We start from the raw sequence: 72089 nt of genomic DNA, 5'->3' as shown, positions 1-72089 counted from the left end.
GAACACTACTTGGAAGCCTGTTCTATAACTATGGGGCTTTGTAAGAAAAGGCTCTGCCCCCTGATGTAGCCTTCACTATATGAGGTACCAGCAAATAGCCTGCACCTTTTGATCTAAGTGACTTTGTCGGGCCATAAAGGACCAGAAGTTCGCTCAGGTATTGTGGCTTAAGGCTATTTGGTGCTTTAAAAGTCAATAGTAGTATTTTATAATCAGTACGAAATTTGAAGAAGAAAAAGAAAACAGTTGCCCACTCTGGTCCTGAATGTTTGTTTGAGTTTAGATTCTTGTCATTCTTGTGCTCTGCTCTTTTGCCATTCATTTTATTGACATGACTCCAACATCCCCTCATGAAATAATTATGAGGTAAAATTGTATGTTTATGGAGGTGTAACTTGGGTTTCACAAAGTTGAAAAGCTGAGTGTGCTTGAAAGTGTTGTTATGACAGTCCTTGCTCATGGTAACTCTAGTTGAAGTTTTGGGAGTGGAACTTTGTCAACATGGATGGAAATTTCTTCATTGTCATGAGTTAATGATAATGAAATCTTGATAATGATAATGAAATCTTATTCAGTTACACCTATTTATTTATCTATTTATTTACTTATGCCGCTTTTCCACTACCAACGCGGCTGACTTGGGCTGAGCCGTGCCATGCTGAGTTGGGCTGAGTCGAGCTGAGTGGGGCTGTTGGAGTTGCATTTCGACTACAACCGCGCTGAACCGTGCTGGCTGGAAGTGGGTGGACACATTGGGTGGAGTTAGCGAAAGTGGGTGGGCATCACATGATGTCGTTAGGTGGCGCAAACAGTGACATCAGTGACCTTTTAAGCGGTAGTCTCACGACCCGGATAGTAAACAATAAACATGGAGGACATGGAGTCATTAGTGTTGCTGGTCTTGGTGCTGTGGCTTGTTGTCACCGACAATGCCAACAGATACTGGCAAGAGCATATAGATGAGGCGAGGCGCATAAGGCTTCAGAAATTCTTGTAATTCGTAATTCTTCTTCTTCCGGGTTTATGGTGTTTACAGATCCCAGCGTGCTCGCGGGGCGTGTGTGGGCATTTGAGGACACTCCTTCTCACCAATCAGTGCACAGGGGAGTGTCTCCTCACGCCCCTAGCCCCACTCGGCTCGGTTTGGCTCACTTCAGCCCTACTCCAAAACCGTGCGAGTTTTGGGTGCTGAGTAGGGCTGAAGCGAGCTGAGTCGTACTGCTCTGAGGTAGTCGAAACGTGAGCTGTGTCGGGCTGAAGTGAGCTGAAGTGAGCTGAAAAAGGGTAGTGGAAAAGGGCCATTATTTACTTAATTACTTACTTACAAATCCTTCCTCACACACACAGCCATATGCATCATAATTGACAATCATGTTGGATATCACAATAACTTTAAAAAGTAGCTTCAAAATACTATGTTGAAGAGCTTCTCTGTGTTCTGAGAAAATTGCATGTCCCTAAGTGCTTTTGCTGGTATTCAGGTGTCTTTGCTCCCTCCTTCTAGCACAGAAGTCAAAGTAACTATTTACAGACAGACTGTTACCTCTGGAAATGAATTGCACCACACAAGGCAGTTTTGTGTCATTTCCTCCAATAAAGATAATGGAATGTCAAATGAGCATGATTTAGAAGAACATTTCATTGTGAAAAGCTTGACATCAAAGATGTCTGTGCATAATCACCAATGTGGTGATTTTTAACACGAATGGTTGCATACCCGGAACAACTGCTTATGTCTGGACCACCAAATATCTTCAAGTCCAATGGAACACAAAGGCATGACAGTTGGGATGCAAGGAGGTGGACCCAGAGAATGCTGAGAGCTAACTGCTGCTGCCCAGTTAAAGTTGTTTTTGCTCTAACACCATTGTTGCACATGATGAGAATGTGGTCGGGTGATGTTAACCCCTCTGAGAGAGGTTGTAACGGGCTACAGGTTACCATTAGCAGAAAGGAGATATAGATCTACCTCCATCTGACCTGACATCAAATCTGACCTAATGCACCTTGAAATAAAATCATTGATAAGTTACTGTGGCATAGGAGTAATAAAACACTTGGGAATGTTCTGTTATAGGAAAACTATCAACTTTACTATAACTGTTTTATTATAACAGTACCTTTACTCTATACATATTACCATTTAAAAAGCTCTGTCTGTCCCACTCCTGGCTGTTTTGCATGACTAGAACAGAGATTAATTTTGGTGAAAATGCATTACATTATAATTTCCATCTGCATGTTACATGGCCGATATGACACTACACACAAATCACAGGACCCTTTCTCATTTATTTCTCCATCAAACTGTTAAGCTTGATGATATACCAGATGCAGGACTGGCCTCCCAGAACTGATACACACTTCAACCTGAAACTCTCTTCCCTTGGTCAGAATTATGGGCTTGCCTTCAAAACATCTGTCTTTATGTAACCAGAACAGACAGGACCCAGGGGGACAAATCCGGCAATACAATATTTAAACTATTTTGAAATATTGCAGTATACCATATAACCCTCTTCAGCCCACACCAGAGAGTAATGCACGCATCACATTTGCATATTAGTGACTGCCCTCAGAAAAGTTTCACATCAGAATTAATACCTTGCTTTTTTCTTTCAGTTTAATGCTTAAAATTCCAATCTCATCTTTTTGACCTTCTACATAACAGCAGGGTAAAACGAGTTCTGGACTCCTATTTACCCAGAAGCCTCTTCAGCCACGGTGGACCACCAAAGGAATAAAATGCATGAAAAATCTATCAGCATTGCTTGCAGAAGGAGCAGAGAGAGAGAGAGAGAGAGAGAGCATGTGTGTGTGTGTGTGCACATGAAGAGATAATCTGGCCAGAATCCAAATAGGAGTGCAAAATCACAAACTACCTCTAATCCATCATTGCACAAATAAAATTCCTGCGGGATGGAAAAAAAAAAGTTTGGCTTGGGACTCATCTGCCTTGATGCTTGGCAAACAAATGCAGATTTAATGAGCAAAATGGCTGAATTTTCAAAAATCTGTGAAAATAATAGCCAAGACGTCAATTTTATAATAATCATTGTGCATTAGAGTAGCGTCTGGTACTCCGGACTGTGACCTTGTTGTGGTGTAGCAGCTTGCATGCCCCATGAGCTCGAAAGCTTATGTAGGCGGAGGTCCAGTAGGGCCTCCAGCAGATTCAACCTTGCCAGACGTGGTCTTGGAGGAGGGATCTGACAAACAACAGTCCATTTGGGTCCATTATGGAGAAAAGGTACTGGGCAAGCTACCTTAGGGCATAGAGACACCAACGTATCAGAAGTTGGAATGGCCAGCCTGCCTGAGTAAGACCAAGCCAAGGTTCAGCCCTTTGACTCAAATGGTGAATATCACCTTTGACTGATTCTTTCCAGTACCGCACCTGGTGATTTGTTTCTCCCTGTGAGTCCACTCCCTGTGTTTCTGGAAGAAGGGCACAAGTATGGAAGCTGGACAGCCTACTTGCTAGCAGCAGTGAGGTCAGCACCCTTACTGCAGCAAACTTTTTCAAACCTGCTAAAGAATCTTCAATTACAGCATCACTACAGCATCGAGCGAACAGGAAGCACCACCACAGGAATGATGGGGTGGGGTCAAAGCCTATGGGACCCCCCCACACCTGAAAGTCCCAAATGCCATCACAAATACATCTCTCGGATCAAGATTGCATCTTGGAACATAAGAACCATGTCCGATACCTCCTTGTCCGAGCAACATTCAGCTCTTATTGCATCTGAACTACAAAGACTGTACATTGACATTGCAGGTCTAAGTGAGTGTCGCATCCCTGATACAGGTGAATTCACCAAGGGCAATTACATATTCATCTACTCAGGAAGGGACAGCAATCAGCCGAAGCAGGAGGGCATCGCGATTGTGATGAAATCCCACTTCAGACCAGCAGTAGTTTCGTGGAAAGCTATCAACTCGTGAATAGTCACCATGTGTATCCTGCTGACTAAAAACTGTCATGCCACCATTATCTGTGTCTACGCACCAACCTTTAAGAGACCATTGGAGGAGAAGACATACTTCTATGAGCAGCTAACCTCAGTACTTGCATACGTACCACCCACTGACAGGCTCTTCATCCTGGGTGACTTTAACACAAGAGTCTGTACCAATACCAATGCCTGGCCAAACATAATTGGGCCGCATGGCCTTGGTGAGGAAAATGCCCAAGGCATCACACTACTAGTTCTCTGCACAAGATTCGGTTTTGCAATCTCAAACACCCTGTTCTCACACCGTGATATCCATAAGGGCACCTGGAAACACCCTCGCTTACAGAGATGGCACATGATCGACTACATCATTGTCAGACAGCATTACCAGAGCAACCTAGCAGAATCTAGGGTCCACCACAGTGCAGACTGTTGGACTGACCACAGGATGGTCTGTGCGAGGCTCAATCTGCATTTTCACATCTCCACCAAATGCAGATGCAAGAAAACACTTCTACGCCTAAATACTGCACACCTAAACCTACCTGAGATCAGACAGGAGTTCAAGGCAGCCATCAACTTGAAGTTGCCAGACATTGATTCTGATGACCTGGAGGGTCTCTGGAATCAAATCAAGTCTACCCTGTACAATACCACTGAGGAAACCCTTGGTCAACAAACCAAGAGACATCAGGACTGGTTTGATGAGAACAACACCACAATTCAACAGCTGCTAGAACAGAAATGGGAATGCTTCAGAGCTCTGCTTCAAAACGTAGCACCTCACAATTGCCAGCATTACCAGGAAGCCCCATAACCACTGTCAACGTGAACTTTGCCACATGCAAAATCAGTGGTGGTTTGACAGAGCTGCTGAGATCGAGTCCCATGTGCAGTGCCATGACTCCAGGAGCTTCTTTGAAGCTGTTAGATTGCTTCCTCAATGGAAGTCTGGTGGCAGCAGCCCAGTCAATGCAGCAGATGGAGGTCGTCTCACTAGTCAAGTCAAGTTTATTTGTATAGTGCTTTTAACAATAAACATTGTCACAAAGCAGCTTTACAGAATTTGAACGACTTAAAACATGAGATAATTTTATCCCTAATCTATCCCCAATGAGCAAGTCTGTGGTGATGGTGGCAAGGAAAAACTCCCTCAGACGACATGAGGAAGAAACCTTGAGAGGAACCAGACTCAAAAGGGAGCCCATCCTCATTTGGGCAACAACAGACAACATGACAATAACATTAACAGTTTTAACATGAAGTCAGTTTTGTTGATGTTATAAACTCTTCATTGATGGAAACTTGAATGCAAAACTGTTCATGACAACTGCAGTCCTAAAGTTAGCCAGTCAACTGTAGTCCTCAGCCATAAAAGCATTACTGTAAGTGTCCAGAGCATCCTCCAAGTGTGACTTTCAACTGTCTGCATGGGGCTATCCTCCACAGGAGTGATGTGATGAGACTCCAACCAGACACAGGGCACCAGGATGGATCAGGCAGGTCCAAGGAGCAGAAGAGGTCAGCATCTTGATCCCAGGATTGACATGTAACTCAGAGGGACAGTTTGGGGGGGGGGAGAAAACACAGGTTGTTAGGTATGGCCAATGTCACCTGAATAAGTAGGAACAGTATACATATTGCACTGAGTACAAGCAGGGATTCCAGCAAAACTAACTATGACAGCATAACTAAAAGGGGAGAGCCAGAAGGTAACACAGGCATGAGGGAGCCCTGGGACATAAAGCAGCCAGCCACTACACTGTCAACAAACTCAAGTGAGCAAGCAAGTGGGGGACTGACAGCATTCATACATCCCAGTTTACCAAAACATTCTATGTCTGAGGACCCTCCAGATCTACTCCTTTACCTCATAAACACCATTAACAAAAGGCTTGAGTAAACAGATATGTTTTCAGCCTAGACTTAAACGCTAAGACTGTGTCTGATTCCCGAACATTACTTGGAAGGCTGTTCCATAATTGTGGGACTTTGTAAGAAAAGGCTCTGCCCCCTGATGTAGGCTTCACTATACAAGGTACCAGCAGATAGCCTGCACCTTTTGATCTAAGTAGGTGTGTCAGGTCATAGAAGACCAGAAGTTCACTCAGGTACTGTGGAGCAAGACCATTCAGTGCTTTAAAGGTCAATAGTAGTATTTTATAATCAATACAAAATTTGATTGGGACCCAGTGCAGTGTGGATAAGACAGGGGTGATGTGGTCATATTTTCTAATTCTAGTAAGGACTCCTGCTGCTGCATTTTGAACTAGCTGGAGCTTGTTTATGCACTTATTGAAACATCCAGATAGTAAGGCATTACAATAATCTAACCTGGAGGTAACAAAAGCATGAACTAGTTTTTCCACGTCATTTAGTAACATTACATTTCTTATCTTAGCAATATTTCTGAGATGAAAGAAAGCTATCCAGGTAATGTTATCAATGTGAGTTTCGAATGAAAGAATGGGGTCAATAATCACTCTGAGGTCTTTTACTGCTGCATGTGAAGAAACAGAAAGGCCATCCAGAGTTACTGTGTAATCAGAAAACTTACTTCTAGCTGCATGTGGTCCTAGTACAAGTACTTCAGTCTTGTCAGAGTTAAGCAGAAGGAAGTTAATAAGCATCCAGTGTCTAATGGCCTTAACACATTCCTCAATTCTATTAAGCTGATCTCTCTCATCAGGCTTTGCAGAAACATACAACTGTGTGTCATCAGCATAACAGTGGAAACTAATACAATGCTTATGAATAATATCACCCAGAGGTAACATATATAAAGAAAAAAGCAGTGGACCCAAGACAGAACCTTGTAGAACACCAAACTTTACCTCATTATGTCTAGAAAAATCACCATTTACATCAACATACTGATAGCTGTCAAGGACCAGACAGGAGAGGAGATCAAATGCACTCAAACCACAGTTTAATAATAACAGAGGAAAAGGGAGTTGGGAGAATGTGTGTGAAGTTCAGTGGAAGGAGGACTGAGAGGCAGGGATGGCTGGTGGGAGCATGGTGACATCATCTGAGGTCTCCCATCCAAGTACTGCCCAGGCCCGGCCCTGCTTAGCTTCTGAGATCAGGCATTGTCAGAGAGGTGTGGTTGTAGGCTGACAGCACTTGGGTTTCAGGCAGTCTCCCAGCAGTAGTCCCTCAGCAGACTGGAGTTAGTAAGCAGAACCGGGCTGATGGAGAGGCAGGCGAGCAGCAGGGCTGGGCAAGCTGGAGATCAGGCGAAGGTACAGGAGAGGCAGGCAAGAGGCAGAGTCGACAGGACAGAAGGCAGGTCAGGTTACCGGGGCTGGAGAGCAGACAGAGTCAGACGGAACAGAATATCGTCAGGAGTCAGAGTAGTAGGAACACAGAGCAGGTTATCACGCTGGAAGTTGCAGACGATCTGACATTGAGGCTTGGGTGAACTGCAGCTTAAATACACACAGGGGGGAAGCAGGTGATTGGCAACAGCCAATGACAGTCACTGAAAGTTAATAAGAGGAAGTGAGAGCGGGCGTGGCTGGTAATGCTGAGTGGAGATGTTACCTGAAGAGAGAAGCCCACAGGTAGGACCATGACAGAACCCCCCCCCCTCAAGGGACGGCTCCAGAAGTCCCTAGCCACAGATCCACCAAGACGGGCGGGAGGAGGGGGAATACCGGTGGAGGGTCAGAACTCCTCTGACTGGTCAGTGTCCAAGGCCTCTGGTTCAGAATCGGACTTGGGGACAGTAGTGGTTGGCGCATCGTCATTCTGACAAGGACCCCTTGGTCGACCCCTCCGGTTGGCTGGCTGGTCCGGATGCAGGCGATGAAAGGTGCTGATGAGGGTACGGTCTAAAATTCTCCCAGCAGGAACCCACATCCTCTCCTCAGGACCATAGCCCTCCCAATCCACCAGGTATTGGAGGCCCCTGCCCCTGCGCTGTGACTTCAGCAGTCACCGGACAGAGTAGACCAGGCCACCATCGATGAGACGAGGTGGAGGAGGAGAAGGTGCAGCTGGGACCAGTGGGCTCTCATGCACTGGCTTAATCTTTGAGACATGGAAGGTGGGGTGCACTCTAATAGACTTGGGCAGTCGGAGCCAGACAGCAGACTGGCTGATTATCCTCTGGATCGGAAATGGTCCGACGAACCGAGGTGCCAGCTTACGCGACTCCACCTGGAGGGGCAGGTCCTTGGCTGACAACCACACCTTCTGGCCCACCCGGTAGGTGGGCGCAGGCATCCTCTGCCAGTTGGCTCCAATGGAGTAGCTGGTGACTGACTTGAGGAGTGCAGTGCAGGCTTGAGACCAGGTGCGGCAGCATTGGCGTGCATAGGTGAGGGCAGATGGGCAGGTGACCTCTCCCTCCTGGCTGGGGAACAGGGGTGGTTGGTAGCCATACACGCAGTGGAATGGGGACAGTCCAGTGGCTGAGCTGGTGAGGGAGTTGTGGGAGTATTCCACCCACAGCAGGTGCTCACACCAGGCCCTAGGGTTGCGTGACGCCATGCACCAAAGTGCCTTCTCCAACTCCTGGTTAGTCTGCTCAGACTGGCCATTGGACTGGGGTCAGAATCCGGAGGTGAGGCTGGCGGTGGCCCCAAGCAGGTGACAGAATTCCTTCCAGAAAGAGGAGGTGAATTGCGGCCCCCGGTCCAAAACAATGTCCCTGGGCAGCCCATGGATGCGGAAGACCTGCTGCAGGACGATCTGGGCGGTCTCTTTGGCCGACGGTAGTTTTGGGAGGGGAACAAAGTGTGCCATCTTGCTAAAACGGTCAACGATGGTGAGTATGACAGTCATCTCATTAGAAGGGGGCAGACCCGTAACAAAATCCAGGGAAATGTGGGACCAGGGTCGCATAGGCACGGGCAGAGGCTGGAGCAAACCGGCAGGAGGCCGGCTGGAGGATTTATTCTGATTACAGGTAGGGCAGGCTCGGACAAAGTCTTGCACATCCCTGCTCATAGACGGCCACCAGAACCGTTGGGCGAGCAGGTGGTAGATGCGAGTGGAACCAGGGTGGCAGGCTAGATGGGAGTTGTGTCCCCATTGTATAACCTGGGATCGCAGGTCTTCAGGAACAAAGAGGAAACTTGCAGGGCATGCACTGGGGCTGGGTTGGTCACGGAGGGCTTCCCGCACTCGTTCTTTGATGTCCCAGGTCAGAGCAGCAACGATACAGGGGTCAGGTAGGATGGGAGCTGGATTCTTGGAGGAGGCATCATCCTTCTGGAACTGGTGGGAGAGTGCATCAGGCTTGGTGTTGCGAGATCCGGGCCGGTGTGAAAGGGTGAAATTGAATCTGGTGAAAAAGAGAGCCCAGCGGGCCTGTCTGGGGTTGAGTCGTTTGGCGGTGCGGATGTATTCCAGATTCTTATGGTCTGTCCAGACCAGGAATGGGACTACGCACCCCTCCAGCCAGTGACGCCATTCCTCCAGGGCGAGCTTGACCGCCAGCAGTTCCCGGTTGCCTATGTCGTAATTGCATTCGGCTGGTGATAGCCGGCGGGAGAAGAACGCACAGGCGTGGAGTTTGTCATCCGCTGACCTCTGTGAGAGCACTGCCCCAACTCCCACATCTGAGGCGTCCACCTCAACGATGAATTGCCGCTCCGCATCTGGCATCTGGAGGACGGGAGCGTGGTGAACCGAGCCTTGAGGGTGGCAAAGGCTTCGTTGGCAGCCGGAGTCCAGGTGAAGGGCTGTTTGGTGCTGGTCAAGGCGGTGAGGGGTGACGCAACGGTGCTGTAATTATGAATGAATTTCCTGTAGAAATTAGCGAAGCCCAGGAACTGCTGAAGCTTCTTCCTGCTCTCTGGTACTGGCCATGAAGTCACTGCTGAGACTTTGGCAGGGTCCATCTGGATGCTTCCCTCTGCCACGATGTACCCTAGGAACACCACAGACTTGGCGTGAAACACACTTCTCTGCCTTGATGAAGAGGGAGTTTTCAAGGAGATGACGGAGCACTTGCTGGACATGCTGGGTGTGTTCGGACAGGGTCTTTGAGAAGATCAGGATGTCATTGAGGAAAATGACCACGAACTTGTTCAACATATCTCACAGGACATCATTCACCAGAGCCTGGAATACCGCTGGCGTGTTGGTAAGGCCAAACAGCATCACCCGGTATTCATAGTGACCGGTGGAGGTGTTGAACGCGGTCTTCCACTCGTCTCCCTCCCTTATCCGAACCAGGTGGTAGGCATTCCGGAGATTGAGTTTGGTGAAGATCGTGGCTCCCTGGAGCAGCTCGAAGGCGGAGGTAAGCAGTGGGAGAGGGTATTGGTTCTTGACGGTGATGTTGTTGAGACCCCTGTAATCGATGCAGGGGTGCAGGGATCCATCCTTCTTTCCCATGAAGAAGAACCCAGCTCTGGCGGGAGAAGAGGATGGACGGATGAGACCAGCAGCCAGAGAGTCACTGATGTAGGCCTCCATCACCTTCCTTTCCGGGGCGGACAGAGAGTAGAGACGGCCCTTGGGTGGTGCAGTGCCTGGAAGGAGATCAATGGCACAGTCGTAGGGCCGGTGAGGAGGCAAGGAAGTGGCCTTGGCTTTGCTGAATACCTCCCGAAGGCTGTGATAACACACTGGGACATTAGTGAGGTCGGGGGCAGAGCTGGCAGGTGGAGTACGAGGGGTTAGAGTGGAGGCTCGTAAGCAGGTCCGGTGGCAGTCCTTGCCCCATTCTCTTATCGCTCCAGTGGCCCAGTCGAGGTGAGGACTGTGCTGGAGGAGCCATGGATAGCCCAGGATGAGAGGTTGGCCAGGGGAACGGAGCAGGTGAAACTGGATGGTTTCGTGGTGGTTGCCTGACAGAGTTATCGGAACAGGGGCAGTGAGGCAGGTGACGGTACCAAGGAGATGGCCATCCAGCGCCCTGGCTGGAACGGGAGAGGATAAGCGATGGCTTTGCAGACCCAACTGGCACGCAAGCTCGGTGCCCATGATGTTAGCCTTGGCGCCAGAGTCAACCAGGGTGGCCAGGGTGTGGGTGGAATCCAACAGACGAAGGGAAACTTGGAGCATAGGTTTCTGGCTGGTGGAGGATTGGATGATCATTGAGCTCAGCCGGGCCCCTCCTATGTCTGGTGAGCTCGGGCTTCTCCATGCGCTGATGACTGACTGAGTCTGGCGGGCCCTCTCTCGTCGACAGGTCTGGACCCGGCGGTCAATGTGGACGGCCAGGGCGATGGCCTCATCAAGTGTCGACGGTTGTTCGTACGAGACCAATTCGTCCTTCATGTAGTCGGCTAGGCTGTGCAGAAAGGCGTCCACCAGCGCCTGCATGTTCCACTTGCTGCGCTGGGCCAAGGTCCGGAAATTGATCGAGTAGTCAGCCACTGTTTGTCTGCCTTGGCGAATACTCATCAGTCCTCCGGATGCCTCTACCGCCGACGAGCCCAGGTCGAAGACCTTAATCATCTCCTCTGCAAACAGGGAGAAGGAGGCACACGCCGGTGTCCGGCATTCATACTCAGCAGTCCCCCACAGGTGGGCGTGGCCAGTCAGAAAAGTGATGACGAAGGCCACCTTCGCTGTCTCCGACACGAAGGTTCTGGGCTGCAGGTCGAACAGCAACCGGCAGCTGGTCAGGAAAGCACGGACTTGGGAGGGGTCACTGTCAAAATGCTCCGGACTGCCGACCATGGGTTCCGGGGCATTGAGTGCAGCAGGAGCACCTCCCAGAGCTGGCCAGTCAGCAGCGGGTATGACAGGGGCTGATGCAACAAGGGGCAGCGATGGTTGACCCAGAGGAGCAGGGGGTGCTAGGGTGGTGAGCAGCTGGAGTGCTTGGTCCAGTCCAGTCCAGTGCTTGTTGCTGATGACTAAGCTAGATCAGGGCTGCAACATCGGCAGACATCTGACTGACATCTCCTTTGGTGCGCTGCAGCCGGTCTAGGGCGGAGGGTTCGGGCGCTAACTCCATGTCTTGGTCAGATCGTTCTGTCAAGGACCAGACAGGAGAGGAGATCAAATGCACTCAAACCACAGTTTAATAATAACAACAGGGGAAAAGGGAGTTGGGAGAATATGTGTGAAGTTCAGTGGCAGGAGGACTGAGAGGCAGGGATGGCAACATCTGAGGTCTCCCATCCAAGTACTGACCAAGCCTGGCCCTGCTTAGCAGCTGAGATCAGACAGGATCAGGCGTTGTCAGAGAGGTGTGGCTGTAGGCTAACAGCACTTGGGTTTCAGGCAGTCTCCCAGCAGTAGTCCCTCAGCAGGCTGGAGTTAGTAAGCAGAACTGGGCTGATGGAGAGGCAGGCGAGCAGCAGGGCTGGGCAAGCTGGAGATCAGGCGAATGTACAGGAGAGGCAGGCAAGAGGCAGAGTCGACAGGACAGAAGGCAGGTCAGGTTACCGGGGCTGGAGAGCAAACAGAGTCAGACGGAACAGAATATCGTCAGGAGTCAGAGTAGTAGGAACACAGAGCAGGTTATCACGCTGGAAGTTGCAGATGATCTGACACTGAGGCTTGGGAGAACTGCAGCTTAAATACACACAGGGGGGAAGCAGGTGATCAGCAACAGCCAATGACAGTCACTGAAAGTTAATAAGAGGAAGTGAGAGCGGGTGTGGCTGGTAATGCTGAGTGGAGATGTTACCTGAAGAGAGAAGCCCACAGGTAGGACCATGACAGATAGCGATCAGTTAAATAAGACCTGAGCCAGGAGAGGGCCATTCCCTTAACTCCCACAACATTTTCTACTCTATCCAGAAGAATGGAATGATCAATGGTATCAAATGCTGCACTAAGGTCAAGCAAAACAAGCAGCGAGACACAGCCCTGATCAGACACCAACAGTAGGTCGTTTACTACTTTAACCAGAGCTGTCTCTGTGCTATGATGAGGTCTAAATCCTGACTGATACATTTCATGGATGTTATTCCTTTATAAATATGAGCATAACTGCTGTGCCACAGCTTTTTCAAGGATCTTGGAGATAAAGGGGAGGTTTGATATAGGCCAATAATTGGACAGCTGACAGGGATCGAGGTCAGGTTTTTTTAATCAGGAGTTTGATAACTGCTAGTTTAAAGGATTTGGGTACATAGCCAATCTTAAGAGAATTTTTTTTTTTTTAGAAGCGGTTCAATTACTTCAGGTATTATCTGTTTGAATGGACGTGTAGGTAAGGGATCTAGTACACAAGTTCAGGCTTTTGATGCGGAGATTAATGAAAGCAATTAAATTTCTCTAAGGGGAGTAAAACATTCTAATTGCTGTTCTGATACAGTTATATTGTTAACTACAGGGTTACTTACATTGTCTGACCTTAAATTAATAGTTTGAAATTTTTATCGGATATTCTCAATTTTGTCATTAAAAAAATTCATGAAGTCGTTGCTAATACATACTGCAGGTGTGCATGTGTCTATAGTGGACTTATTCCTGGTTAATTTTGCTACAGTATTAAATAGGAATCTAGAATTATTTTTGTTATCTTCTATTAGGGAGGAGAGATATGTTGATCTCCTTCCCGTGGGATTGCAACCTTGTAGTGGTCGGGAAGCTTGTGTGTCTCAGTGACCCCTAGAACTATGCCAGCGGGAGATTTATCACCTGGTAGGGCCCCCCATGCTGGACAGGTCGAAGGGTAGAGGCCAGACAAAGAGCAATCCACTGGTCCTCCAGGTTGGGGGTTGAGCACAGGGCTAACAACTCTGTCTTTTAAAAACAAACAATGTTACGGAAACAGCAACAGAAGGAATCAACACTACTGGGCGTGATGGACTTCCAGGGCTATCGACAGATGCTAGGATGAATGCCAGTGGTGAAAGCTGAAAGGAAGCCATTGGCAGGAAGGTGGAAGTTCTGAATGCCAAAACCAAAACTAAGATAGGTTTTTGGAATGTTAGGACAATGTATGATACAGGGAAATTAGCACAAGTAACATCGGAGATGAGAAGATATAAGTTAGATATACTATGAATAAGTGAGAGTAGATGGACAGGATCAGGGAGACTTACAACATGCACAGGGGAAACATTGCTATACTCAGGAAGAGATGATCAGCAACATAGAGAAGGAGTGGCCATCATCTTGAAGAAAGGAGTAGAGAAGAGTTTGATAGAGTGGCAACCTGTCAGCAGTAGGCTTATGAAGATAAGGCTGAGGGGGAAACAAATTAACACATCTATTATCCAATGCTATGCTCCAACAAACGATTGTGAGGAATCCTTGAAAGATGAATTCTATGAACAACTGCAGTCTGTTTTAGAAGCTACACCAGGTCATGACTTGAGACTAGTGATGGGAGACCTTAACGCCAAAGTAGGAAACAACAATGACGAACATGACAGGGCAATGGGCAGAGAAGGCTGCGGAAGAATGAATGAGAATGGGGAGAGATTGGCAGAGTTTTGCTCTGTAAACAACCTAGTCATTGGCAGAACGCTGTTCCAGCACAAGGACATCCACAAGCTAACATGGTGCTCCCCAAATGGAAGAGATCAAAATCAAATCGACCATCTCATGATAAATGGCACCTGGAGACGTTCATTGCTTGATGTCAGAGTCAAAAGGGGAGCTGACATTGGCAGCGACCACCATTTGGTTACAGCTATGCTGAGAGTAAAGCTTAGAAAAGATGGTAGCAAAAAGGCAGCGAGAAAGCATTTCGATGTTGGAAAGCTACAAGACACCAAAGTCAAAGGTGCATTTGTTCTACAACCAAAGAACAGATTCCAAGCACTATCAGATATGTTAGACCATAGAGAACCAGAACCAGAGGATATCAACACCATGTGGGAGCAGACCAAAACAGCCTTTGTGAAGGCAAGTGAATCTTGCCTTGGCTACAAACAAAACCAAAAGAAAGAATGGATAAGTGAAGACACATGGCAAGCAGTTGAAAATAGAAGGGCCTTGAAGAAACAAATAAATGACACAAAGTCTGAAAGACTGAGGGAAAGATACAAGAAACAATACCAAGACACCAACAAAGCAGTAAGGAGGAAAGCCAGAGCTGACAAGCGGGCATACCTAGAAGATCTTGCAAACCAAGCAGAAGAAGCAGCTAGAAAAGGAGAACAAGGGAAAGTCTACAAGATCATCAAAGTAGTCAGTGGAAAACACAGAAGAACAACTGAGCTGCCAATAGAAGACAAAATGGGCCAATTGTTAACAACTGAGGCAAAACAAGAAGTTCGTTGGGCTGAGCATTTTAAGGAAGTGCTGAACAGACCACCACCCACAATAGAACCAGATGTAGAACCTGCAGAAAGTGACTTGGAAATTAGCATTGACCCACCAACAAGGGAAGAAATTGTTTCAGCCATTAAGACCTTAAAAAGTGGTAAAGCCCCTGGCCAAGACAATCTGAATGCGGAGCTTTTCAAGACAGAACCAGACATGGCCTCCAAACTGCTTCAACCACTTTTCAAAGCTATTTGGGAGAAGAAGGAAATACCTGATGACTGGTTGGAAGGCATTATTATAAAGATACCAAAGAAGGGCAACTTGAGGAATTGTAATAACTGGCGCGGAATTACACTTCTATTGATACCAAGCAAGATCATGGCAAAAGTTATCATACAACGTCTTACAGAGGTGGTTGATGAGAAGCTCAGGAAGGAACAGGCAGGATTCGCGAAGTGGAGATCATGCATAGACCACATATTCACACTACGTAACATCATTGAACAGTGCACAGAATGGCAGAGGCAATTATACATCAATTTTGTCGACTTTGAAAAAGCCTTTGATAGTGTACATCGGGACAGCCTCTGGAAAATCCTGAGGAAGTATGGGATCCCACAACATATAGTGGATATTATCAAGGCTTTCTACACCAACTTCAAATGCAGGGTAGGAAACAGTAACCTGGCATTCCAGGTAAAGACTGGAGTCAGACAAGGCTGTGTGATGTCAGCATTACTCTTCAACATCGTTATCGACTGGGTGATGTGCTGTACAACAGAAGACAAAACAAGAGGCATACGATGGACCCTCTTCTCAGCATTAGAAGACCTCGATTTTGCTGATGATCTGGCTCTAGTCGCACACACTCACCAACACATGCAGGAGAAGACAGAACGGCTGAGCTATTTTGCACAGCAAGTTGGCCTGAAAATAAATCAGAAGAAATCTGAAATGATGATCCTAAATGTCTCCGACCCACTACCAATCTATGTAAATGGTGATGCCCTACCAGTAACGGACGAGTTTACCTATCTTGGTAGTACTGTAAAACAAGATGGAGGTGCGCACAGTGACATCAAAAGTAGAATAAACAAAGCTAGGAATACCTTCAGGAGCTTAAACAACATCTGGAAGTCACAACAGTACAGACTCAAGACAAAACTGAAGTTGTACCAGAGCTGTGTTCTATCCACCCTCCTCTATGGTGCAGAATGCTGGAGAATGACAGCCAGTGACATCCATCAACTGTCAGTTTTTCATACTAGGAGCCTGCGGAAGATATGTTGGATTTTCTGGCCTAACAAAATATCTAATGAAGAACTCTTAATAACATGTCATCAAGACAGTATGAATGAAATAATAACAAGGCGGCGTTGGAACTGGATTAGACATGTTCTGAGGAGAGAACAAGATAACATTACAAGAGTTGCCCTGCACTGGACACCGGAAGGGTGAAGGAAAAGAGGACGACCCAAGACCACCTGGCGTCGCACAGTAGAGGAAGAGATGACATCTCTGAATCTAACATGGGGAGGTGTCCAGAAGCTAGCCCAGAACCGACTGGAGTGGAGGTCCTTCATTGCTGCCCTACATGCCAGAAGGCATAGCGGGCAGTAAGTAAGTAAGTAAGTAAGTAAGTAAGTAAGTAATATGTTGATCTCACAGAACTAAGAGCTTTTCTATACTTCAGGAAGCTCTCCTTCCAAGCTAATTTGAATGCTACCAATTTTGTTTGATGCCATTTATGTTCCAATTTTTGAGTGGTCTGTTTTAAAGTGCGAGTGTCATCATTATACCAGGGTGCTAATTTTTTGTCTCTGACCATTTTCCTTTTAAGAGGAGCTACATTATCCAAAGTATGGCGGAACGTTGACTCTAAGCATTCAATTGCCTGATCAAGTTCTGCAGGGGCTGACAGTGACCAAATCAAAGTTGATAACTCTGGGAGATCATTTATAAAGATCTGTGCAGTAGTTGACATGAATGTATGTTTAATACAGTAGCGTGGTGAGGTGCATTATTACTCAGACATATTTTGAATGAGATGAGATAATGATCTGAGATAACTTCAGACTGTGGAAGTATGACTATATTTTCTACATATAACTTAAATGTTAGTATTAGATCGAGGGTGTGACCACCATTATGGGTCGGTCCTATGCAGAGGTGGAAAAACTGGATTGACAAAGTAAAAGTCCTGCTTAGGTTTTCCTTCTGCCTGTGCTCTCAACACAGGTGATTTCACCAATTAGCTCATCAACCTGGCTTAGGGGATGTGGTAATTAGGATCAGCTGGTTCATTGAATTGGCTGGAGCAAAAATGTGGCAGGGTTTTTACTTTCTGCACCCGGGTTTTTCCACCTCTGGTCCTATGACATTCTGATTAATCCCTACTGTATCTAAAATGGACACAAATGCTGTTTTCAAAGGGTCTTCTGGGTTATCGAAGTGAATATTAAAATCTCAGACAACTATAGCTTCGTTTAAGGAAATAACCAGATCTGAGATAAAATCTGCAAATTCAGAAAGAAACCCAGAATATGGCCCCAGGGGCCTGTAAATAATAAGTAACAGAATTAACTGGGTAGACCTATTTTTTGAGGCTACATACATTATATGAGTATGAAGAACTTCAATTGTATTAAATTTATAATCAGGTTTTTGTGTTACACCTTGATAATCATTATAAATAACCACTAAAAAGCAAGATATCTTGGCTAGGTGGAGAGAGCACTTCAGCACTCAACCAACATGGGATGGCAGATATATCAGTCCTAGATGACATGTCTCAAGCCAAAATCATACACAAACTCGAGCTGACTTCAACACTCACTGAGGTTGGGAATGTGCTTAGACAGCTTAAGTCAGGGAAAGCACCGAGTCCAGACGGCATCTCTAGTGAAGTCCTCAAAGCAGGGGGTCCACAACTTGTTTGCAAACTCCACAAGCTTCTTCTGATTATCTGGGAAGAAAAGCGTGTCCCCAGTGACTTCAAGAATAGCATAATCATCAAGCTTTTCAAAAAGAAATGCCGTTACACCTGTGAAAAATACCGTGGCATAACACTTCTGGCTGTTGTTGGTAAACTATATGCCCGAGTTATGGCTCCATTCATACCAGAGGCACAGTGTATTTTCCAACCTGGTCATTCCATGACAGACATGATGTTCACTCTCAGACAGTTGTTGGAAAAATGCCATGAACAGCATCAAGAACTTCACCTCATCTTTGTGGACCTAGTTAAAGCATTTGACACTGTGGACAGGGATATAGTCTGGCAACTACTGCTGCGAGTCGGGATACCAGCGAAGCTAGTAAGCATCATTCACAGCTTCCACGATGGCATGGTAGTGCAAGTACTGGTGGATGGTGAAATGACACCACCTTTCGAGGTCTCGTCAGGACTAAGGCAAGGATGCATACTGGCCCCGACATTGTTCATCCTTTTCTTCTTCTTCATTGTGCGCCATGCTCATAAATCCATGGAGAACACTGGGATAGACATCAAGTACAAACTTGATGGTGAGCTGTTGAATCTTAGGTGCCTGAAGAACAAATCAGCCAAGACCACCAGACTGGATCACTTCCTGTATGCTGATGATGAGACCTTCTGTGCCAAAACAGCAGAGTCACTTCAAAGTGTAGCAGAGGTCCTCAACGCTGCCTGCGATGACTGGGGATCTACCATCAGTAGATCAAAAAAGGAAGTGATGTACTGCCAATGCAATGACCCCCCCTCCTATTACCATAGATAATCACAAACTTACCCAGGTGCACAGCTTCACATACAGTGGTGCGTGAAAGTTTGTGAACCCTTTAGAATTTTCTATATTTCTGCATAAATATGACCTAAAACATCATCAGATTTTCACACAAGTCATAAAAGTAGATAAAGAGAACCCAGTTAAACAAATGAGACAAAAAATATTATACTTGGTCATTTATTTATTGAGGAAAATGATCCAATATTACATATCTGTGAGTGGCAAAAGTATGTGAACCTCTAGGATTAGCAGTTAATTTGAAGGTGAAATTAGAGTCAGGTGTTTTCAATCAATGGGATGACGATCAGGTGTGAGGGGGCACCCTGTTTTATTTAAAGAACAGGGATCTATCAAAGTCTGATCTTCACAACACATGTTTGTGGAAGTGCATCATGGCACGAACAAAGGAGATTTCTGAGGACCTCAGAAAAAGCATTGTTGATGCCCATCAGGCTGGAAAAGGTTACAAAACCATCTCTAAAGAGTTTGGACTCCACCAATCCACAGTCAGACAGATTGTGTACAAATGGAGGAAATTCAATTTGTTACCCTCCCCAGGAGTGGTCGATCAACAAAGATCACTCCAAGAGCAAGGCGTGTAATAGTCGGTGAGGTCACAAAGGACCCCAGGGTAACTTCTAAGCAACTGAAGGCCTCTCTCACATTGGCTAATGTTAATGTTCATGAGTCCACCATCAGGAAAACACTGAACAACAATGGTGTGCATGGCAGGGTTGCAAGGAGAAAGCCACTGCTCTCCAAAAACAACATTGCTGCTCATCTGCAGTTTGCCAAAGATCACGTGGACAAGCCAGAAGGCTATTGGAAAAATGTTTTGTGGACGGATGAGACCAAAATAGAACTTTTTGGTTTAAATGAGAAGCATTATGTTTGGAGAAAGGAAAACACTGCATTCCAGCATAAGAACCTTATCCCATCTGTGAAACATGTTGGTGGTAGTATCATGGTTTGGGCCCGTTTTGCTGCATCTGGGCCAGGACGGTTTGCCATCATTGATGGAACAATGAATTCTGAATTATACCAGCAAATTCTAAAGGAAAATGTCAGGACATCTGTCCATGAACTGAATCTCAAGAGAAGGTGGGTCATGCAGCAAGACAACGACCCTAAGAACACAAGTCGTTCTACCAAAGAATGGTTAAAGAAGAATAAAGCTAATGTTTTGGAATGGCCAAGTCAAAGTCCTGACCTTAATCCAATGGAAATGCTGTGGAAGGACCTGAAGCGAGCAGTTCATGTGAGGAAACCCACCAACATCCCAGAGTTGAAGCTGTTCTGTATGGAGGAACGGGCTAAAATTCCTCCAAGCTGGTGTGCAGGACTGATCAACAGTTACCACAAACGTTTAGTTGCAGTTATTCCTGCACAAGGGGGTCACACCAGATACTGAAAGCAAAGGTTCACATACTTTTGCCACTCACAGATATGTAATATTGGATCATTTTCTTCAATAAATAAATGACCAAGTATAATATTTTTGTCTCATTTGTTTAACTGGGTTCTCTTTATCTACTTTTAGGACTTGTGTGAAAATCTGATGATGTTTTAGGTCATATTTATGCAGAAATATAGAAAATTCTAAAGGGTTCACAAACTTTTAAGCACCACTGTAGATAAAGAAAACCCAGGTAAACAAATGAGACAAATATATTATACTTGGTCATTTATTTATTGATGAAAATGATCCAATATTACATATCTGTGAGTGGCAAATGTATGTGAACCTTTGCTTTCAGTATCTGGTGTGACCCCCTTGTGCAGCAATAACTGCAACTAAATGTTTCTGATAACTGTTGATGAGTCCTGCACACTGCTTGGAGGAATTTTAACCCATTCCTCTGTATAGAACAGCTTCAACTCTGGGATGTTGTTGGGTTTCCTCACATGAACTCCTCGCTTCAGGTCCTTCCACAACATTTCGATTGGATTAAGGTCAGGACATTGACTTGGCCATTCCAAAACATTAACTTTATTCTTCTTATACATTCTTTGGTACAATGACTTGTGTGCTTAGGGTTGTTGTCTTGCTGCATGACCCACCTGCTCTTGAGATTCAGTTCATGGACAGATGCCCTGACATTTTCCTTTAGAATTCGCTGGTATAATACAGAATTCATTGTTCCATCAATGATGACAAGCCATCCTGGCCCAGATGCAGAAAAACAGGCCCAAACAATGGTACTACCACCACCATGTTTCACAGATGGGATAAGGTTCTTATGGTGGAATGCAGTGTTTTCCTTTCTCCAAATATAACGCTTCTCATTTAAACCAAAAAGTTCTATTTTGGTCTCATCCGTCCACAAAACAATTTTCCAATAGCCTTCTGGCTTGTCCACATGATCTTTCACAAACTGCAGATGAGCAGCAATGTTCTTTTTGGAGAGCAGTGGCTTTCTCCTTGCAACCCTGCCATGCACACCATTGTTGTTCAGTGTTCTCCTGATGGTGGACTCATGAACATTAACATTAGCCAATGTGCAAGAGGCCTTCAGTTGCTTAGAAGTTATCCCGGGGTCCTTTGTGACCTCACCGACTATTACATGCCTTGTTCTTGGAGTGATCTTTGTTGGTCGGCCACTCCTGGGGAGGATAACAATGGTCTTGAATTTCCTCCATTTGTACAGAATCTGTCTGACTGTGGATTGGTGGAGTTCAAACTCATTAGAGATGGTTTTGTAACCTTTTCCAGCTTGAGCATCAACAATGCTTTTTCTGGCGTCCTCAAAAACCTTTGTTTGTGCCATGATACACTTCCACAAACATGTGTTGTGAAGATCAGACTTTGATAGATCCCTGTTCTTTAAATAAAAACGGTGCCCATTCACACCTGATTGTCATCCCATTGATTGAAAACACCTGACTCTCATTTCACCTTCAACTTAACTGCTAATCCTAGAGGTTCACATACTTTTGCCACTCACAGATATGTAATACTGGATAATTTTCCTCAATAAATAAATGACCAAGTATAATAGTTTTCTCTCAGTTGTTTAACTGGGTTCTCTTTATCTACTTTTAGGATTTGTGTGAAAATCTGATGATGTTTGAGGTCATATTTATACAGAAATATAGAAAATTCTAACAAACTTTCAAGCACCACTGTATCTTGGCAAAAAACTTTCCGAAGATGCCTCTTTTGACACCAAAATCAAAAGACAACTCACCGGGGAGCAGCTGCTTTCCACTCACTAACCACCAGATGTTGGAACTGTAAAGGCCTTTTGCTTGTCACAAAAGTCACAGTATTGAGGTATTTCACCTGACGTCACAGGGTCACGTGACGCCCCGGTGTCCACCATTTTGGACGGCAAGCTAGCTAATGTCAACAACAGTAGCTAGTATGTTACTGTAGCAATATTTACGTTCAGTCATTTGGATGACTGTTAAAACCTTTCAGTCTCAAGTTTTTCCTTTACTGGATTTACTAGTTTACTGAGCTAGCGCGCGATGGCTCCCGGCCCGGCCGGAGAGCGCGCGATGGCTCCCGGCCCGGCCAGAGAGCGCGCGATGGCTCCCGGCCCGGCCGGAGAGCGCGCGATGGCTCCCGGCCCGGCCGGAGAGCGCGCGATGGCTCCCGGTCCGGCCGGAGAGCGCGCGATGGCTCCCGGCCCGGCCGGAGAGCGCGCGATGGCTCCCGGCCCGGCCGGAGAGCGCGCGATGGCTCCCGGCCCGGCCGGAGAGCGCGCGATGGCTCCCGGTCCGGCCGGAGAGCGCGCGATGGCTCCCGGCCCGGCCGGAGAGCGCGCGATGGCTCCCGGCTCGGCCGGAGAGCGCGCGATGGCTCCCGGCTCGGCCGGAGAGCGCGCGATGGCTCCCGGTTTGGCCGAGCGCGCTAGCTCAGTAAATTAGTAAATCCAGTAAAGGAAAAACTTGAGACTGAAAGGTTTTAACAGTCATCCAAATGACTGAACGTAAATATTGCTACAGTAACATACTAGCTACGATGTTGTTGACATTAGCTAGTGCTAACAGCTAGCTGCTAGTACACTGCTACAACACAGACACTGACCCTAATAATACAGTTCTTGGTCATTGCCTGGTAACAGCAAATTTATAACGGGCCATGTCTCAACAGACTAAGAAGTTATTTCAATGACATTTAATAACATTTTGTTTATCCTGAGGACCGAAAGTAAATGAAAATGTGAACAAACCTTAGCTGTAATCAGATGGCGACCACCGGCTCCAGGGACGACCCGCTGATGTAGGCATGTTACCCAGCCTGACACAAAATATTTGTAGGCATCCAAACTCTTATACGCTTTCAGATCAATACCTGTGTATGGCGATGGGTTTTTAACGACATAGGTGTACAGATCCTGTAGGCCGAAGTCAGGTAAAGACGAGGGCTTCGTGTACTTCCGTACGTCAGTGAACAATCCTGGTGGAAGCAGGTAAACATCGTTCTCTAAGCCTGCTAACCTCAATTTTTGCAAATACCTCTCCCTCTGCTCGCCCTGTAAATGCCCTACATCACTGGATAGTGAAGGTGTTTTCTGCATCTCGCTCCTTTTTCTTTTATGTTTTTCGTTTGTCGCCTTCCTCGCATTCAAACTGATTCGAGCCGTGCCGTCCAAAATGGCAGCATCACATGACTTGGTCACGTGAGTGAAATACCTCAATACAAAGCTGTCCTACCATGTTTACTTTATGGTAGTGAAATGTGGTGCACACTCGCGCATTGTGTGCACCTACTCAAAATATTCCTTCAAAGATCACTAAGACAAATCCTTAAGATCAAGTGGTGGCACAAGGTGACCAACATCGAAGTGCTGAGAAGAGCTAGCTCCACAACCATAGAGACCATGATCCGCAGCAATAGCTTAAGGTGGTTCGGCCACATTTGTAGGATGCAAGGTTACCGACTGCTGAAGCAGCTCCTCTTCAGTGAGTTATCTCATGGAAATAGACCACATGGCCAACCAAAGAAAAGGTGGAAGGACTGTATTAAGGAGGACATCAAGATCTTTCGCCTGGAGAATGACTGGGATAACCTAATAGACAACCATCCCACCTGGAGGCACCACATAGACAATGGCATGCTTCTGTGTTAGCAGAAACTTCAACGGCAAGCCGAGGAACGGCACACCTGATGACACCGAAGAGTCCCTGATCATTAGTATTGACAGGGACCATAAATAAATAAATGAATAAATAAAATAGTGTATACCAGCTGGATTGCATTCAGAAACAATTCAAAAATCTTTGTATTATATTGTATACTCACCTTTAAAATACTCATACTTTAGTAGGAATGCGTTCTTGAGTCTAAGATCCCTGTTCTTGGCTGCAGAAGTGGAACCCAATGTGTTCTTCCACTGTTGCATGCTGAAATGTTTTTCTGCTCACCATGGTTGTAAAGAGTGATTATATGAGTTACTATACTTTTCCTGGTAGTTCAACCCAATCTGGCCATTTTCCTCTGACCTCTCATATCAACAAGTTATTTCCACACACAGACCTGTCACTCACTCAATGTTTTTTTTTTTTTTTTTTTTCACACCATTATGTGTAAACTCTAGATACTGTTGTGTATGAAAACCCCAGGAAATCAGTAGTTTCTGAAATACTCAAACCAGTCCATCTGGCTCAAACCAACACCCATGCCACAGTGAAAGTCACAGAGATCACAAATTTTCCCATTCTGATGTTTGACATGAACATTAACTGAAGTGCTTGATTTGGATCTGCATGATTTTATGCATTGTGCTGCTGTCAAGGGATTGGATGATTAGATAACTGCATAAAATAGTATGTGTAAGGGTGTACCTAATAAAGTGGCCAGTGAGTGTATACTGCATAAATGACAAACCACATCTCGTAATGAGAAGATGAAATGTGAAGAGGAATTTTAATTTACATTGAAAGGTAAGTATAAGAAGAATGTGGCCACTTGTAATGGTAACTCGTTCTTCTATTATTTTAGTACATAAACATAAAATATTTATGAATATGACAAATCCTCTTCGAAATCCTGTCAGGTTAGTGCATTTTAGCTAGCTATATTGCTAGTGTTCCTGTGGCAGAACTGTTTCAAGTGGCAAGGAGAAGGGGTGAAAGACAAATCTCTGGCACCTCAATCACCAGCTTCGGGCAGGTGAGACTTGTTATCCTTTGTTGTTGGCTCACCTAGGGGAAGGCAAACCCTGATTTCTAACCTCCACGGCCTTGTGGCTATACCCTATCTTGGGAAAGGCTTCAGGAGTAAACCTTGAGGAGAACTCTGCAGCTGGAGTCCCAAAGGCAGTTCATCATTGTTTTTGACATCATTCTGGCAACTCCTGCAATGGCAGTGGTGCCAAACTTCATGGGCTCTTTGCCCTTCCCTCAGACTACATCACTGATATGGAGAGGGGGGACCCACTGCATAAGTAACAGCTTGTCTCCCATATCACCTTGCCCAGCCTGCACCCTGGAGAGGACACTCCAGCACCACTGCAAAGTGGCAACATAACACAAAACATGGCAGTTACCGGTTATAAGTCTCAACACTCCATTGGCATAGAGTGAGGTGCCAGGGGTAATTTCTGACAGTTGGAGTGGCAATCGTGCCTCATTGAATAGCTATTGCCCATTTAAAACTGGGCAGCCCCCAGTCAATAAGGTGTTATCCTGCCACAGTTCACCTGTACAGGGCTGTGAAAAGCCTGACAAATGAACTGAAAAACCTAAGCACCAGACAAGAAAATGAAGAAAAGAACAGGCCAACACTAAAAGTTGGATGGTGGAACATTAGGACCTTGACAACTGGTCTAACAGCAGAGCTACAGGATATGAGTGACGCATGAAAAGACTGCAGTGATCAACAACAAACTGCTTAGACTGCAAGTGGATATTACAGCACTACAAAAGACCCACTTCACTGAAATTGGCTCTCTTCTAGAAAAAAGGATTTTACCTTTTTCTGGAATGGAAAAGCTGCAGATGAGACTAGAGACTATGGCATTGGATTTGCAGTGAAGAACTCACTGTTGAACACTATAGAGCTTGTCAAGGGAGGAACAAAAAGGATTCTCACCCTACAGCTCCACACAACAGACAGGCCTGTCAAACTCATCAGCATCTATGCCCCTACCCTCACCTCCACCCAGGAGGCAAAAGATGAGTTCTATGGCCAACTACAGACAGTCATTCAGAAAATCCCAACCACTGAAAGCCTGCTTCTACTCAGTGATTCTAATGCATGAGCATGTCTCAACACTGATCATGTCTCCTGGCCACATTGCCTGGGATGATTTGGAATTGGTATCATAAATTAACCAATTATGGGCAATGTTTACTCAAGTTACAGTGTCATAAAAAAGTATTCATCCTCCTTGGTGTTTGTCCTGTTTTATGGCATCATAAGCTGGAATTAAAACAGATTTTTGGGGGGTTGGCACAATTTGATTGATGGCACTAACATGCCTACCACCTTAAAGGTGCAATTGGCACCAGGGGAGTCAGTGGGCTGCAGACTACACCATTCACTTCTGGACCCTTGCAGCTGAGAGTTGCTGGAGCCAAGAGGCCCTTCTGGCCACCTACTACCATGGACTGTCTGACCAATTTAAACAAGAGTTAGTTTCTTAGGAAGAGATATGAGATTTGGAGACTTTGGTATCCCAGGTCATTTGTCTGGACAATTGTCTTCAGGAAAGGTCCCTAGGTAAGGGCTTCAAAAGAACCAGTCCTCAGGTTCCCTTAGATCCGGCTGCCTTTGTGGTGGAGAATGGCCCTGAGCTCATGCAAGTGGGGGGTGCACGGCTTTCCCAGACTAAATGTGACAGACAAATGAGGGAACATTACTGCCTCTACTGCGGTGCACCAGGCCATTTCCAAAGTTCCTGCCCAGAGTTAGTGGGAAAGGCCAAACCCCATCCAGCATCAGGAGGGCTGTGACGGGGGTGACCTCCTATCCTGATCTACCTCTTGCCGGTCTCTTCCTTACAATTTACATTGCCTGGGGTGGTCAGGAGAACTCTCTTAGAGCTTTTGTGGATTCAGGGGCAGCAGGTAATTTTATAGCGTCTTCCATTGCCAAGCATCTGTCATTCCCTACCACCAGCCTGGATTCTCCCTTTTCTGTAACAGTCTTGGATGGTCAACCCCTGGGTGATGGTTGTATTCATCAGAGAACTGTTGCATTGGGACTCCTGACTGATAGCCATTGTGAAGAGATGTCCTTCCACCTCATCCAGTCCCCAGAGGATCCAGTGGTGTTAGGGTTTCCTTGGTTGAAGCTCCATAACCCATACCTAGACTGGTCTACATGTTCTGTAATCAAGTGGGGCCCTGCCTGTCACACTACCTGTCTCTTGTGTCAACCTGTTCAGTATTCTGAGCCCTTGTCACCTCCCAAATTATCCCAAGTCCCCTCTCAGTACCATGACTTGCAGGAAGTGTTCAGCAGGAAGAAAGCAATGGCCCTCCCACCTATTAGGCCCTATGATCACTCCATTGACCTGCTGCCAGGTACCTCTTCTCTTAGAGCCTGCATCTTTTCTTTGTCTTCCCCTGAATGACAGGCTATGGACAGTTACATCAAGGAGGCTCTGTCATCAGGATTCATCCATCCATCATCTTCACCTCCTGGGGCTGGCTTTTTCTTCATAGGAAAGAAAGATGGAAGTCTTCAGCCTTGAATAGATTATCGAGGTCTAAACAAGATCACTATCCAGAACCGATACCTGCTACCCCTCATAGCCTCTGCTTTTGAACTTCTTGAAGGTGCCAACATCTTTACAAATTGGACTTGCCTACCATCTGGTACGAATCTGACAAGACAACAAATTGAAGACAGCCTTTAACACACTTACCAGGCACTACGAATACCAGGTTATGCCCTTTGGCATCACCAATGCACCAGCTGTCTTCCAGGCTCTTATTAATGATGTCCTTAGGGACATGTTAAATCAATATGTCTTTGTGTACCTTGATGACATTTTGATTTTTTCCAAGAGCTTACATGAGCATGTCCAACACGTTTGCCAGGTTTTGAGCCATCTATTGAAGAATGGTCTATTGTAAAGCCAGATAAATGTGACTTTCATGTCAAGGAGGTGGCCTTCCTTGGGTTTATCATTTCTGAAGGTAGCATTTGGATGGGTCCTAGGAAAGTCCAAGCTGTTTGAGACTGGCTGACCCAGAGTTCAGTTAAGGAGACCAAAAGGTTCCTGGGCTTTGCAGTTTTTTATCTTCATTTTATTCAGGGTTTTAGTTCTATTGCTGCTTCAATTTGTGCTTTGACACAAAAAAGATAACGTGCCCTTTTCTTGGTCCCCTGAGGCAGACAAGGCCTTTAATATCCTCAAAAAGAAGTTCACCATGGCTCCCATTCTCTGTCTGCCCAAGCTGGATCGACCCTTCATTGTGGAGGTGGATGCTTCTGATGTGGGAGTAGGAGCAGTTCTGTCACAGACTGCAAGTGATGGGGAAACTACATTCCTGTGCATTCTTATCCAGCAAGCTCATGGCCATGGAGAGAAATTACAATATAGGGAACTGGGAATTACTGGTTGTAAAATTGGCACTTGAGGAGTGGAGACATTGGCTGGAAGAAGCTCAACATCCTTTCTTAGTCTGGACTGATCACAAGAATCTGAAATACATCCAACAGGCCAAATGGCTCAGTCCAAGACAGGCACAGTGGGCTCTGTTCTTCAGCAGGTTTGACTTCATCCAGGGACCAAGAATCAGAAGCCTGATGCCCTTTCCCAACAGTTTCTCTCAGATTCTCCTGAGATCCAGTCCAAGCCCATTCTACCCAGCTCCAGAGTCATGGCACCAGACCACTGGGGCATTATTACTGAGGTACAGTGAGCCCTTAAGAATGACCCTGGTCCAGGTTCTGGGTCCACCAACTGGCTTTATGTCCCTAAGTTTATTCAAGCTAAAGTTCTCCAGTGGGGACATGCTTCACAACTAACAGTGCACCAAGGATCCTTAAGAAATCTGGAATTTCTCCAATGCCATTTCTGGTGGCCCAGCATGGAGAAGGATGTTAAAATCTTTGTGGCAGCTTGTTCAGTCTGTGTCCAGAGCAAAGATCCATGTCAGAGCACCTAGGGCATGCTCCATCCCTTACAGATCCCTCGAAGACCATGGTCACACATCTCCTTGGACTTCATCACAGGCTTACCTCTATCCCAAGGTAACACAATTATCTTTGTTGTCGTAGACAGATTCTCTAAGACCTGCCATTTTCTGCCCCAGCCAAACTTCCCTCTGCTGCCAAAACTGCTAGACTAATGTGTGAACATGGCTTCCAAGTTTTTGATCTTCCCCAGGACATCGTCTCCGATTGTGGACCCCAGTTCACCTCCAGCTTCTGGCAGGCATTCTGCAAGCTCATTGGCACCATGGTCAGCCTATCATCTGGCTTCCACCCACAGTTGAATGGGCAGACAGAGAGACTGAATCAAGACCTGGAGGCCACCCTGAGTTGTCTAGTGTCAGCTAATCCAGCCTCCTGGAGTACCCACCTTCCATGGGCCACAACACTCTCAGGTGTAGCTCCACTGGTATGTATCCATTTGAATGTCTGTTCGGTTATAAGCCTCCTTTGTTTCCCGAGCAATATGAAGATTCTAGGTGTCCCTTCAGCCCTGAGTTTTGTGTGGAGGTGTAAGCGGACTTGGAGAAGGGTCCGACAAGCTTTGCTTAGAGCCTCCAAGAGGTACCAGGTCCAGGCAAACTAACAGCACAGACCTGCTCCATCTTTCCACTCTGGGCAGAGGGTTTGGCTGTCTCTTAAGGATCTTGAGCTGGTGCCTCACTTTGGGGGTCCATTCAAAGTGGAGAGGTGGGTCAATCCGGTTTCATATTGTCTACAGCTGCCCTGGTTCATGAGGGTCAACCCCACCTTCCACATCTCCCAGTTGCAGCCAGTTATTGCCTCACCACTGGCCCCCAAACCCACTCCTCCACCTCGAATCATTGACAGACAGCTTTCACCATCCACAGGCTCCTGAATTCTCGCTGGGTCCAGGGTGGGATTCAAAACCTGGTAGATTGGGAGGGGTATGGGCCAGAGGAATGGACTTGGGTTTCAGCCTGGGACATTCTTGACTGGGACCTCATAAGGGACTTTCATCAGGCTCACCCAGATTGCTCTGGGAGTGTCAGGAGATGCTCCTAGGGAGGGAGGGTCCTGTCAGGATTTAGGGCTTTTTCATATGTTGCAGTACCTTTCTTCCACTATTAAATGTACCAATTTTGCCCATTTGTTTTCTCCTTGAATGTTGGTGCCTTCATTTGTGTCTATTTTGCTAATTGCTTACACCTGTGTCTAGTTATCATGGAGGTATATATTGTGTTCCTAGCTCTGTGCTCCTTGCTGAGTTCTACAGTCTACTGTGCTCCTGAGAATGTAAGACTTGAGTTTGAGACCTTTTGACTGCTATTTTGACACTGTGCCTAAGTTTCTTAGTGCACTTTTTGCTGCTTTCAGTTTTTGAAATTGCATCTGTGTATTATTATTATTATTATTATTATTATTATTATTAAATCTTCTGTGTATTTGTCTTTGACCTGTTTTTTTTTTTTCCTGGAAAGTGCTCTTTGGTCTGGTTAAAGTGCTGCCTGTTTGGACTTCCTTTTGTGAATTTTTCTGTGACTGAGAACTTGTATGGGACCTGTTTGGTGCAAAACCTGCATTATTTGGAATTTGCCAGCTCTAAAGTTCTTCAGCTACCTTCTTGTGATTGTGTCTCTGCAATTGGGATCAGTTCATCAATTGTGGTGGCTCAGGGGATCTTACATTGTCTCTCAATCAGGAGACCTGGATTCAAACCCCAGTCTGCCTGACAGAATTCAGGCTTCCAGAATTGCCCTGTATTTCGTGTCATCCATCTTTCTTTCAATCCTGACCAGCCTTCTTGTCTCTGCAGATGAAAAACATGCCCACAGCATGATATTGCCACCACTATGCTTCACTGTAGGAATGGTGTTCTCAGGGTGATGGGAAGTGTTGGGTTTACACCACACATGGCACTTCCCATGATGGCCAAAAACTTCAATTTTAGTGTCATCTGACCAGAGAATCTTCTTTCATGTGTTTGGGGAGTCATCCACATGCTGTGGGCATCTTTGCAGCTCCTCCAGTGTTATCTTTGGGGTCTTTGTTGCATCTCTGATTAATGCCCTCCTTGCCGTCTGTGAGTTTTGGTGGATGACCTTCTCTTGTCAGGTCTGTCGCCATGCCATATTCTTTCCATTTTTCTCTAATGGATTTTAATGGTGCTTCATGGGATATTCAAAGTTTGGGGTATTATTTAAGAACCCAACCCTGATCTATACTTTTCTACAACTTTGTCTCTGGCCTTTTGGAGTGCTCCTTGGTTTTCATGTTGCTTGCTTCGTGTCAGTAATGGCACTGAAAACACAAGTTCAGAGCAGCCTCCAAACAACCTCAACACCAGGATGGTGCAGCTTGCTGCTGTAATGTCGCATGCATGCTGTGCATCTCCCCCCAGTGCAGTTCCGCTCATTCCTCTTCCCAAAAAAAATTCTCAGGTGAAGTGTCACAATGTAAAGGCTTTCTGCTTCAATGCACCCTATACTTCTCTTCACGCTCCTGGGTTTCTGACAAGCAAAAGATTGCTAAATTTCTCACCTTACAGAAAAAGCTCTACGGTGGGCCAGTGCTGTGTGGGGGCATGGTGGGGAACACATCATGTCCTATTATCAGTTCCTTAAACTGTTTAAATGGGTGTTTGACCATGAACCTGAGGGAATAGAGGTCAGTGAGAATCTCCTCACTATTAAACAAGGAGACAGAAGAGTCACAAAGTATGCACTGGAATTTCACAGGCCCTCACTATGACCCTCAACATTACCCATAGGCACTCCAACTCCAGTGGAGGTCTCTCACACACATTTGCATTGATCAGAGAGAGAAAGAAGATGACAAGAGGGGCTATGCTTTTTTTGCAGTGATGGCAGCCATATCATTATCAAATGCCCAGTCCACCCACATCAGGGAGCTACTACCTGTCAGGTCAATGAGCAACCCAACACAGTGAATTCTGTAACCAGACCCCCAACACAAGCTCTCAAATTATCTGTATTATTGATTCTGCCAGATTTGACTCATGTCCTCTTTGCACTCATAGACTCAGGGGCTGAGGGTAATCTCAACAACAGCTCGATCATCCAGCAACTCAACCTGATGACTGACATCCTTCAAAGACCCATTAAAATAAAAGCCATTGATGGGGGTTCCACTGGAAAGGGTCTGATCACTACTCACACTGCTCCTCTCCAGATTCAGGTGGGGGCCCTCCACTCTGAGCGTACCTCATTGTTTATCACCCAAACTGCTAACCACAACATGATTTTAGGGTACCCCTGGCTTCAACTCCATGACACCTTAATTTCATGGCAGCAAAAGGATATCATTCAGTGGTCATCAGCCTGTTTCAAGAATTGTCTACAAAGCTCTCAGCTAGCCATCTCATCCGCATCTGTGGAGAGTCTTCTACCTGATCCCTTGATAATATTCTGGCCTGTTATCTGGACCTGAAGGAGGTTTTCAGTAAAGGTACAGCTTGTGGCTTACCCCCTCATTGCGCCTATGATTGAACCATCCTGGGCACGACTCCACCCTGTAATCAAATCTATCCATTGTCCTGAAAGAAGTAAGCTGCCATGGAGGAGTATGTGCAGGAGGCACTAAAGCAAGGGTATATCAGACCATTCACCTCTCCAGCATTTGCAGGCTTCTTCTTCATAGAAAAGAAAGGAGGAGGTCTCCAGCCCTGTATCAATTCCTGAGGAATAAATCAAGTCATTGCGAAATATCCCTATCCACTCCCTCTGGTGCCCGCTGCCTTGGAACAATTAAGATCAGCAAATATATTTTCTAAGATGGACTTCCACAGTGCATACAATCTGGTAAGAATCCCAGAAGGAGATGAATGGAAAACTACGTTTAGTGCCATTGCCAGCCATTTTGAGTACCTGATGATGCCTTATGGCCTTTCTTCAGCTCCAAGCATTTTCCAGTGTCTGATTAATGATGGCTTAAGGGACATCTCATCTCATTATCTCTAGCCACTTTATCTTGTTCTACAGGGTCGCAGGCAAGCTGGAGCCTATCCCAGCTGACTATGGGCGAAAGGCGGGGTACACCCTGGACAAGTTGCCAGGTCATCGCAGGGCTGACACATAGACACAGACAACCATTCACACTCACACCTACGGTCAATTTAGAGTCACCAGTTAACCTAACCTGCATGTCTTTGGACTGTGGGGGAAACCGGAGCACCTGGAGGAAACCCACGCGGACACGGGGAGAACATGCAAACGCCACACAGAAAGGCCCTCGCTGGCCATGGGGCTCGAACCCAGACCTTCTTGCTGTGAGGCAACAGTGCTAACCACTACACCACCGTGCCACCGGCTTAAGGGACATGGGTACATTTTTCATTGCCTACATTAACAACATTTTGATTTACTGCCCAGACAAGGAAAGCCATTTAAAACATGTCAGGTCAGTACTATCCCATCTGCTTGAGAACTACCTCTTTGTCAAAGCTGAGAAAGGCCAATTTTATGTCAACCAGATTTCCTTCCTTGGATATATAATCAGTTCTGAGAGAGTAAGCATGGACCAGGCAAAGGTCTCAGCTGTCACATCTTGACCTATACCCACATCAATCAAGGAATTACAATGCTTTTTGGGCTTTGCAAATTTTTACTGGTGCTCCATTCAAGGGTTCAGTATGATCACTGCTCCCTTAACATCTCTGTTAAAGAACACTCCCCAACATCTCCAGTGGAACCCAGCAGCTGAGAAGGCTTTCAACTGGCTCAAGGCAGCATTTACTTCTGCTCCCATCTTACAACATCCTGACCCTCCCAAGCCGTTCATTGTAGGGGTAGATGCGTCAGAGACAGGAGTCAGAGGAGTGCTCTCAGAATGCTTTGGAGAAAAGCCTAAATTGCACCCAGTTGCCTTCTTCTCCAAGAAACTCACAACCACAGAAAGAAACTATGACATTGATAATCAAGAGCTCCTAGCAATCAAACTTGCTTTGAAAGAATGGAGACACTGGCTGGAAGGTGCTACACACCCATTCAAGATTCTAACTGACCATAAGAACCTAGAATACCTGAAGACCACTAAACATCTTAACACAAGGCAAGCCAGGCGGGCCCTGTTTTTCACTTGGTTCTGGTACAAAATATCCTACTGCCCCAGTTCAGGAAATACTAAAGCAGATGCACTTTCCAGGATCCATTATCCCTCAGCCCATGCCTTAGACCCCACTCTCATACTGCCACCAGAGTGTTTCATACAAGCCACTACTTGGGATATTGATAAGGTGATCCAGCAGTCACAGACCTCTAACATTCCCAACAACTACCCCCCCCCCCCCCCGACTCCTACATGTTCCACCTGACCTCAGAGGGAGGCTCATTACCTGAACCCACACCTCCCCCACCATGGGTTATCCCAGAAGTCATCACACATATCAGCTTATCAGGAACAAATATTGGTGGGAGAACATGAGGTCAGACATTAATCAGTTTGTTTCCTCCTGTTCAGTATGCACACAGGCCAAGGTACCATGTGCCCCACCATCCAGAAAACTATGCCCTCTCCCAGTGCCTCAGAGACCCTGGTCACATATTGTGATAGACTTTATCATGGATCTACCACTTTCACAGGGCAACAGAGTCATCTTGCTAATCATAGACAGATTTTCTAAAGCTCTACGACTCATCCCATTACCTGCCCTACCTACTGCTTTTCAGACTGCTGAACTGATCTTCAAACATGTCTTCCACTATTTTGGTATTCCTGAGGATATTGTAAGTGACTGGGGTCCTCAATTAATTTCCAGATTTTGGTCCAGCTTTATGGAGAGATTAGGTGTATCAGTAAGCCACATGTCTGGCTACCATCCACAGTCCAATGGTCAGGTGGAATGGGCTAACCAGGAGGTGGGGTGTTTCTTGAGAATTTTCTGCATGAGAAACCAGAAGGATTGGGCACAGTTTCTCCCCTGGGCCAAGTATGCACAGAACTCTCTTAAACACTCCGCAACTCAGTTAACACCATTCCAGTGCATACTCGGCTATCAGCCCCCCCTTGTTCCCTTGGGATGACACACCCACCCAGTTACCTGCCATCAATGCCTGGTTCCCAAATAGCCAGCAGGTGTGGGAGGAGATTCACCAGAGGCTCGAAGCAGTAAATGCCAAATACAAACAATACACAGACAAACACAGAAGTGAGAAACCAGAATACACTCCATGAGATCGGGTATGGGTCTCCACAAGGGACTTAAGGGAGCCAAACATATGCAAGAAACTGCAAGCTCATTACATTGGCCCATACAAGGCATTGTGCAGGATCAACAAGGTATCCTTTAGGCTAGAACTCTCACGTCACGGCAGAATGGCACCTACATTCCAAGTCTCCTGCCTTAAACCAGTCATGCAAAGTCCCATAGCCATGGACACTACCACCCAAGATCCCCCACCCCTGGACATTAAGGGTGAACCTATCTACCAGGTAAATATAATCCTAAACTCTTGCTGTAGAAAGAGGCAACTAGAATAACTGGTAGATTGGGAGGGCTATGGCCCTGAGGAATGAAGTTGGGTCAACTCCAGAGACATATTGGACCCACTCTTAACACAGGAGTTCCACAGCCAACACCTGAACAAACCTGCACTAAGAAGGAGAGGGTGGCCAAGATAGTAGTTCCCAGAGGAAGCTCCTTGGGGAGGGGGGTTCTGTCAGTAATGGTGCTGAAAAAATTAGTTCGGAGCAGCCTCCAAACATGGCTGCTCCGGACTACAAATCCCAAGTGTCACAGTGCCCTCTGTCACTTGACTATTAATTAAACCTGTCTCTCATCCAGCAATCACCTAGCATGTCTATACATACTCAACTCTCACTTACCCACTTCATGAAGTATCATCTAGTACCCCCATGTCTAACTTTACCAAGCCATTTGTTTTCCATCTGATTTCCAGTTTATGACCTGTGTTTACATTTCAACTTGACTTTGTCTTTTGCCCAGTCTCTGTTGCATTGTTTGCTGATCAACTGACCCTAGCTCATTTCCGGACTTGATTCCTACTCAACAATTTGGCTCAGCATGCTGTTTGTGAAGCTCCCGGTCTCCACTGTGCCTGCATCCATAAGTTCCTGCACTCCGACACTTAGTAGTGTTGCAGAGTCAGGGTCCTTCCAGAACAGGTTGATTTATACAGACATTATGTGACAGATTATGTGACACTTTGATTGCACACAGGTGGATCTTAATCAACTAAATAAGTGACTTTTGAAGTTAATTGGTTGGACCAGCTCTTATTTAGGGGTTTCATATGAAAGGTGGTGAATACCTATGCAAACTCCAGATTTCTATTTTTTCATCATAATTTTTGTTCATGCCACAATAATAATAATAATAATAATAATAATAATAATAATAATAATTTGCACCTTTAAAATGGTAGGCATGTTGTGTAAATCAAATGGTGCTAACCCCTCAAAAATCTATTTTAATTCCAGATTGTAATGCAACAAACCAGGACAAACATTAAGGGGTATGAATACGTTTGCAAGACACTGTATGCACTCTCTATGTGTTGTGCATCACCAACACCTTCTTTGAAACAAAACTGCAGCACAAATTATCGTGGCAACATCCATGCTCCAAATGCTGGCATCAGCTGGACCTGATTCTCACGTGGTGCTGCTAACTAAGAAATGTCCTCATGACTTGTTCTTACCAGAGTACTGATTATGACACAGACCACTCACTGGTCTGCTGCAAGATCATGATTCAGCCCAAGAAGCTTCATTCCACCAACCCACCATGTACCGGTATCAACATCAGCAAGGCAAAGAATCTGGAGAAGATGAAAACACTTACCAGGAGTCTGGAAGACACCCTGCAAGCAAAGCACCCTGAGGGAGATGCAAAGCAGAAATGGGATCATCTCAGACACAATCCATGACAGGGCATTCTCTGTCTTTGTCAGGAAACTGGGACAGACACAGGACTGGTTCGAGGCAAATGCCACTGATCTCAACACTGTGATCAAGGGAAAGCATGCTGCTCTGCTGGAATACAAGCAACAGCCAAAACAGTCAACACTGCAAGCTCTCAGAGCAGTGAAGATTAAAGTGCAGTGTGTAGCCTAAAGATGTGCCAACAACTATTGTTACAACTCTGTGAAAGTATTCAACTGGCAGCTGACATGGGAAACATCAAGGGTGTCTATGATGGAATTAAGAAGGCTGTCAGACCAACACAGACCAAGATAGCTCCTCTCAAATCAGCTACCATCAAAACTAGACAAGAGTAAGCAAATGGAGAGGTGGGTGGAGCATTACTCAGAACTGTATGGCAACGAGAGCACCATCCACATACAACATCAACTGATGGACTCTACCTCCATACCATGTCAGATGGAAAAATTTACACCATCCACATTAGAAAGTGTGGAGCATTTGCCTGTGATGGAAGAGCTGGATGAGACATTTAGCCTGGTGGAGCTCAGCAAAGCCATTGACAGCCCATCTACAGGAAAAGCACCAGGGCTGGCTGGAAATTCCAGCAGACATCATCAAAAGCATAAAAGGACCACTCCTTGAACACCTCAATGTCCTTCTCCATTGGTGATGGGAGGAGGGAGAAGTTCTTCAGGATATGTGAGACTGTAACATTGTTACCCTGTCTAAGAACAAAGGTGATCACAGTGATTGTAATAACTACTGAGGGATCTCCTTGCTGAACGTTGTCAGGAAAGTATTTGCCTGAGCGATCCTTAACGGACTCCCAAACCTGGCTGACAGAGTATACCCAGAATCACAGTGTGACTTCAGGTTGAAACTCTCTACAGTCTACATGATCTTCTCCTTATGACAGCTTCAGGAGAAGTGTACAGACCAGAAACAACCACTCTACATAGCTTTCCATAGACCTGACAAAGGCTTTTGATCTTGTGAGCCATGATGGCCTCTTCAAAGTCCTCACAAGGATTGGATGTCCATCAAAGCTTCTGAGCATGATCCAAGTCATTCCACACAGGTATAAAGGGAGTCATCCAGTTTGACAGGTCATCATCAACTCCATTTGACATGAAGAGCAGCATCAAGTAGGGGTGTGTGCTTGCCCCCACCCTCTTTGACATTTACTTTGCAGTCATGCTTCAGCAGGCATTCAGAACAACAACTGATGGACTCTACCTCCATACCATGTCAGATGGAAAACTTTACAGCCTGCCCAGACTGAGGGCAAAGACAAAGATCTGGAAGTTTCTTATCAGAGATATGCTATTCGCAGATGATGCAGCCTTGACAGCTCACAAGGAGGAACAGCTTCAGAATCTTCTGGACTGTTTCTGCCAAGTCTGTGAGGACTTCAGACTGACAATCAGCTGTAAAAAAAAAACACTTATCTTTGGCCAGGACACCAAAACCTCACCAACCATCACCATAAACAACTATCAGCTAGATGTGGTGAAGGAATTTACATATCTTGGCTCAACAGTAACTGATGACCTCTCCATGGACTCCAAAGTCAGCAGATGGATTGGCTGAGCTTAATCAACACTTGCCAGGCTCTTAAAGCAGGTCTGGAACAATGCCAAACTGACCCTAAAGACCAAGAAGACTGTCTACAGAGCCTGTGTCCTCAGTGCCCTCTTATATGGCAGTGAGTCATGGACTCTGTACTCCAAGCAAAAAAGGAGGCTCAAAACCTTTCACATGTGCAATCTGAGGCAGATTCTAGGCATCAAATGGTTGGACAACATAAACAGTGAGATCCTCAAGTATGCTACCACACCCAGCATCTTCACTCTGCTACAGCAACATCACCTCCAATGGCTAGGACACATCCACAGGATGCAGGATAGCAGGATTCCCAAGGACCTGCTGTATGGCAAGCTTGCAACAGGAAAGAGAGCTAAAAGCCTCCCCCAACTCTGGTTTAAAGATATGTGCAAAAGAGACATGAACACTCTCAACATGAATATTGATGTATGGAAAGACCTTGCCCAAGATTGCTCCCACTGAAGACAAGAACTGAATTGTAATCTAGGCATAGGGGAAAAAAGAAGCTACAGCTTGCAGCAGATGAACGGAGAGTGAAACGCAAGAACAGCCAACAAGCTCAACCCACAGACACCACCTTCAAATGCAGCCACTGCGACAGGGACTGCCATTCCTGCATCAGCCTACACAGCCACAACAGACACTGCCCCAGTGCCAACTGATTGTGACTCTCAATGTACAGCTCCATGGCCACTCATGACTGACAGATTCCAATGAGCTTGGGTAAGCACTGACAATTTTGAATGTATGAAAAGAAATTAAAAAAATATATATTCTCAGAAATTCCATCATGTTAGCAAGATGGCCATTGTTAAGCCTCACTCACAACCCACTGTACAGGCTTGCTATGGGTGGTTTACAGTAAAAAAAATTGGCAAAACCATGCTTGAGACTTGCGTGAGACTTGCGTGTGTTCAGCGCCGTAGAAGGTTGCAGACTGCCCATGGAGACTTTTGGTCCTGAACATGCAAATTCTACGGGTCTTGCGACAAATCAAGAACGCATATACTACGTATGGGACCAGTACTCCTTTTGTACACCTGAACCAAGTCAGCAGCATGGCTAGTAGGGGCTTTTTGCAATGACAGTAAGACACATGAGTGATGCACAGTCATTGTATGAGTGACGTGCCTCAGAAGTACTACACAAGTATTCCACACTTGCTATTTGTGTGGCCCACAAGACAGAAGTACATCTCACTTTCTACCCCTATGTGTGGCATGCATGCTGCGCACGCTACCTGCACGCAGTGCACACAACCTGCACACAACACGAGGGGCAAGACTCTGGGTATATATATTGGGGAAGGACCAAGGAACTGATCATGTAGCGTGTAACATTGTAGAAAGGAAGAAGACCACCTTATTTACTGTTTTTATTTGAGTATATGTTAATTTACCATGCAAAAGTCAAATAATAAAACATGAGTATAAGGGAAGCGGCACGGTGGTGTAGTGGTTAGCGCTGTCGCCTCACAGCAAGAAGGTCCTGGGTTCGAGCCCCGGGGCTGGCGAGGGCCTTTCTGTGTGGAGTTTGCATGTTCTCCCCGTGTCCGTGTGGGTTTCCCCCACAGTCCAAAGACATGCAGGTTAGGTTAACTGGTGACTCTAAAATTGACCGTAAGTGTGAATGGTTGTCTGTGTCTATATGTCAGCCCTGTGATGACCTGGCGACTTGTCCAGGGTGTACCCTGCCTTTCGCCCATAGTCAGCTGGGATAGGCTCCAGCTTGCCTGCGACCCTGTAGAAGGATAAAGCGGCTAGAGATAATGAGATGAGATGAGATGAGTATAAGGGAATAACTCATTTTATTACATTGTAAAAAGTCTCAACTAAATAGCCCAACAGTTTGAGCACTGAAACACACTTTGACTCTGAGCTACTGTCCTGCTCCTACTCCTGCTGAGTGGTGGGATGGTGTGTCGGGATGTCCTTGTCCTTATCACTGAGCATGGCACAATGGCCTGACAGCGATTGCAGTGTTCTCACTTCTGGGTGTCCTGAGCTGAAACATACATAAAAATCAGCATATATATTATTAACTACATAAGCATGTAGATACTGAAATGAATGTTTAAAGCATGTGTATTTACGTGTGAAAATACCTCTGGCGGGGTGCTGTGCCTTCTGCTGGCTTGAAGGCATACTTCTCCCAGTCTGTGCAGGGCTTAGCGGTGCTGCTACCATCATCATCAGATTCTTCCTCCTCCTCCCCCTCTGGTGTTTCAGGCTGGGTTACTTCACTTTTTCTCGCTTCTTCTTGGGTTCCATTTTCTAAACATTAAATTGATTTTTTTCCCACAAAATATCCAATGTTCTTCAGTCGAAAGACAGATGCAGAATGCTGCAGACACGCTGGTTTTATATCCACTTCTGGCTTGTGTCACATGCAAGTTATGAGTGATTCCAGGGGCGTATCAAGCTTTCCAAAAGTGGGGGTGTTCTGGAATGGGGAAGCCATATCATTAGAAATTGGTTTATGGCTATATACACGCCCAGCATGTACACTGTGATATACTGTCAATGACCGTTATGGAACTTTTTCATACCCATGGTCCATGGATGCAAATGAAAGGGAGGACAGCAGAAAACCTATAAATCCAGTTGACTCCAGCCAAGTGCTGCATTTCATGCAGAGATCTATCATGTTGGGTTTTTGTGTTGTTACTGCCAGGGCTATGTAATTATTCAGTAAGTGAAGGCAAAAAGTATTGAGTGATAATTCTAGGTAACAGGATACTGTTCTATAACAGAGATGTCAGTATTGCTGCCTACACTGGTATACACTGATATAAACAAAACCAAAAACTTCACATAGCCCAAGAAGTCATACACAGTGTATAGATCATACACCATCATGCATAACAGTTTGGACTGGGATCACTTTGTGTGAGCAGGAGGCATGGCTAATCAGTTCATGTTGGAGAAGCGCAGCATCCTGGAAGGACCTCTTTAGTATAGCATTCAAATAAGACGGGGCAGTTCCTGCTTTTAATGTCTTTAATTATTCAAACTCGTGTACAAAACTTGTTTGCATCATGCATTACATCAGGTACACATACAACTACACATACAACAAACACTTAATGGCCAAATAACATTACTGTACAACAATTATTGAACATTCATTCGATTTGAAATGCCTTTAAATCTCAATTGAAAAACTCTTCTAAAAAGTGATAAGCAATTATAATGCATGAAAAGTAGACTTGGTACAAACACACACACTCATAATAAAAAACTTGCCTCAACTGACTTTACAACTAGTAACTACTACTATTTAACATCACTGTCAACAAATCCTGACAACCTTACTCTACCCTGACACACTATTTGTGTTTGAAACAACCAAATGTGTTTTTTCTTTGCTCCTTATAAGAAATAAATTGTTGAGCAATCATTTGTCTGTCCAACAGGTCAAGTTTGTTCTTCTGAACATGACACAGCTACACTATTAAGACGTGTTTGTGTCATGCTACTTCGCAGCCACGTTTTCAGCCTTCGGAGGCTACTGAAACCCCTTTCAGCTTCTGCTGATGTTACAGGAACAACAAGAAGCAGTCTAAGCACAATTATTTGCACCCTGATTTTCATGAGCATCCTCATCCTGGCATTCTCCTTCCATTCGTCTGCCTTCTCCTTCTGCCTCCTCCATACTGCTGTCCTCACTCCTGGCCCCATCTTTCTCATATTTCCTAATTAAAACATCTTAAATTCTCATCTCATCTCATCTCATCTCATCTCATTATCTCTAGCCACTTTATCCTGTTCTACAGGGTCGCAGGCAAGCTGCAGCCTATCCCAGCTGACTACGGGCGAAAGGCGGGGTACACCCTGGACAAGTCGCCAGGTCATCACAGGGCACATCTTAAATTAAAATGTGGAATTTTGATTTTTACTCCCTGTCCACTGTAGCCTGGCCTTAGCCATCCTTAACCTTCCACCCAATTATCATTTGCCTACACATCTTGATATTTTTGAGCAAGGCCTCATTGGTTTTGTGAAAACCTGATACCCATTACACATGACATATCAATCAAGCACAACAGAAATATGCTGTTGGTGTAGATTTGAGTGTGTTCTGTCAATGTTTGATAATCACACGAGTCAACACGAGTCACATTAGCATAGCTAATATTGCCTCTCTCTCTCTAGCCAGCTAGTATGCTACTAACATTAAGCATTTCAATCAATACTGCCTTAAATAAAACTGGTGCACCACGGATCCTCGATCTTGAAATGAGTGCAGTGGTTGAGTGATTGAGCAGTAGGCTACTCAAAGTAGTGGCATGTTTGCAAGCCTGTAGGTGCAGGGGTAATATAGTCAACTTACTTGGGTCTTCTTGAAAAAGGAGTCAGTCGTTCCCTGCCTTTTCCTTTTCTGCATCCTTGTCAATATTGCACGACAAAAGAGGACAGCATTAATAGTCCTATGGAAATTAACACAATCTTTTAGGTCATGGCACCTGGGACAACTGTTTGAACGACGGCATCGCAAGCGCTTTGAGAAGGGTCTGTCTGCAGAGCCGCAGAGCCAGGCACAGTAAGCACCGCATGCGACGTCAAACCTGGAACGGTGAATCAGGAGCGGTAAAACTGGTGTTGGCTCTGCAGCTCTTCAGACAGATACTGTATTATTGAGTGCTTTTGGCACGCTACGCAAACTGGCTATTATATTCATGCAACTGCTGATTGGTCGGGTGAGAAAAACTGTTTTGAGTCCGTTGCGTGGCTGTTTTTTGTCTAACATTATGGCAATAGTTTACTTCCTTGTTACACATTTTATAGTAGCTGTATAATTTTCATAATGATGTCATTTTAATCTGACAAAAGTGCGGGGGATGAAATTGTGTTTCAACAAAAGTGGGGGGGATGAAACGTATGGATCCCCTGTGGGTGATACGCCCCTGAGTGATTGTAACGTGCTAATCACATGCATCACACATGCTTCACAAGTGCGGTCCGAACTCGGAGCACAAGAAACTGGTAAAATGCAAGTCTCACACACTCCATACACACTGAAAACACATGCATCAGACATACGCTTTCCACGGGCTAATGGCATGATTTTTCCCATGCCTCGAGGAAGTCAGGTGTGCAACCTGTGCTTGACAAGTACTTTGCCTATACTCCTTCCCCAAACTTTCCCCTGGGTTCAATGCGACTGTGTGGCATGGCTGCGAGCTATCAAACCCTGTGGCCCGTGCATGTCCAAAACACTTACGGCGGGTTTTGAGTAAGGCTTTAGCAGTAAATGCTATAAACAGAAAATTATTTATGAATATAACTTTAAAAAATCACTTAGCTTAGTGCATATTAGCGATCTATTTAGAGATACCACTGAAGATTATGAACATACAGTGGCGCTTGAAAGTTTGTGAACCCTTTAGAATTTTCTATATTTCTGCATAAATATGACCTAAAAGATCATCAGGTTTTGACACAAGTCCTAAAAGTAGATAAAGAGAACCCAGTTAACAAAATAAGTTAAAATATTATACTTTGTCATTTATTTATTGAGGAAAATGATCCAATATTACATATCTGTGAGTGGCAAAAGTATGTGAACCTCTAGGATGAGCAATTAATTTGAAGGTGAAATTAGTCAGGTGTTTTCAATCAATGGGATGAAAATCAGGTGTGAGTGGGCTCCCTCTTTTATTTAAACAACAGGGATCTATCAAAGTCTGATCTTCACAACACATGTTTCTGGAAGTGCATCATGGCATGAACAAAGGAGATTTTTTAGGACCTCAGAAAAAGTGTTGTTGATGCTCATCAGGCTGGAAAAGGTTACAAAAAAATCTCTAAAGAGTTTGGACTCCACCAATCCACAGTCAGACAGATCATGTACAAATGGAGGAAATTCAAGACCACTGTTACCCTCCTCAGGACTGACTGACCAAGAATGATCACTCCAAGAGCAAGGTGTGTCATAGTCAGTGAGGTCACAAAGGACCCCTGGGTAACTTCTAAGCAACTGAAGGCCTCTCTCACATTGGCTAATGTTAATGTTCATGAGTCCACCATCAGAAGAACACTGAACAACAATGGTATGCATGGCAGGGTTGCAAGGAGAAAGCCACTGCTCTTCAAAAATAACATTGCTGCTCATCTGCATTTTGCTAAAGATCATGTGGACAAGCCAGAAAGCTATTGGAAAAATGTTTTGTGGACGGATGAGACCAAAATAGAAATTTTTGGTTTAAATGAGAAGCATTATGTTTGGAGAAAGGAAAACACTGCATTCCAGCATAAGAACCTTATCCCATCTGTGAAACATAGTGGTGGTAGTATCATGGTTTGGGCCTGTTTTGCTGCATCTGGGCCAGGATGGCTTGCCATCATTGATGGAACAATGAATTCTGAATTATACCAGCAAATTCTAAAGGAAAATATCAGGACATCTGTCCATGAACTGAATCTCAAGAGAAGGTTTGTCATGCAGCAAGACAACGACCCTAAGCACTCAAGTCATTTTACCAAAGAATGGTTAAAGAAGAATAAAGTTAATGTTTTGGAATGGCCAAGTCAAAGTCCTGATCTTGATCCAATCTAAATGTTGTGGAAGGACCTGAAGTGAGCAGTTCATGTGAAGAAACCCACCAGCATCCCAGAGTTGAAGCTGTTCTGTATGGAGGAATGGGCTAAAATTCCTCCAAGCTGGTATGCAGGACTGATCAACAGTTACCGGCAACATTTAGTTGCAGTTATTGCTACACAAGGGGGTCACACCAGATACTGAAAGCAAAGGTTTACATACTTTTGCCACTCACAGATATGTCTCATTCTCATCTCATTATCTCTAGCTGCTTTATCCTGTTCTACAGGGTCGCAGGCAAGCTGGAGCCTATCCCAGCTGACTACGGGTGAAAGGCTGGGTACACCCCGGTCAGCCAGGTCATCACAGGGCTGACACATAGACACAGACAACCATTCACACCTACGGTCAAGTTAGAGTCACCAGTTAACCTAACCTGCATGTCTTTGGACTGTGGGGGAAACTGGAGCACCCAGAAGAAATCCATGCAGACAAGGGGAGAACATGCAAACTCTGCACAGAAAGGCCCTTGTTGGCCATGGGGCTCGAACCTGGACCTTCTTGCTGTGAGGCGACAGCACTAACCACTACACCACCATGCCGCCCTCACAGATATGTAATATTGGATAATTTTCCTCAATAAATAATTGACCAAGTATAATATTTTTGTCTCATTTGTTTAACTGGGTTCTCTTTATCTACTTTTAGGACTTGTGTGAAAATCTGATGATGTTTTAGTTCATATTTATGCAGAAATATAGAAAATTCTAAAGGGTTCACAAACTTTCAAGCACCACTGTATAAATATGAATTAAAATCCTCTCAGAACTTCTATTAAGTTAGTTCATGTTAAATGAATATTTTGTGCTTGTGCTAGCTAGCTTTTTGAGCCTATGATTCAAAAAGCCTTTTCAGAAAACCAGTTAGCTAGCTGGATAGTGTTGTTGAAATAAAAATACCCTGATGAATACAACACTTATACATTCCATGATAATTTCTGTCATGTTAGCAAGCTGGCTTATACTGACATTGAAGATTATGAACATTTGTGAATGTAAAAGTATTTTCTTGAATTTTGTTATGTTAGCTTGCTGGTTAGCATTAGCAAAGAATATAATAGACATCAAAATTCTCTCAAAAATCTTAACAGCTTAGCTTATGTTAGCTTCTTAAGTGTCTTCTCAGAAATCCTGTCAGGTTAGTGGATTTTAGCTAACTGAATATTTGGAGGCGGCACGGTGGTGTAGTGGTTAGCGCTGTCGCCTCACAGCAAGAAGGTCCGGGTTCGAGCCCCATGGCCAGCGAGGGCCTTTCTGTGTGGAGTTTGCATGTTCTCCCCGTGTCCGCATGGGTTTCCTCCGGGTGCTCCAGTTTCCCCCACAGTCCAAAGACATGCAGGTTAGGTTAACTAGTGACTCTAAATTGACCGTAGGTGTGAATGTGAGTGTGAATGGTTGTCTGTGTCTATGTGTCAGCCCTGTGATGACCTGGCGACTTGTCCAGGGTGTACCCTGCCTTTCGCCTGTAGTCAGCTGGGATAGGCTCCAGCTTGCCAGCGACCCTGTAGAACAGGATAAAGCGGCTAGAGATAATGAGAGAGAGAGAGAGATGAATATTTGGAAGAACATGCTGATTATCTCCTCCTGACCACTACATGCTGCCATTTGCAGAAACATTATACACTGTCTGGTCAAAAAAACAAACAAAAAAAATGCATTCAGTAAATAAGCAAATACTTAATAGCCTTTGATTGGATAATTACTGCAGTGATTAATATGTTTCAGCTGGCAACAATTATTTTCACTCTAACTGATGCAGTGAGTAACTTCTCATTTCTGAAACAAACATGTTGGAAGACAGATCCCGTGGTCATGGAAAATATGTTACTGCATTTCTGAAAGGTCAGATTACTGTCCTCCATCAAGAAAAGAAAACAAATAAGGAGATTGCTGAAATGACTAGAATTGGGTGAAGAACTGTCCAATGCATTATTAATACCTGGAAGGATAATGATGAACCATCAAATTAGCAGAAGAAATATGGTCAGAAAAAAATAAATCTTGACTGACTGTGATCAGAGATTGCTTCAATGCTTGGCGAAGTCAAATCGTAAAAAATGAACATGAGAACTCATGGGTATGTTTAATAGTGAAAGTAAGCGCATGTACACATGCACAAGGTGACGATAACTCACAGGTTTTGGACTAGACAGCTGTGTGGCCATAAGAAGAACACTTGTTCATGAGGCTAATCAGGAGAAAAGGCTACAATTTGCTAGGGAGCATAAAGATTTGTGGTCTGATGAGTACAGATTTAGCCTATAGACCCCTTGCACTAATGTCACTATTACATTCGCAACCATTGCTACTCTTGTCCTGGTGGACAAGGGAACTTTGTTTACAAACTGAAGACAAGTGATATTGAAGATGTCAGTTGTCTGTAGTTCAAATAAAACTACAGCTAAAAAAAAGCTTTACTACTGGACTACTTGGATAATCTCAGTCAGAAAAAAGCAAAGGATATATTTGCATGGAAATTAGAGTTTATTAGTGGTTATGAGCTGTACAAAATTCCTCAAAATGATTGGAGTGACGATGTAGATTTGTGGCCTAGTGTTACCCATATAGATGTTGGAATGTACCTTCTTACTGCATTTTTTCTGTTTTAATTAAAAAAAAAACCCTGATCATTTGCTGGAAGAGAAGAGGAGGGAGGATTGAATTGAGTTGCGGTGGTTTGTTTATGCCTGATACTAAAACTTGTAGCATCCTCCCAGTCAACACAAAGATGTGTACAAAATGCCCAAAAATGCCTACTTACCTGGGCAAAAATCATACAGGATTCATCTTTTTGTGTCTTGATCCCCAGATCTTTAACCCAGCTATATCAAAAGTTCTTCACCTCCATGCTCTTCCAGGTTTTCATCTGTTTGTCCATGTAGAACGATGTCTGCAGCACCAAGTAGTTTGAGATGTCAGGGAACTCAACGGATGGATAATTTTTCAAATCATTGGAAAAATCCTTCTTTACTAGCATGTAAGGATCTACCCCATTGCAAAGAGCAATTTTCTGAAGGTATCTTGACCATGCATTGGCCTCTAAACTGCAAAAATAGTCAGAGATGGTTTCATGAGCTTTTTGCATCATGACAGCCAAATCAGTTTGCCAGACCACCACTTCATTCACTGGAAATAAACTTGCAAGCAAAAGCTGGGCTGCCAACTCTCACACAATGAGCGTGAGACACACGCATTTGATTGTCTTCACACGCTCACATGCCATACCTCCGATTTCTCACGCTAGAAAAAAATCTAGTTTATCTATCTGATCTCGGCTACCCATTGCGTCACGCCAACCACTTGCAATTGATCAATTACACCTTATGCACGGCTAAAAGGCAGAGAGGTGTTCCCTTCTGTACACACTCCCCTGTGGTAGGTGGCGCATCTAATGATGCTGCACTCACTGGAAGTTGGATAATTGCCTACCGTCAATTTAGAGGAAGAGGAGAGAGAAGAAGGTATCCAAGTTGAAGACGGGTGTCTCAGACAGGTTTGTACATATGCATGCCAATGTGTGGTGTTACTGGCATAATTATGAACTTATATAAAGTTTCTTAATCATTTTAGCCTATAAGTGTTGTGAGAATATGTAATGCCATATCGAGAGCTGTGTACTAGGCATGCTAAATCATTATAGGCCTACTGCCATGCCACAGCCTTTATCTTCCCCAGCAAGCAGTACGGGGGAGCACCTCCTTAGCACACGTTTATTAAGGCACATTTTTAGTTTGTTTACTGTATGTTATCATACTTTATGACTTTATTTGAAGCCATACTGGAAATGTTGTAAAATAAAGCAAGTAAGAGATAATATTACAAATGCAAGAAGAGCCATTAGCCACCATACCTATTGTTTATTTACAGGGTATTTATTTTTAATTATTTATGATGTATGTAATTGCTCAGTTAAAGTAAATAAAGCATGGTCACCTGTAATATCAAAGAACTTGAACTTGTGAATAATTAAAAAAAAAGACAGAACAATATACTGAGGAGACAGGGTTTCAAAGAGGGCAAGACAGGTAGAGAATATTTGTCAGATAACAGGCCCTGACGAATGCTCTATTACTAATAAGAAACATAGATAAGAAATAAATTAATAAGAAATATATTAATATAGCTTATTTAAGTATGACCAAAATTTTTAAGCCCAACTTTGTGTGCACATTCCCACCTATGGCCAAGGTTCAGCTTTTTGTGTTTCAATACTGTTCAAACTTAATCATTTTAATGTTTCTTGTAGCACATGCACATTTTGCTTACTGTTTAAGCATTTTATTTGTTCTTTTGCTGTTGATATTTTTCCCCATGCCAATCTTCTGCTGAACCCAGTGGTGGGGAAAGCCCTTAAATGCATAATGGATAGTCAGTGAGGGACCATCTTATTTTTTGCAACAGTTATTCAAAACTTAACATTTAGTTTCAATTCAGAAGGTGTTTAGGCTTAGCTGATGAAATATTTTCAAACATGAACTTGCCTTTAAATCTGAAACACAGGTCTATAGGGCTACAGGAATATTGGCAGTCATCTGTATTTTTCTAGTGTGGGGGCTTTTAAGCCAAAACTTGGTGCTTTTGTTGGCCACAAGCTGAAGGCCTGGCAAGTCAGGGTGTGTAAGAATGTAGGTATGGCACAGCAGGCCACTCCAAAAATCCACCAGAATGCAGGAACATATACTAAATCCAAAATCTCAACCCCCTCCCCCATTGTCCATCTCCAGCTGGATGACCCACAAACAAAACACCAGAATGCAGGGGGACAAGTGAATATCAAACTGAATACAAAATTCCCACTTACTGCATGGTGTGCAGAAAAATTTTGCCATCGACCCCCCCCCAAAAAAAATCTCACTCCAAGGAATTTCGAAAAGTTGGCAGCCCTGGCAAAAGTCACATGACTGAATGCAACTTGTATTGTATTCCAGGTTAAACGCTCACAAAGAATGACCAAAAAACCTTTAACTCTGTGGATTTTCAGTGAAAAAAATTGGCAACTTCACGGCTGCATAGTGCAACTGTATGGCATGCCTTGGAGAGAGCTGTTCTCACATACTATCGTTGTTGTGGGTGATTGAAGCTGGAGTGAAACAAAGGGATTCACTGACAGTTACAGATAAAAAGGCATACTGGGTTCTTCCTACTGCTGTGGAAAAAAAATCTTCTACTCCCGGATCAGAGATATTTCCTTTCGAAAGAAATGTCCAAGTTCCTAAGCCACAATCAGTAGTTAAAGACAAAGCTCCAGGGAGACAGTAGTACCTTTAATCTTTTTCTCTATTTGAACGATTAGAACAACCAAAAACAATGCAAAAATGTACCATATTTAAGACAGATGAAGCCTTGCTTACAGGAAAGACAGTGTCTCATTGTCCCCCAGGAGAAGTTATCACGTGATGCATGACGTCACACGCAAGGGGTCCATTCCTGAGCAATAGGTAAATCAGGGTAAGAAGGAAAGCTCATGAAGTGATTACCCATCATGCATAGTAGCCACTGTACAAGCCTCTGGAGGCAGTGTTATGGGGTTGCTTCAATTGATCAGGTCAAGGCTCAGTAACATGACAATGTGGCAATAACATGAAATCAGCTGACTACCTGATTGTACTGAATGATCAGGTTATCACATCAAAGAATCATGGGCATCTTCCAGAATGACAATGTCAGGACTAATTTGGCTCAGCTTGTAAAAGAGTGGTTCAGGAAGCATGAGGAATCATTTTCACACATGAATTGACTACCACAGAGTCCTGACCTTAACCCCATTGAAAGTCTTTGGGATGCTGGAGAAGACATTATGCAGTGGTTCGACTCTCCCATCCTCAACACAAGATCTCAGTGAAAAATTAATGCAACTCGAGAGTGAAATAAATGTTGTGATATTGCATAAGTTTGTCAAAACAACGCCATGATGAATGTACAGCATAAACAAATTGAAAGGTGGTCCAAATAAATAAAATACTCATGTGCATGTTTTTTCCCCCGTCAGTGTATATCTACAGTAGTGCTTGAAAGTTTGTGAACCCTTTAGAATTTTAGATTTTTCTGCATAAATATGAACTAAAACATCATCAGATTTTCACACAAGTCCTAAAAGTAGATAAAGAGAACCCAGTTAAACAAATGAGCCAAAAATATTATACTTGGTCATTTATTTATTGAGGAAAATTATCCAATATTACTGTAGCGAGAATAGCGTGTGGGTGGAGCACAGAGGACGGCAGGACAGAGATCAAGGTTCTCAGAAGGCTTTATTGCCGAACTTTTCAGTCTAACAATATTTAAACCAATAGGCAGAGACACGCACACACACACTGTCGTCTCTGCCGGGGAAGAAGCTCCCTTCCGCTCTCCCTTTCCCTCCTTAAGTAGGGTGGTTTACTGGGGAGAACACACACAAAACACAGGTTAATTACACTCAGGTGTAGCGATTCTGCCACTTACCTTCCCCAACTCCGCCCTCCTGTCACAGACCGGCGCTTGACCACACCCCCGCTGCCACAATTACATATCTGTGAGGCTGGCACGGTGGTGTAGTGGTTAGTGCTGTTGCCTCACAGCAAGAAGGTCCAGGTTCGAGCCCCATGGCCAACAAGGGCCTTTCTGTGCAGAGTTTGCATGTTCTCCCCTTGTCTGCATGGGTTTCCTCTGGGTGCTCCGGTTTCCCCCACAGTCCAAAGACATGCAGGTTAGGTTAACTGGTGACTCTAAATTGACTGTAGGTGTGAATGTGAATGGTTGTCTGTGTCTATGTGTCAGCCCTGTGATGACCTGGCTGACCAGGGTGTACCCAGCCTTTTGCCCGTAGTCAGTTGGGATAGGCTCCAGCTTGCCTGTGACCCTGTAGAACAGGATAAAGCGGCTAGAGATAATGAGATGAGAATGAGACATATCTGTGAGTGGCAAAAGTATGTGAACCTTTGCTTTCAGTATCTGGTGTGACCCCCTTGTGTAGCAATAACTGCAACTAAATGTTTCCAGTAACTGTTGATCAGTCCTGCATACCAGCTTGGAGGAATTTTAGCCCATTCTTCTGTATAGAACAGCTTCAACTCTGGGATGCTAATGGGTTTCTTCACATGAACTGCTCACTTCAGGTCCTTCCACAACATTTAGATTGGATCAAGGTCAGGACTTTGACTTGGCCATTCCAAAACATTAACTTTATTCTTCTTTAACTATTCTTTGGTAGAACGACGTGTGTACTTAGGGCTGTTGTCTTGCTGCATGACCCACTTTCTCTTGAGATTCAGTTCATGGACAGATGTCCTGACATTTTCCTTTAGAATTCGCTGGTATAATTCAGAATTCATTGTTCCATCAATGATGGCAAGCCGTCCTGGCCCAGATGCAGCAAAACAGGCCCAAACCATGATATTTCACAGATGGGATAAGGTTCTTATGCTGGAATGCAATGTTTTCCTTTCTCCAAACATAACACTTCTCATTTAAACCAAAAAGTTCTATTTTGGTCTCATCCATCCACAAAATATTTTTCCAATAATCTTCTGGCTTGTCCACATGATCTTTAGCAAACTGCAGACAAGCAGCAATGTTCTTTTTGGAGAGCAGTGGCTTTTTCCTTGCAACCCTGCCATGCACACCATTGTTGTTCAGTGTTCTCCTGATGGTGGACTCATGAACATTAACATTAGCCAATGTGCAAGAGGCCTTCAGTTGCTTAGAAGTTATCCCGGGGTCATTTGTGATCTCACTGACTATTACACACCTTGCTCTTGGAGTGATCTTTGTTGGTTGACCACTCCTGGGGAGGGTAACAATGGTCTTGAATTTCCTCCATTTGTAGACAATCTATCTGACTGTGGATTGGTGGAGTCCAAACTCTTTAGAGATGGTTTTGTAACCTTTTCCAGCCTGATGAGCATCAACAATGCTTTTTCTGAGGTCCTCAGAAATCTCCTTTGTCCGTGCTATGATACACTTCCACAAACATGTTGTGAAGATCAGACTTTGATAGATCCCTGTTGTTTAAATAAAAGAAGGTGCCCACTCACACCTGATTGTCATCCCATTGATTGCAAACACCTGACTCTAATTTCACCTTCAAATTAACTGCTAACCCTAGAGGTTCACATACTTTTGCCACTCACAGATATGTAATATTAGATCATTTTCCTCAATAAATAAATGACCAAGTATAATATTTTGTCTTATTTGTTTAACTGGGTTCTCTTTATCTACTTTTAGGACTTGTGCAAAAATCTGATGATGTTTTAGGTCATATTTATGCAGAAATATAGAAAATTCTAAAGGGTTCACAAACTTTCAAGCACCACTGTATTCAATACATTTTGGCTATTTTCAGACTGTGACTAACAATTTAGAAGGCAGGTTCTTGACAAGTGTGGCCATTAAAATATTTGTTAAACTCAACCCTACAGAAAAAAAAAAAAAAACCTTGATCAAACACAACTTGGTTAAAATGTATCCATCTTTTTTAGCTTAAAAAGTAAACACAGCTGCCCTGTGCACTACTGTGCTACATCACTAACTGATAATGCATCATCACGCTGTGAAGGTAAAAGAACAAAAAGGTCTACTTAAAGCGAAAATGGGTTTCTTTAAATCACTGTCATGAGGGTATTGAGTAAATGGTTAGCATTCTGAGCCTCTTGTTGAAAGAGCGCTGAGGGCACATTGGTAAACAGTGCTTAATTGAGATTAGCTCACTCTGAGGCATGAAAGGTTCTAAAAGTGAGAGTAATGAAAGGATGGAGGAATGCTGAAGCCAGGCTGACATTTAAATACATGAATGGAATGCTGGTTTCAGTAGCTCATGTTCAATTAGCTTTGAGTTAAAAAAAAATTATAGTGCTTTAATAAGGGCTACCATTTATAATTAAGTATTAAAAAGAACAAGTGTGAATTTGTGTTAAAGTTTATCAGCTAGTCAGAAACATCGTAGCCATTTTTTCATAAGTTAGCCAGGTATCTCAAAAGAGCACTGGGCTAAGGCTACCTAGCTAATTTGTTCAGGTTAACATTACCCCTCAAGCAGTACCTATCTGACAAATAGTAGCTAGCGAGTAGCCTGCTAAACTAGCTAACCTTAGGTTGACTCCTATATTGTTTTATTATGTAATAAAATCTGTTGTCCATGTTTGCTAGCAAGCTAAGCAATGTTTAAATAAATATTATGTTATGTAATTAAAACAAGTTTGCTAGCGAGGTAGGTCATGCTAAGTTTAAATATTATGAGAAAGTTAGCTAGAAGGCTAGTGAACACTGAGCTAAACATAGTTCAGTAACCTCCAGCAAGCTAGTTCATTCTCTGATTCCAAAAGTCAGCATTGTTAAGTTGATTGAATAAGATGCCAAAATAGTGTAATATTAGCATGGTGTAGTATTAACATGATTGTGGCATGTGTTTGTTTCTCACTAACAGAGACAGAGTAGAATAATTGTATTAATACAGAGATAGTGCTGATGTTAGCATGATGGTAACATGTTGATGTGATTGTTAACACTGACAGCTTTCCTTGTTATGATGTTAGCATAGCACTAGTGCATGCACATTACTTTTTTACACTTCAGGTCGCACACCAACCTCCATGTGACAAGAGATAAGTTTAATTAAAGAGGTCTTTCCAGAATTACAAATAAATAATAAGAATAAAAATCTGCAGTTCTATTATTGTTTATTAAACCCCTCAGTGGGCAATCAGTCACAAACAGGTGGTGATTTATTCTTCACAGGAAGCTAACGCTGCACCAAATTAACAGCAGTACAGATACCTCGAGTAATTGCAAATTTACAAAATGCTCACAAGAATATTTCCACAGGAAAATATGGAGGCCTTAAATGAAATATTTCCTTTGCTGTCGAGCACATTGTGTACTAAGCATGCTTTCTTCCTGATAATATAATTGTACATGAGACTGCTCTCATTAAATGATCTTTTATTAACCAGAGTTAGATAATAAATTTACAGTAAATTCTGACTTTTTATAGGACATAAAAATATATGCTTGTGTTTAAATACTCTGAAATGATTTTTTAGAAAATAAAGAGTACAGTGGTGTACACTCAGGGTGAAACTAAGGCCAGGGACTACCCAGTCCAAATCAATACAGGTACAGTAACAGAGGCAGTAATTAGACCATTTCAAGCACCAATCTCAGCTCATTTTCATTGTAATTCAAGACTCTTCCAGGAAGTGTTAACCTGAGGCCACACCCCCTTTCGCCTTTGTGGTTTATGCTGATTAGTTGCTCCCCATCCCAACTCCTTCATGGTGGTGTTCTAATGCTCTTAGGCTACATCCACACGACAACGGCAACGAGATGTTATTTAAAAATATATCGCGTCCAAATGGGCAACAATCAGTAAAATATCAGGTCCATATGGCAACGCAACGCTTGCTGAAAACGATGCAATACACATGCCACACCTCTAGGGGCGCTGTAAGACGGTCCCTTCGGAGACACCAGAACAATAGAAGAAGTAACGACGCATGCGCATAAACTATTATGCGCAAGACTTCATATTAGCCACAAAGTCAGGAAAATCTGTTTGTAAAATTACATTATAATGACCAAATACAATGAAAAGTATTTTTCCAGTCTCACCTGTGAAAGGTAATCCCATGTGATCTCGTTTGGACAGAAAACCTGTTGGTACAGTTAAATGCAGCTAATCTTTATTCTCCGCTTTGACCTTTCCAAAATGGCGGCGAGGATGACGTATGATTCTACGCGGAAGGCGGCGTCTTCAATGGTCCGGAATAAAGTGAATGATACACGTTGATGGAATTAATTTGTTGTTTCTCACCTGTGAAAGGTAATCCCATGTGATCTCGTTTGGACGGTAAACCTGTTGGTACAGTTAAACGCAGCTAATCTTTATTCTCCGCTTTGACCTCTCCAATATGGCGGCGAGGATGACGTATGATTCTACGCGGAAGGCGGCGTCTTTAATGGTCTGGAATAAATTGGATTAATTTGCTCCTCTACGCCCTTTTTGAGGAATGTATTGTCGGACTTAAATCAACATCTGAAGAGGTGAGATCGCTCCTTTTTTCCCCTATTTTTGCTGGCGGGATTGCACCATTACACAATAAATATTCACAGTGAAAATATTTTGTAAGCGCGTTTCATGAACCAAGTTATAGGATTTGTTGACAACTCGCATCGCAATGAGAAGATCATTGGCACTACTGGTGTTAAGAATCAGACCATTTCATAAATGAATATTTTGCTGTAGAGCTGCAGTGTTTGTACAATTGCATGTTTTTGCTTCACTATTACTGTCACTATTCTGCTTCTTGCATTACTACTGTGAACTAACACTGAACATAATAATAATAATATCCAAGCTCGTGTTTCACTCTCACTAGTGCTCCGTAAGGCTTTTTCCTGGTGATATTCGTTACACTTCTACCCGGCGTGAAGCACTCACAGTCATGTGGTTGTGACGTCATCGTAAACAAATCCATTCTACTCATCCAGACGACTTCACAACGGCAACGTTGCCAGATCTTTCCACTCTGGAACCCGTTCTCAAAAAGATTGCGTTTTGGGCACCCAAAACGCCGGTGCCGTGTGGACGCCAGGCCTGAACGATAAGCAATTGTATCGGAGTCACCTGAATCCGTTGCCGTGTGGACAGGGCCTTAAATAGCCCCAAAATCTAATGTGCAATTTAAACAGCTACACATTTACTAAACTCACCTCTTCAATAATAATAATAATAATAATAATAATAGAAAATTTTATTGATGGACTCAGCTCTGAGTACTGGTTTACTGGTTAGATTTTTTTGGCTTTGAAACTGATTCAAAAACTTTTCTCCTTTAGTTTTTTACACTAACAATTTATCATTGTTAATTTTTGAAATATGTGATTGATTCCCCAGCATACACCAGCCTAAACCTTTTCCATCAATCACATGAAAATAAAAAAGTCTTCTGTAGATCCCTAGAGAAGCAGCTTTCATGTAGAGCTCTTTTCGAAATCATTTAACTAACAAAATATCATCTCTGTCATATGAATATAAATTAAAAACTGTTTATTCATGTTAATTAAAGAAACCACATGAAATTACATGTTGGAAAAATAATTATTGGTGATTCACCCTGCTTATTTCACAGTCACTTTGCTCAAGATGGGAAATGAAAACACATGTTTGAATAATGAAATATTTAAAGGTGTTCTGCATTTTTTTTTCCTAAGTGGATTGAGGAGCCTGAACAATTTTATTGAGGAGCCTGAACAGGGCTTATCAACAGGAGCCATGCTTTATTGCTGCTCCATCCTCAAAGCAAATTAAAAAGCACCTTGAGCCCTTTGATATTTTCATGGTTATATTAAGTACTGCCAAGGAAAGACTTTCCAGTCTCTCTCTCTCTCTCACATGAATAGATAGTCAAGTTTTTCAACTGACTCTCTCTCTACACATTTAAGTCAAGGTAACACGTCCTCTTTGTAATATGTATTTATCATTGATTCAATTACAACTACCAATTAATTAAAAATGATAAATTATGATTAATTGAAACTTGTGCACTTTCTAAAATGCACCTGAACACGTAAACCCCACAAAACCCCCGACTGAGGAGGTGAGAGCTACAAACAGACCTGAACAGAGGAGTGCTATAAATGTTATATTTTACTAGATGAGGTGATTTTAAAAGAGAAGGAGACTGTCATTTTATTGTATTTTATTGTATTATTTTCCAGCTGAAGAAAAGGGTTTTTGGTTTGTTTGTTTGTTTGTTTGGGTCCCCCCCCCCCCCAATTGTTATCATCTTGGACATTTTGGGAAAGTTTTAAAAGCTTTTGCTCTGGCATTAATATGAAAGCTTTTACTATTGGTTTTTTACTATTATTATATTTTTCAGGGTTGTAGCATTGTACTGATTTTTGCATTCACAGCTTGGTGTATAAATTTCATGCCCTGAACTCTCTCTGCTTTCCAAACCTTGTGTAAATTCACTCCTAAGGCTCAGATTTAGCGCTCTTCAAATCCCTAATTGCAGCTCTTAAAGGTTTTTGTAGCTTCCCTAGTAAGTGTGTTTGAACTTGAGGTGACAAACCTTCAAGGAACCGGATCAGGTTTGTTTCTTTTCTCAAGTAAAGCACTGTAATTAGGACACATCCGTAATGTGTTGTATCAGGGTGTTTTTTTTTCTTTTTTTCTTATTTTCCCCAATTCTAATTTTAAATACAGTCAGGCTAAAAGAAAAGAAAAAAAAAGCACTTCCTCTGACAAACACTTCCATAATTATCTAATGATTTTAATAGTTGATGGAAATCATTTGACTTCTAGACATGAAAACAACACAAAAATAAATAGTAAGTAGTTCAAATTATAATACTCTGAAGATGTTATTTAATTTTCTTAAACAACAGTAGTGCAGATGCAAATTAGACTCTATTAATGCACTCATTCTAATACGTTATCATTTCTGCAGTCCCAGCTCATTCACAGGGATGCCCCACATGTGTTAAACCATTGATATGGTGAGGTTTTATTTGATAGGAGGGGTTACGTATTTAACATTTATGGAAGGAGACTCCAGTGTCAGAGGTAATTTTAAGCTTTCCGACTTCAGGGCAGAGTAATATACATTTAGGTGTGTAGTATTAAAATTATAACTTTGAGTAACTGCTTTATCCTGGTCAAAATTGTGGTGAATCCGAAGCCAGTCCCATTACACAGCACAAGAATTCACCTTGGATGGGAGGCTAGTCTATTGCAGGGCACCATTCACAAACACAGACATTCACACCTAGACGCAGTTTGGGATGAAAACTTCTCAATCACAAAAATCAGTATCCATTTTTAACATTCCACTTACAGAACTGGCAAAAATGGGTGGTTGGAGAACACTCAAAATTCACTCTTCATTCTCTGTTTTCCTCTGTGTGTGTGTGTACGCATGTGGGGGGGGTGGGGGGGGGTTATCAGCTTCTTCCTCTTTTCTGGCCTCCTGGGTGAGCTCAATAACGAATTACATCTCACTGCTCTCCAGGAGAGAAAATGGATCTCATTACCACTCCACCTGCGATGTTTTGTTCATGGGAGAAAAAAGAAAGGAAATGCAACAGAAGTGAAAGATCTAAAACTATAGAGAAGTCAGAGGAATTATTCGTGTCTGATCCAGAGACATCATGAAGAAGCAATAGAAGAAGAAGAAGAAGAAGAAGAAGCTTACACACTGAACAGGAAGGGCTGGTTGGTCAGCTTTTTTTTTTCTTCATCTCTAGACATGTACTTAATGCACACATAACTGAGCTGATGAAAAGCACATGGGGTGTGTATAGTTCTGCTTACAGTGCACCTTCACCTTTACATCCAACAGCAGGAGTACACACTGGCTTGAAATATAGTTAAATACAGTTTAAATATGTAGCTCTATATAAAGTTCTGAAAACCAAAACTAAACACTCCTACACATTTCAAATCCCCTGAAAACATCTCGTATTACAAATAGAACAACAAGTCAATAAATATACACTCCCCCCAGCCTTACTTGAGGGCAAATCAATAAATATAAATAAAAATGAACAATTACAGGGTTTGGATCTCTTCATCGTGCAGTTCGGTGCGCCTCACAATGATAGCCTTGACCTACTTTGTGGTGTGTTTTGTAGTGTGAAAAGTATCCTGGTATGGTTTTCTCTTTAGCATGAGTTTATCTTGCACTGCATACTGTCAGAATGGAGGTAGGGCCTGTGCAAGGGGTGGGGTAGCATTAGAGTGGCAACCAATAAAGTGTGTCACTTTAATATTGTTGGACCGCTGGTGTACAGAAACATTGCACACATTTAGGATAAACCATATACACACTGGACAAACACAATTGGTGTCACTAAGTGTGTCTCTGGGTGTGTCATTTGGCATGTCACTGGGTGTGTCACTTTGTGTTCACTTGGTGAGTCACTTTGTGATCACTGGATGTGTCACAGGGCGTGTCACAGGGTGTGTCATTGGGTGTGTCACTGGGTGTTCACAGGGTATGCAACTTGACATGACACTGAGCATGTCACTGGCTGGGTCACTTTGTGATCACTGGGTGTCTCAGACGGTGTGTCACTGTGTGCCATGTGGCATGACTCTGGGCATCTCACTGGATGTGTCACTTCATGTTCACTGGGTGTGTCACAGGGTATGTCACTTGGCATGGTACTGGGCATGTCACTGGGTGTGTCACTTTGTGTTTATTGGGTGTGTTACAGGATGTGTCACTGGGTGTGCCACTTGACATGACACTGGGCATGTCACTGGCTGTGTCACTTTGTGTTCACTGGGAGTCACAGTGTGTACCATTGGGTATGTCACTGTATGTGTCACTTGGCATGACACTGGCCATCTCAGTGGGTGTGCCACTTTGTGCTCACTGGGTGTATCAAAGGGTGTGTCACTTGGCATGTTACTGGGCATGTCACTGGATGTGTCACTTTGTGTTCACTGGGCGTGTCACTGCGTGTGTCACTGGCTGTGTCACTTGGCATGGTACTGGACATGTCACTGAATGTGTCTGTGGCAGCGGGGGTGTGGTCTAGCATCGGTCTGTGACAGGAGGGCGGAGTCGGGGAAGTTAAGTGGCAGAATCACTACACCTGTTGTTAACTGATGTGTTTGTGTGTCTTCCCAGTGACCGCACCCTTCTTAAGGAGAGAGAGTGAGAGCAGAGGGACTCTCTCCACAACCAGACAGCTGATGTGTGTGCGTGTGTCTGAGTGGGTGTTTGCAGCTGAAAAGCTGAATAAAGAGAGTTTTTGTGAACTCAGTTCTGTCCTGCCGTCCTTCTGTGCTCCACCCATTTACACGAACTGCCACAGTGGTGCTGAAACCCGGGAATGAGCACAGAAGACAACAGCCCCATGGAGTCCTCCACCTTCGCCGACCTGATCCATGCCCTTGCCACGGCCCAACAGAGCCAGCACCAGGTGCTGCTCGCCCTCCGAAAGGAGCAAGAACAACGGTTCGAGGCCCTGGTGCTGGCGCAACAGGAAGATCGTCGGGCGTTCCGGCACCTCCTTGCGTCGGCGGGGTCCACCAACTCCACCGTCGCGGGCCCTTCCCCCCTCACCCTCATGAAGATGGGCCCGCAGGACGACCCCGAGGCATTCTTCACGCTCTTTGAGCAGGTAGCAGAGACCTCGGGGTGGCCGGTGGAACAGCGCGCGGCGCGCCTCCTCCCCCTGCTAACGGGAGAGGCGCAGCTGGCCGCGCTACAGCTCCCCGCCGACCGCCGGCTGGCCTACGCGGACCTTCGCTGGGCCGTCCTCCAGCGGGTGGGACACACCCCGGAGCAACATCATTAGCGTTTCCGCGCTCTGCGCTTGGAGGAAGTCGGCCGGCCGTTCGCGTTTGGCCAGCAACTCCGGGACGCCTGCTGGCAGTGGTTGAGGGCCGACAGCTGCAACGCCGAGGGACTCATCGACCAGGTGGTACTGGAACAGTTCGTCGCACGTCTACCAGCGGGAACCGCAGAGTGGGTCCAGTGCCACTGCCCGGCGTCGCTGGATCAGGCAATCGAGCTGGCGGAGGATCATCTGGCGGCTGTCCCGACGGCAGGACAGCAGACGACCTCTTCTCTTCTCTCCTCTCTCTCTCTCTCTCTCCCCTCCTCCTGTGTCTTCTCCTCTCCCCATTCCCCCACCGCGGAGACGGGGGCCGGCGCCACCTCAGCTGGCCCGCCGCACCCGCGGTGCCCTTCCATGTCTCCCTTCTGTGTCTGTCTCTCCCCCCCCCAGGTGAGTGAGCCCCAGAGCACTAGTGCAGAGAGGAAGCCCGGGCCGGTTTGCTGGCGCTGCAGGGAACTGGGCCACCTCCAACAGCAGTGCTCGATAATGGAGGTGGGCGCGGTGGTTCGGATCCCCAACGTGCCAGGAGCTGCCCTCGATCGGGCCGGAGCATATCGCATACCGGTGAGTATCCAAGGGGATACATATCAGGCGTTGGTGGATTCGGGCTGTAATCAGACCTCAATCCACCAAAACCTGGTGCAAGACGAGGCATTGGGGGGAGCACAATTGGTGAAGGTGTTGTGTGTGCACGGGGATGTTCACAACTACCCTTTAGTGTCGGTCCACATTATTTTCAGAGGGGAAAAATTTATAGTGAAGGCGGCGGTTAATCCTCGCCTTACCCACTCTTTAATTTTGGGGACTGATTGGCCGGGATTTTGGGGTTTAATGACACACTTAGTCAAGAGTGGGTCCTGCCATTTGACAGGGGGAGGTCCCGGTGTCGCTTTGGCAGGAGCAGCTGTCACAGAGCCATCTACATCATCTCCGCGCCAGAGTGAGGAGCCGCCGGCTCCTCCTCTCTCTATTGGGGAATCCCTCGCGGATTTCCCGTTAGAGCAATCGCGAGACGAGACTCTGTGGCATGCTTTTGACCAAGTGAGAGTAATCGATGGTCAAACGCTCCAGCCGAACGACACCCCGTCCTTCCCCTACTTCGCAATTATGAAGGATAGATTATACCGAGTGACGCAGGACACTCAAACTAAAGAGCGAGTCACGCAGCTTTTAATTCCGAAGAGCCGCCGGGAATTGGTATTTCAGGCGGCTCACTTTAATCCCATGGCTGGACACTTAGGGTAGGATAAAACACTAGCCCGAATAATGGCCCGATTCTATTGGCCGGGGATTCGCGGCGATGTCCGTAGGTGGTGTACAGCATGCCGCGAATGCCAGTTAGTAAATCCAGCGGCCATTCCAAAAGCACCTTTGCGCCCTCTACCGTTAATCGAGACCCCGTTCGAAAGAATTGGGATGGATCTCGTCGGGCCATTAGATCGGTCAACACGAGGGTACTGCTTTATATTAGTTCTGGTGGACTATGCAACGCGATACCCGGAAGCGGTGCCTCTTCGCAATATCTCAGCATGCAGTATTGCCGAGGCGCTCTTCCGCGTCATCTCCCGAGTTGGAATCCCGAAAGAGATTCTGACTGATCAAGGCACCTCGTTTATGTCACGAACACTGAATGAACTGTATGGGTTATTAGGTATTAAGCCGATCCGCACCAGCGTTTATCACCCACAAACGGACGGCTTAGTGGAACAGTTTAATCGCACCCTTAAAAACATAATTAAGAAATTTGTACGTGAGGACGTACGTAACTGGGATAAATGGCTCGAACCCTTGCTCTTTGCAGTGCGAGAGGTCCCCCAAGCCTGCACGGGGTTCTCCCCGTTTGAATTATTATATGGGCATAAGCCACGCGGCATTTTAGACGTGCTGCGAGAAAATTGGGAGGAGGGACCTTCACCAAGCAAAAATGAAATTCAATACATTTATTGACCTGCGTGCAAAACTCCACACACTCACACAACTAACCCAGGAGAATTTGCGGCAGGCCCAAGAACGGCAAACCCGCCTGTACGACAAGGGTACGCGCCTTAGAGAGTTTGCACCGGGAGAGAAAGTACTCGTACTGTTGCCCACATCGAGCTCTAAATTAGTCGCCAAGTGGCAAGGGCCCTTTGAGGTCACATGGCGAGTCAGGGACGTCGACTATGAGGTGAAGCGAACGGACAGGGGTGGGGTGCTACAGATTTACCACCTCAACCTACTCAAACTCTGGAACGAGGAGGTCCCCGTGGCGTTGGTGTCGGTGGTTCCGGAGAAGGCGGAGCTGGGGCCGGAGGTTCAAAAAGGAACATTAGCATCATGTCCCTCTCCGGTCCCCTGTGGAGACCACCTCTCCCCGACCCAACTCGCGGAGGTTGCCGAGTTGCAGACCGAGTTTTCGGACGTGATCTCACCCCTGCCCGGCTGCACTAACCTCATAGAGCACCACATTGAGACACCCCCGGGGGTGGTAGTGCGTAGCCGCCCTTACAGATTACCCGAACACAAGAAAAAGGTGGTTCGGGAAGAACTCGAGGCCATGCTTGAAATGGGCATTGTCGAGGAGTCCCACAGTGACTGGAGCAGCCCGGTGGTCTTGGTACCCAAGGCCGACAGGTCAGTCCGGTTCTGTGTGGACTATAGAAAAGTAAACGCGGTGTCTAAATTCGATGCGTACCCAATGCCTCGTATTGATGAGTTGCTCGATCGTCTAGGCACGGCTCGTTTTTACTCGACACTGGATTTAACAAAGCGTTATTGGCAGATCCCCTTGACTCCATTATCCCGTGAAAAAACGACCTTTTCCACACCGTTTGGCTTACACCAATTCGTCACACTTCCTTTTGGGCTGTTTGGGGCGCCTGCTACGTTTCAGCAGCTGATGGACAGGGTCCTCCGCCCCCACGCCACCTATGCGGCCGCATACTTAGATGATATCATTATTTATAGTAATGACTGGCCGCGGCACCTACAACACCTGAGGGCCGTCCTTAGGTCGCTGAGGCGGGCGGGTCTCACGGCCAACCCGAAGAAGTGTGCGATTGGGCGGGTGGAAGTACGGTATCTGGGCTTCCACTTGGGCAACGGGCAGGTGCGTCCCCAAATTAACAAGACTGCAGCGATTGCGGCCTGCCCAAGACCCAAGACCAAAAAGGGGGTGAGACAGTTCCTGGGGCTGGCTGGCTATTATCGTAGGTTTATACCTAATTATTCGGACGTCACCAGCCCGCTGACTGATCTGACTAAAAAGGGGGCACCAGATCCGGTCCAGTGGACAGAGCAATGCCAGCGGGCTTTTTCTAAGGTTAAGGCTGCACTGTGTGGGGGGCCATCTTTTACACTCCCCTGACTTTTCTCTCCCCTTTATGTTGCAGACAGATGCATCGGACAGAGGGCTGGGGGCCGTTTTGTCCCAGCAGGTGGAGGGGGAGGATCGCCCTGTCTTGTACATTCGCCACAAGCTGTCGGTGCGTGAGGGGCACTACAGTACCATCGAGAAGGAGTGCCTGGCGATCAAGTGGGCGGTCCTCACCCTCCGGTACTACCTGCTGGGACGCCCTTTCACCCTCTGTTCGGACCACGCGCCCCTCCAGTGGCTCCACCGCATGAAGGATGCTAATGTGCGGATCACCTGTTGGTATCTGGCACTCCAACCCTTTAACCTCAATGTGATCCACAGGCCGGGGGCGCAGATGGTCGTGGTGGACTTCCTCTCCCGTCAAGGGGGGGGGGAGTCGGCTGCGGGCTGGACGGGTGCCCGGCCTGAGTCGGGCGGTGGGGGTATGTGGCAGCGGGGGCATGGTCTAGCATCGGTCTGTGACAGGAGGGCAGAGTCGGGGAAGTTAAGTGGCAGAATCAATACACCTGTTGTTAATTGATGTGTTTGTGTGTCTTCCCAGTGACCGCGCCCTTCTTAAGGAGAGAGAGTGAGAGCAGAGGGACTCTCTTCACAACCAGACAGCTGATGTGTGTGCATGTGTCTGAGTGGGTGTTTGCAGCTGAAAAGCTGAATAAAGAGAGTTTTTGTGAACTCAGTTCTGTCCTGCCGTCCTTCTGTGCTCCACCCATTTACACGAACTGACACAGTGTCATTTTGTGTTCACTGGGTGTGTCCCAGGGTGTGTTATTTGGTATGACACTGGGTATCTCAATGGGTGTGTCACAGTGTGTGTCACTTGACATGACAGTGATCATGTCACTGGGTATGTCACTTTATGTTCACTGGGTGTATCGCAGGTTGTGTCACTTTGCATGGTACTGGGCATGTAACTGGGTGTGTCACTTTGTTCTCATTGGGTGTGCCTCTTGGCATGGCACTTAATATGACATTGGGCATGTCATTTTGTGTTCACTGAGTGTGTCACAGGGTGTGCTATTTGGCATGACACTGGGCATGTCACTGGGTGTGTCACTTTGTGTTCACTGAGTGTGACACAGGGTGTGTTACTTGGCATGACACTGGGTATGCCATTGGGTGTGTCACAGTGTGTGTCACTTGACATGACACTGAGCATTTCACTGGGTGTGCCACTGTGCTCACTGGGTGTGTCACAAGGTGTGTCACTTGGCATGACACTGGGCATGTCACTGGGTGTGTCACTTTTTGTTCACTGGGTGTGACACAGGGTGTGTTACTTGGCATGACACTGGGTACGTCATTGGGTGTGTCACAGTGTGTGTCACTTGACATGACACTGAGCATGTCACTGGGTGTGTCACTTTGTGTTCACTGGGTGTGTCACAAAGTGTGTCACTTGGCATGGTACTGGGCATGTAACTGGGTGTGTCACTTTGTGTTCACTGGGTGTGTCTCTTGGCATGACACTGGGCATGTTACTGGCTGTGTCATTGTGTGATCACTGGGTGTCACAGGGTGTGTCACAGGGTGTCACTGGGTGTGTCACTGTGTGATCACTGTGTGGGCCACTTGACATGACACTGAGCATATCACTGGGTGTGTCACAGGGTGTTTCACTTGGCATGGCACTGGGTATGTCAATGGGTGTATCACTTTGTGTTCACTGGGTGTGTCACAGGGTGTGTCACTTGGCAGGGTACTGGGCATGTCACTGGGTGTGTCACTGTGTGTTAACTGGGTGTGCCAGATGACATGACACTGAGCATGCCACTGGCTGTGTCACTTTGTGATCACTGGGTGTGTCATAGGGTTTGTCATTGGGTGTGTCCCTGTGTATCACTTGCCATGACACTGGGCATGTCACAGGATGTGTCACTTTGTGTTCACTGGCTGTGTCACAGGGTTTGTCACTTGGCATGGTACACGTCATGTCACTGGGTGTGTCACTTTGTGTTCACTGGATGTGTCACAGGGCGTATTATTTGGCATGACACTGGATATGTCAAAGGGTGCATCACTATGTATTCATTGGATGTGTGACTTGGCATGACACTGGGCAGGTCACTGGGTGTGTCACTGTGTTCACTGAGTGTGCCACTTGATATGACACTGGACATGTTACTGTCTGTGCCACTTTGTGATCACTGGGTGTCACAGGTTGTGTCATTGGGTATGTCACTGTGTGTGTCACTTGGCATGACACTGGCCATCTCACTGGGTGTGTCACTTTGTGTTCACTGGGTGTCTCACAGGGTGTGTCACTGGGCATGTCACTAGGTCTGCCACTTTGTGTTCACTGGGTGTGCCTCTTGGCATGACACTTAGTATGATATTGGGCATGTCACTTGGTGTGTCACTTTGTGTTCACTGGGTGTGTCACAGGATGTGCTATTTGACATGACCCTGGGTATGTCGATGGGTGTGTCACTTTGTGTTAACTGGGTGTGTCACAGTGTGTGTTACTTGGCATGACACTGCATATGTCATTGGGTGTGTCACTGTGTGTGTCACTTGACATGACACTGAGCATGTCACTGGGTGTTCTTTGTGCTCACTGGGTATGTCACAGGGTGTGTCACTTGACATGGTACTGGGCATGTAACTGGGTGTGTCACTTTTTGTTCACTGGGTGTGCCTGTTGGCATGACACTTAGTATGACATTGGGCATGTCACTTGGTGTGTCACTTTATGTTCACTGGGTGTGTCACAGGGCGTGTTTTTTGGCATGACACTGGGTATGTCAATGGGCGTGTCACTTTGTGTTCACTGGGTGTCACAGGTTGTGTCATTGGGTATGTCACTTGGCAGGACACTGGCCATCTCACTGGATGTGTCACTTTGTGTTCACTGGGTGTCTCACAGGGTGTGTCACTGGGCATGTCACTGTGTGTGTCACATTGTGTTCACTGGGTGTGCCTCTTGGCATGACACTTAGTATGATATTGGGCATGTCACTTGGTGTGTCACTTTGTGTTCACTGGGTGTGTCATTTGGCATGACCCTGGGTATGTCAATGGGTGTGTCACTTTGTGTTCACTGGGTGTGTCACCCCAGAGGAAAATTTTGTTTCTCATTTGTATCCCTTCTGTTGCTCAGGAGACAAAATGGTGATTCTCTTTTAAGGATCATTTAAGTATTACTTTTGTCACAGTTCTTTCTCCTAATTTTGCCTTAGGAGAAATAAAAGAAGCAAAAGATGAGACATAGCAATGAGACAAGTAGGAGTCACAAAAGAGATATTAGTTTGAGAAGCAGGAGAAATAGGGGAGGTCTCTTGTATGTTTGAGTGTAGTCTCATTTACAACTTGTTTCTCCTTAGGAGAAATAATACAGCAAATGAGGAGACATTGCAATGAGAAACTGTTGAGAAGGAGGCGTTACACTTGAGATATCAGGTTGAGGATCAGAAAAATAGGGCACTTCATAGTACTTCATTTCAAATTTTTATTTTATAAAACAAAGCAAACCAGCTGCACTTAAAACATGGACTTTAAGCAATGAGAGCTTGCACAGTTGCACTTTAAAATGGACTTCAAGCAATGGGACTCAATGCCATGTTAATGCCTTGATATGTTCTTTTTACAATGACAATTAAAGCCTATCTATAAATCAAACAACATGGACAAATAAACTAATAACCACTAACATAAACAAACTGAACTTGCGCCAAAGCGCGCCATACTGTGCACAGTGGTGGATGAAAGCGTGGGCTGGTCAATCTGTGTCTTCTATCCTGGTGGTGGAACCAGCCACAGGGAGGAGAGAGAGAGAAGCAGAAAAAAGAGAACACTGTTAGTTTATGAGCCACTCAAAAATGCAAAGTAAGACATTTGTCTGACAGTCAGCTTCATCCAATAGTGTAAGAGAGGAAATAGAGAAGCATGTCTAATTTCTGGAAGTACTGAAGTTGTGCAAGTGAAGAATGGGGGACGTGATAGCTACCACTCATGTTTGCTAAATGTTGCCCCATTGCAAAACAGATTTTATTGATACACTTGTCAAGCTTAAACAAGTTTGTTAAATTCCCTCACCTCATCTAGTGAGTAAACTGTATTGTCAGGCTAGGATTAACCCCTGTCCAGTTTAACACTAGGCAAAACCTTGTTTTGGTTGGACTAAGCCTATTCAGTGTAAAAAAAATTAGGCATCTCATCTCATTATCTGTAGCCGCTTTATCCTGTTCTACAGGGTCGCAGGCAAGCTGGAGCCTATCCCAGCTGACTACGGGCGAAAGGCGGGGTACACCCTGGACAAGTCGCCAGGTAATCACAGGCCTCACACATAGACACAGACAACCATTCACACTCACAGCTACAGTCAATTTAGAGTCACCAGTTAACCTAACCTGCATGTCTTTGGACTGTGGGGGAAACCAGAGCACCCAGAGGAAACCCACGTGGACACAGGGAGAACATGCAAACTCCGCACAGAAAGGCCCTCGCTGGCCACGGGGCTCGAACTCGGACCTTCTTGCTGTGAGGCGACAGCGCTAACCACTACACCATCGTGCCACCTGAGTCAGAACATATAACAACTAAATGCAGCTTCACTTTGTTTAGTTCTAATAGTGGTTTCAACAGGAATATTTCTCCTGTGATCTGTGAGGCTTAAGTTATGAGTATTGCTGGACCATGTCACACAGTCCCATTGAAGGGCAAATCTGGCGTATACTGATCCATAGCCCTGTTGTTTGAGCTCACCAGGCACTGTCCAAAGGAAAAAGAACAATACAATTTGGCATAACCTAGACTGAGTTATGGACAGGGAAATAAAGCTGACCCAATAGGGCAAAGAGCCTTCAGTTTCTTTGCCCCATTAGGTCAGCTATAACAGAGCTATACCAGAGCCATATAGACCCCTTTCACTGACGTCACCCAAAACGGGAAGTAAACAGACCCTGCGCCATTTTGGAAGACCAACAAACTCGTGATTAGGGGGAATTAATGGCAGTGGTATGTGAACCCACAAGAATAAAGTGGAGTGGCAAACGACTTAAACAAACAAATCTGAGCTGTTTTATTTATGATTTATTGGCCCAACAGTAGACTTGAAAGAAACCTGTGTGAGACTTGGCAAAAAACTGTGGATATAATGGATAAGTCTGTGCATGATCTGCGGACACTTTGAGGTAAGCAAATGCAAGAAATTCAGATTTAAAATATGCTAAATTGGCCCCAAGTTGATAACTGTATGAGGAGCAAGCCTCCCAGACTTCTACAATTTAATAATAATAATAATTTAGGATGTTTTGGGGCTTGCTCGCTGCTGCCAGGTTGGTTGTTGAGTAGCCTGACTGTTTTTTTTTCCTTGCGTGTGGTATTATTGTTGACGCGAGGTTGTTTTTTGAACATGCCAATGCGGACACGATTTCCCCTGATGAGTTATGACTTCAGACGCGATGCATGTGTGGAGGTGTGGAGTCCGCGTGATATGTGCGTAAGATAGGCTTCTCATGTGTTTGGAGATCTGCGCTCTGAGACAAGTGCAAGCACCCCCCCAGGGAAAAAAAGGGGGCCCCCAAAAATATCGGCATAGTTCGAACACTGAGTGTAGGCACTGGGTGTAAACAACAAATAGTTTACAATGTCTGGGTAGCAAACAGATGGCAGAATTGGTGTCCGGTCCTCCTTATGTTTCCATTCTCCCTTGCCGCGAGTCTTATCATATGGGTCAAACCTATCAATCACAGCCAGTTTCTCCACATACCATGCCCTTTCTGCAACTGATAATGTACTCACATAACCAGAATTATCAGCCATCGTGTCACTTTACTCTTGCTCGTACTTTGTTTTATATTGTGAGTGCATGTACTTGGTCTTCCAATATGGCGCCTAACAAAATCTCGCGGCGCGGTGACGTCATGTGAAAGGGGTCTATAGAAGTACTTCTATACGTCTCTGAGCTATACTTCACTGTCCATAACTCAGACTTGGCTGTGCCACATTTTCTTGTTCTTTTTCCTATAGACAGCACACAGTGATGGTTCAATTTACACCGGATTTGTCCTTTAAGTGATTTGTAACATTTTTAGCCTAGAAATCTAGACGCCCCCCAGCGGCAGCAAATGTAATTTGCAGCCAGGGACAGTCTAGCAACTCTTCATTGGGGCTGCGAACGGAAACCCCAAAACTGTCTGGGCCAATCACATCGTGAAGAGCTGAATCGGAGGGTGGGCATAACAACAGAAATGCGACGGTTCTGTGTTAGAGATAAACAATAGAAGAATTCTCTGCTACTTGAAAACAAAGATGATGTTGCGAATTGTGGTGGATGAGGTTTATCTCGCGTACAAATGGTTAGTATGTTTTAGCGATAAAGTAGATAGGCTATTCAACAAGTAATCTGAACTGAATTATGTTGGGGGTAGCCTATGCTACAATCAAAGCTACAACAAACTACTCAGATGTTAGTTCATGGGGTCTGGGGTTAGGCTACATTACAGCAGTGACATCGCTCTGACTAAGTCACCTTCTTCGTTGCTCTGATTGGTTGTAGCGCTATCCTACTGCGTGTAGAGGGATTTGAAAGACAACTATTTATCCCGCCCCTCCTGCCAATGGTGCGTCCCCAGACCCAACATCTTGATGTGGGTTTGTGCGATGCCAGGCTAACACATTTTGACATTAACTGTATAAAGGTTGAATAATTTTAGTGCAATAGAGGCCTACCCTTAAAAGAGCCCACCAATAAAGCCTACCACAATTGGAAATAATTCAAAATAAAAGAGAAAATTACCCCCGCTTCATGGATTTTTTGGAACCGCCAGCCCTCGTTCGACATTTATTAACAAAAGTTGACTTTTGAAGATTCCCCAGCTGTCCATCCGCTGAGCGTTCCGCAGTGCATAATGTAGGCTGCAGATAAAAGGCAAAATCAATCTATCAGTGTGGTAATAATAGCTCTGAAACTGACAGTTCCGGTCATTGATTTTGATTGGCTGAAATGTGTTCCTTTCTGTTGTAATTCCCGGCTAACCTTACACAAGGTTACACATCCTTACACATCCTTGCATACACATCCCTACGCAGGGAATTGTAAAAAAATGAAGTCGTTACAAGCTGTGGCCAACATTCCACTTACTATTGTGTGACAATCTACATTATTGGTGTAGGGAATGGTTATTTTTAAATAAATCACTTTAATTTTAACTTGTTGTGTATTTATTGAATAAAATCATCAACGTATGTTGTAACAGTTACAGAAAAGCAATAAGCCACCTGAGGCCATAGGCTATACTGTATTTACAGTGGCTAATGGGGTCTAACTTCACTCCGCTGCACATCGTACCGAACTACACCCCTTAGCTAGAGTGACAAACCAGACTATAACATCAAAACATATGGTCT

Source organism: Neoarius graeffei, chromosome 18 (genome assembly GCF_027579695.1).
Source record: "Neoarius graeffei isolate fNeoGra1 chromosome 18, fNeoGra1.pri, whole genome shotgun sequence".
Taxonomy (NCBI): Eukaryota; Metazoa; Chordata; class Actinopteri; order Siluriformes; family Ariidae; genus Neoarius; species Neoarius graeffei.
The sequence above is the reverse complement of the archived record's forward strand: the minus strand, read 5'-3'. Positions refer to the sequence as shown.